General features: G+C 43.3%; 1 long non-coding RNA gene and 1 pseudogene across 1 annotated transcript; both read left to right on the top strand.

The window, feature by feature from the left end:
* The first annotated feature begins 40,116 nt into the window (after nt 1-40,116).
* On the top strand, nt 40,117-41,675 carry LOC139435149 (uncharacterized). The gene is made up of 3 exons (XR_011644411.1): nt 40,117-40,292; nt 40,646-40,730; nt 41,172-41,675. It is a non-coding gene; the product is annotated as an uncharacterized lncRNA (long non-coding RNA).
* Nucleotides 41,676-56,887: 15,212 nt separating this feature from the next.
* LOC117458613 (5-beta-cholestane-3-alpha,7-alpha-diol 12-alpha-hydroxylase-like) lies at nt 56,888-58,258 on the top strand (annotated as a pseudogene).
* The last annotated feature ends 8,884 nt before the right edge of the window (nt 58,259-67,142 follow it).

Genomic DNA, 67,142 nt, shown 5'->3' on the forward strand with positions numbered 1-67,142 from the left:
TTTACAATGACAATGCTTGTATGCTTGCGTCTTCACCATTTTAGATAAGCATGATAGCATGACAACCTTTGCATTGTAGCACTTAACACAAACATACTGTATAGTGGCATTTCATTTGGAGCTCTATGACGTTTAGGGTTGCTTTTATAAAAAAAATGATTTGAAATGTGGCCAGGCAACAGGATTTTGATAATGGCACCAACAATGTTTATATACAGTGTTGTGTGCAATGCATTTGCCATGTTAATACAGGACATTTTCATTTACTAATGACCCAAATAACTTCTCCAGCCACAAGTAAATGCCGCTCTTGAAATACATGTTTGATACTAATGTTGTCATACAGAAATGATTCTTTAACCATTTCAGAAAACTCAACAGTGTCAAAATATATATAGACTGTTCCAATAATTATCTCATTTGGCATTCTAAGTCATCTTAGAAAAATGAAGTTCATGAATAAATGTAACAAGATTAGGTACTCCTTTTTAGAATGAATACCACCTTGATAAGAACACAGTAGGTATTATAATAACTCAAGGCCTTACATAGTCTTTAATCTTCGTATGTACGTGACAGCGTGTTCCTTCAATAATACCAGAGAATGGAATTTCTTGGGCAGAATAAATGGAGATGGAATTATACCTTATTATATTTTTCCCTGAGATTACCTGAACTAGCAGAACAAATACGATATTTAATAGTATCCGATTCATTCTCCTTTGGGCGTTGGCATCGCACTAATGAGAGACTTCATTATGTGATAGATTTAGGCCACAGCGCTGTAATTGGCCCTTCTTGTAATGAAAATGCCAAAGGAAGCAAGGAAATGTCTAACATTTTTTTGTATTTCTTTTAATGTTTTATTGCCATTGCAGCAGTGGGTGGTAAGATTCCTCCCGCTCTAACTCTAATTGCCTTTTGGAGATGTGAGTCACCCAAATGCTGTTTATTTGACCTCTTGACTGAAGATGTGTTTTTCTCGCAGCTCTTTTTGGCAATTTACGCGACCACTGGAGTGCTGCTTATGACCTTTTCACTTTTTATTATATCATGTTTTGATACCTTCCCTTGCCCAGATGCCCCTATATTTCTCATCTACTGTATTTTGTCTGTTGTTTGTGTTTATTTTCATACTGACTACTTATTCACACAGTGGAAAAGTATCTCTCTCGTTTTTGCCTGTCTTGTTTTTGTAAGCAGTGACGTACAGTAGTCTAGAGTGGTTCTATACAGATGTAGCACCTGAGTGTTGATTTATGTCAGTAGCGAGATAAGGTACTCACACACTCAATTACCTCTCCGGAAGATGGCAAATACTGTATGTATATTAGCCCAAACTGTGTAAACTTACAGAAATTCAAACTGGGAAATCTCTGACATTTAAATACAGGCAGCCCAAGAAAAATATTCTAGACATCAATAATTCAGTTCCTTCAAAAATGTATGTGCAAAAGACTAAGTGTTTGAAGATAACCAGTGAGGTTTTAAAAACACATCTGTTCCATCTAGAAATTAAATAAAAGAGAGTACGCCGTTTGCACACATTCAGACTCAGGCAGATTCTTCTCTTCTGCTTTCATGACAGTTGCTTCTTATGGCACTGAGGAAGTTAATTGGCAACAGCCACATGAATCATAAAATGCTAAAGCTTTTAGAGCTAAATTGACTTGGTTTTCATTGTGTTCCTATCATGCTGAGCTACTGTAATCTCACATCAATAACATTTGTAGGCTTTAGTGCTTTTATAGCATGTTTACAGAAGTCACAATCTTGCTAACATTACCAACATGGTAAGGGATTAAATAAGTTCCTTTTGGATTTCAGAGTCTACATGAAATTCCTTAAGACAGAGGTATAAATTCAGCTTTAGAGAAGTTCTGTCCTGTCTTGAAAGTAAAAGTATTATACTATTATAAAACTGGGCCTACAATAAGATGAAGGGATGCATACCACATTATAAACATACCTTTGTCTGCTATATTCATGGATATTCAAATAATAACCATTAACATATGTACATGTACCATGTTTAAATGTTAAACATACATGTGCAAGAGCAATTGGGCAATTGTATCATTGCTTATAATAGTGTATGGATTCCTATAAATGACCACTTCCCACTGAAAAAAAACAACTTCCAAAATATGAATTGGAAAATAATTTGGCAAACCTTTGCAGTATCTGACGACTGCCACTTGAAGAACTACAGAATACAATTAAGAAATGTCATCTCAGATCTTGCTACCCCTGAGGATCCATGAACTTTGCAAGCCAGTTATATAATCTAAATGGGGGAAATCGAAAATTGCGGATTCATTTAACCTGCCTTCTTTTCATTTGTACACAGGGTACACACGCTTATTAGGGAACAGTCCCAGCAGTTGTTGCCTCCAGGGTTACTTTATATATTCATTACAGACATAGAATACAAGATGAATCTGAAGTTACCTACTGTAACTCCAGCTTCTATGAGTATTGGCGTAGCCCTCTAAGGCAGTGTTTCTCAAACTTTTTCATACCAAGGACCACTTAACCAATAAAAAAACACTCGCGGACCACCTAACTCCACAAATATCCAAAAACACATCGTTTTTTATAAATCGCCTGAAAATGGTACAAACAAGTGGCAACATGTGTGATGAACAGTGGCGTTTCTATATGTACCAAAGTGGTGGGGCACAAAAAACTCGGATGTCTATATATAAGCTTCTGCAGAGAGGTTCATGGCTGGTGAGGCACTGGCACTGACTCTTCAGATTTACAAATATATTAAATCAAAATATAATATTATTTTCAAAAGCTTTTTTTGTCTGATGCTTTAATTACTTTTAAACAGACAGTTCAACAGAAGGATACCCAAAAAAAAAATTATTTTATCATTTAAATATTGAATTTCTTCTCTCTTAGTAAGATCCCATTTTCAATAAAATTGCAGTCTTACCTTGACTTGAAGATGAAGTCCATTTGCCTATCCTTCTGGACAAAAATCTCTTACTTTTTTGTAAAAGTCCTCCTTATCTTCTTGTGGTTTAAAAAGTCTATCATAAATCTAATCTAATCAATAGATTTTTGATTCGAAAATGATAAAAGTAGGGTAGACATGTGGATATTATCCGGCTGAACAAAATGTACATTTATCTAACAGCTACGTTTCCCACAGATCTTATTTTGAGCTATTTTCTAAAATCCTATGGAGAAATCTCATTGCTTTTTTGTGGAGGGAAGCCATGCGCAGCTTACTTCCTGGTTTTAGGACGCCTCACTGCAGCTCTCTCTCCTCCTCTTCACACACCACACTTTTCGCGGCACACGTACTTACAGCCAATCAGCTCTGAATTATGTGAGATGACGTATGGTGGGGATGGCAGCACTTTGCCCCTATGGTCATTATTTTTTGCCACACACATTAAATAGGAAAATACTCTGAGCATGCGCAGTGTAGTTTTTGCAGTCACCGTTCACTTAGACAGTCAGAGGGAGGGGCAGGATCAGGTTTTGTCCCACATGGCTCTAAACAGCTCAATAGGCACACACTGTAGACACTAACTAGAAGAACACATACTAAAACAGCAATTTACAGACGAATCAGATGATTAAACATGATCTTAAAATATATTTTATATATTTTTTAATTTATTTTTTGCATTTTGTTGTAATCATTATTTTAATACTTTCTGCTGACACTAGGTGGGGCTGTGCCCCACCTGCCCCTAATGACCAGTCGCCACTGGTGATGAAGGTGTTTATCTGGGCAATATCATGCAATCGAAAGTGAAACTTAAGCTCCCTCCATTGCGGAGATATTCCCGCGAGAGTGCGGAAAACTTAAATACATTTAAAATGTGAAATGTTACCAATATACTCACGGACCACTAGGGGGCGCTGACGGACCACCAGTGGTCCGCGGACCACACTTTGAGAAGCACTGCTCTAAGGCTATCGCTATTGGGTAATCCCCCTGCGCACCCGCGCAGCACTGAGGAAAATTCCTCTGGTGGAGTGCGCACTGATGTTCTCCGGGGGATCCACCCCAGAGGAGACATATGCCTGTGACACAGCTTCACACAGCCAGTGTGACAGCCGTTGTGTGCAGATAGAGGCTGCCCTAACAAGCGCTTTCTATCATGCACAAACAGGCACTGAGAACAGCGCAAAGCAGCCGTGCGCGCCACATAACACAACACACTCTCACTCCCTAAGCGTCCAATAGCGACTTTGGTCAGTGTCCGTGGCGTCCAATTGTGACGCTCCTAGGCTCCTTCAACGTCATAAAGGGACGCAAATATCTTTCAACTGATTGCAATGTATTCCCATCTGCGTCGGGATTTGACGCTCATGGAAGCACGGCATTCGTTTATGTCGGCTGCCCTTAAAGGTAATGTGAGCGTCCATTCCCAGGAGTAAAGGATGGCAGAAGACACTACACTACCCAGAATCCCCAGCTATCGTTTGGACTACACCATGTGCTCTTGACAAACCACGTGATAGTCCTCAAGCTCTGTGATTGGAGAGTGTGCTCCGAGGGTTAAGCCGATTCTCGAACAGCACTTGAAATGGGATGGAACCACGGCAGACTGTCCAAAACTGGATTTGAACGGGTCCACCGCGTTTATTTGAAAATCATTTAGTATAATCACATAAATTCTGTGTTTTATATTCAACAATTCTGTGTTCTTTATTTATTGATTGTTCAATACCTGACAAGGCCGGAGATGAAATATCTACATACATCTTATAAGAGCAATACATTATGTATAATATCAGTTAAAATAAGTGCTTCAACATAGTTAACATTGCTGGAGGTATGCACAAATATTGATAGATGTCTTGTAATGCACTATTGAGGAACCTGCAACCCAAGTTTTTCATTCAGTGCAGAACTACACCACAGTTGTGTAGGCCTATATGATATGTCAATAAACCTTAGAAAATCTTGAAATCTTGAACGGGATGTGCAAAATAGTCATTACATACAGTCTTTAATTAACAATTAGTAGAGAATAACGAGTAATGAATATACTTTATAGGGATCGTATTAATATCTAATAATAAAAATATTGAAATTCAATAACATGCTTTAACCACCAGGTGTCCCTTGATATCAGCTGTGCACCTTTATGGTGTAAATACAGCCTATCTACCAATTGGATCAAATATAAAAGTGAGCCGAATTAGTGTTGATACTGCAAGGAGACGTATTGTGTGAAAAGAAATGTAAGATGCTGATATATTTATGATCCACGTCACGTTTTCAGTTCCTCATGTTTGTCTTCTCATCAGGGCTCTATAAATACAGAACTACGGCAGATATGTAATATGTAATGCAGCCGAACCGTGTATTACAATGCCGTTATGTGATGACTTTCAAAGAGAAAAGCAAGCACACTCGGAATAAGGTATTATTATTATTTCGGGCTGTTTCCGGTATTTGTTAATGACGATGTGCTTTGAGATGTGAGACTGGAATTGCACAGGGGGGAAATAACGTAGGCTATCTTTAGATGCGGATTTTGTTAAACTAATATGTTTAGGCTGTGGACCAACACTATACATTGACGGGGAAGGGGGTAGCAATAAAGATAACACCATTAAACAGTTACACAACATAACAGAAATAATATCGATAGCAGCGTCCCTAGCAACCACCTTGGTAACAATGAAAACGTCGCGATTTCCTGAAGTAATCTTCGTAATAACTAGCAAACTAAAGATCATGTACATCCACTGCACACATAATCTGAAATAACAACTCATATTTCTCGCATCAAATGACATCAAAACGCATTTTAATGGCCAAACTAACTTTAAAATAGGCATTTTACACCAAGAATAAAACGAATTTCGGCCATGTTTTCTTTTTCTGCAGGGAGAAATTTGAAGATCAGGTGACATAGACGCCAGCCATCCGAATGAATGGTGAATAAAACGGGGTTTGTCAAACAGAGCACATGGTGTAGGCCAAACGATAGCTGGGGATTCTGGGTAGTGTAGTGTCTTCTGCCATCCTTTACTCAGAAAACATATTTGTTTCTCCGAATCGAAGGGGAAAAATACAAAAGCATTGCACACAATTTAAACCAATCAATGTTGTGTAATTAACAAGGATAATCTGGTGTTTTTTAGTCGATGAGTAGTGCAGATATCACTGTAAAATCAATCGACAGTAAGAGGAGTACTTACTTCCGGGTGTAAAATTCTCCGTTATCCAATGGGAATGGATGCTCACATTGCCTTTAAGGGCAGCCGGCATAAACGAATGCCGTGCTTCCATGAGCGTCAAATCCCGACGCAGATGGGAATACATTGCAATCAGTTGAAAGCTATTTGCGTCCCTTTATGACGCTGAAGGAGACTAGGAGCCTCAAAATTGGACGCCACGGACACTGACCAAACGTCGCTATTGGACGCTTAGGGAGTGAGAGTGTGTTGCATAACACGACAGCGCGCGCACAGGACAGAGGAGATGCGATGTGGCTTCTTCCTCCGACCTGTAAGGAGGGGGGAATAAGCCAGCCAGGGTGATCACTCTTGACCTAAAAGAGTTTGTGATGACCTTAGGCATGAAGCCGGGTTAGGGCGTAAAACAGCTGAACTGCCATCTCCTTGGATCCGGAGAGCTGACGGAGCCACAGAGAGAGCAGACAAATCACTCACCCTTTTCGCAGCTATTAGAGCCAAAAGTAATAGCCTACTTTGGCTGATAACAGTTTAAGGGGAACCTGATCCAAAGGTTCAAATGGGGCTTTGCTTTAGTGCGTGTAACACCAAAGCCAAATCCCACTGAGGCGCCAGTGCGCATGACCCGCCAGTGTGCGCCAGTGTACAGGTCTGAGTCTCCGTACTCCTCGCTTAAAGCGGCTGCTGCGTTCCCCTCTGTTCAATTCACCGGGAATATACAGTGCTCTGATGGAGAGCAACGTGTGTGCGCGCCCAGAACAGCAGCCGCCTGCGTTCACAAGCTGCGCAGATCGTACTCCTCCTTGGCGATTGAGGTAGGCTGCCGTGGCCTGTTGTCTGTGCAAATCAACACATGTTTGATTGTACAGCAACGGGGCGAAGTGCTGGAATACTTCCAAAACCGGAGAACAGCTCCAGCACATTTACCTCTGACGCACGGGGTCGATGCGCGGGCGAATTAACCACCTCTGGAGACTCCTCCTGTGGGGGAGTCCCAGGGGGATCCCCACGTGACCAGCTGACGTCATGCTGAGCAGCTGTATCACGGAGAGGGCCTGCGGGATGTGACATGCCGGAGAGGGAGCTGTCAGTTTCTCCACTAGCTTCCGCGAGAGCCGCGCTCTGCTGGCTGAGTTTAATTCCACTCCCAGATAAATGGATATAATAATAATAATAATAATAATATATTTAATTTATATAGCGCTTCTCATCTGCCAAGACAAATCTCGAAGTGCTTCACAACAAGGGATACTGATACGCTTTGAGATAATAAAAGACAAATAATTGTAATAATAATAAGAAATCAAAAAATAAAATATAAAATAGAGTACAAAAATAAAAGTCGGAGATAGCGATAAAAATGGCAGTACTCCAGGTGTACCGTGCTCAAAGTTTATTCGAAGGCCTGCCGAAAGAAGAGGGTCTTAAGGCCGGTTTTGAAGACCTCGGTGGAAGGGGCAGATCTCAGCTGATCTGGGAGGGAGTTCCAGAGGCGCGGGGCGAATGAGCAGAAGGCTCGGTCTCGATATCTGAGAGGGAAGAGGACAGCTCTTCTTCAAATTCATTATTAAAACCCGGTCTTTGACAGATGCGATACGAGATGTAACGTCTGTAAAGCGACTTCCTCTCTGGAGCGAGCCAGCAAATAGCAGGTCGTCCAGATAAAACCATATTCTCATCCCTCCTCTGTGTAGTGGCTCCAGCCTTCTACACCCTTTGAAAAAATGCGAGGGGCCAGGAAATATCCGAATGGCAGACGATTGTCTGGTCTGATATTCCCTGTTTCAGGATGATGGGTACATGGAAGTATGTGCGTGCTTCAGGTTTATGAAAGTGAACCAGTCATCCTGGTGAACACATTCCAGCATCTGTTTGATCGTCAGCACTGACAGATCAAGGATGGGTCTCACTCCCCCGTTTTTTTCCCGGGATTTATAAAATAACGGGAGTAAAAATCCCTGATTTTCCTCCCTTTTTCAACAGGAGTTCCTGCAGTGTTGAATGGAGCGCAAGACACTGTTCCTGGGATGACAGGAGTCGTGTATCCCATGGAACTGCGGGGGGAGAGGCTTCCCTGTGATATGCTGTAATGGTCGTCATGGTGACGAGCCACGCCATCGCCCTCGCTGCTCGCGCTTCTTGGGGCGAAAGGGCTGCGAGGGAGTCTCCACACGCTGCATTTCACTCTGGCTCTCATCATGAGGCGCGTACACGCCCAGGGGATGAGTAGTGGTGTGTGCAGTGCTGTCCACACGAGGCATTATAACGGTGCTCGTGGATTTATTATGACCGTAGGAGGCATATCTGGGACAGAGGAATGCCGCGAGCTCTGCAGTTTATAAACCAATAGGTTAAAACAGCAGGTTTCTGCAGCGAATGACCCACCTCTGGAGACTCCACCTGTGAGGGAGACCCAGGGGGATCCCCACGTGACCAGCTGACGCGAACGCTGAGCAGCTGCATCACGGAGAGGGCTGTGCGGGTTTGTGACACGCCAGAGGAGAGCTGTCAGTTTCTCCACTCGCTGCCGCGAGAGCCGCGCTCTGCTGGCTGAGTTTAATTCCACTATCAGATAAATGAATATCTGAGAGGGAAGAGGACAGCTTTTCTTCCAATTCATTATAAACCCAGGCTTTGACGGATGCGATATGAAATGTAACGTCTGTAAAGCGACTTCCTCCCTGGAGCGAGCCGGCAAATAGCAGGTCGTCCATGAAAAACACACTCTCATCCCTCCTCTGTGTAGTGGTTCCAGCCTTCTCTACACAAAATTGCGAGGAGCCAGGAAATATCCGAACGGCAGACGATTGTCTGGTCTGATATTCCCTGAAATGAGAAACGCAGGCATTTCCTGTGTTTCGAGATGATGGGTACGTGGAAGTATGCATCCTTCAGGTGGAAGTGAACCAGTCGTCCTGGTGAACACATTCCAGCACCTGATTTTCTTCCCCTTGAGGAACCCTGGAAATAGCCTCTTTCAACAGGAGTTCCTGCAGCTCTGACTGGAGCGTAAAATACTGTTCCTGTGATGACAGGAGTCCTGTATCCTATTGAACTGTGGGGGTGGAGAGGTGAACTGCAAGGTGTAGGCTACCTTCTGCTGATCAGCTTGCCCATCCATCTGTCCATCAGACACACACGCTACCACTCTGAGAAACACTCTGAGAGCGGTGTTGGAGCACCACCCAATGGCGGTGGTGGAAGGTTCACCTCTGCTCCGCGCCGTCCGTTGATGAGTAGGCTCCTACAAGGAAAGGACTCGAACACCGAGGAATGAGATAAGAAATAAGCTGAGTTTAATGGTAAAAAGCAACAATACACAATACAGAGTACCCTGCAACACTACAAAATACAGAGCACTCCGGGCTGAATTCTACTACCGTGTGAGATACGTCTCAGGACAGTCAGTCAGAAGACAGTGCCGAGTATGAACATTGGGACAGCTTAAATACAAATTCTGTGGAAGGAGTTGTGTCGATTGCTCCTCCCTAGCTACAGTTGCAAGAAAAAGTATGTGAACCCTTTGGATTCTCCACACATAGCATTGTGTGTTCTTTCCAAACAACTCAACTTTAGTTTCATCTGTCCCCAGAATATTTTGCCAGTAGTGCTGTGGAACATCCAGGTGCTCTTTTGCAAACTTCAAACGTGCAGCAATGTTTTTTCTGGACAGCAGTGGCTTCCTCCGTGGTGTCCTCCCATGAACTCCATTATTGTTCAGTGTTTTACGTATCGTAGATTCGTCAACAGAGATGTTAGCATGTGCCAGAGATTTCTTTAAGTCTCTAGCTGACACTCTAGGATTCTTCTTCACCTCATTGAGCATTCTGCGCTGTGCTCTTGCAGTCATCTTTATAGGACGGCCACTCCTAGGGAGAGTAGCAACAGTGCTGAACTTTCTCCATTTATAGACAATTTGTCTTACCATGGACTGATGAACATCAAGGCTTTTAGAGATACTTTTGTAACCCTTTCCAGCTTTATGCAAGTCAACAATTCTTAATCGTAGGTCTTCTGAGAGCTCTTTTGTGCGAGGCATGGTTCACATCTGGCAATGCTTCTTAAGAATAGCAAATTCAAAACTGGTGTGTATTTTTTATAGGGCAGGGCAGCTTTAACCAACACCTCCAATCTCGTCTCATTGATTGGACTCCAGGTTGGCTGACTCCTGACTCCAATTAGCTCTTGAAGAAGTCTTTAGCCTAGGGGTTCACATACTTCTTCCACCCTGCACTGTGAATGTTTACATGGTGTGTTCAATAAAAACATGAAAACATATCATTGTTTGTGTGGTATTAGTTTAAGCAGACTGTGTTTGTCTATTGTTGTGACTTAGATGAAGATCAGAACACATTTTATGACCAACTTATGCAGAAATCCAGGTAATTCCAAAGGGTTCAGATACTTTTTCTTGCAACTGTATTTGTTATTGGCGATTTCACTTCTGGGCGAGCCCTAGACCGTGAGCTGGTAGTTCGCCATTGGCCGGTTTCACTTCTGGGCGAATCCTAGGCAATGAGTCAGCAGCCGTTGACTCCGCCCCATCTTCTTACAAGGAGATGTTAACAGATCACCAATGTATAGCTGGGATCACACACACACACACACACATTTTATCATGCAGCCTACCACACAAATGTCACATGTTTTTCTCTCTGAAAGCTATACTTGTATATGTTTAAACGTCATCGTCTCATGACATCCTTAGGATTAGTTAACTAACAAAGGTTAACTGTTCTTATACCCTAAGGCCTTCTCTAAACTTCCTCCAACCTCGAAGTCCGCTCACTTAGAATGATTACATCTATTGATAACTCAGAAGGACCATTGTCTCTCTAACTTGTGTGTGACCCAATCGTCTCATGGCCTCTTCTAACATCTGGAAACTGTAATTAAAGTATAGTTATATTGAGAAGGTCCAAGAATTGACATAATATTTCCTCCTTTTATTAATTTAAGTTTCCAGATCATACAAAAAACTCTTACAGATAACCTACTGAGTTCTGCCCTTGAAAGCCCAAAATGACTTTCTGAGAAATACTTATCAACGGGTAATAATTGTACTCAAGGCAGAAATCATAGGTTGTACTGTACCTTACCTACTCACAAATAGCCAAAAACCACCTTTTGATTATAACACAAAAGTGGAAGAAAAGACCATTTGCTCTAATCTACTTCTACTTAAAATGGGACATCATTTTAGGAATATATATATAAGTTTAACACACATCCTATATATCAGGTGACATAAAAATGAATAAACCAGAAATACGGCAGGCTTCTGCAGCGAGCCCTGCTGTCTACTTAATCAACAGATTAGTGGCAGCTGGCTTCTAGGCGTATCTCGGACAGAGGAATGCCGCGAGCTCTGCAGTTTATTAACAGACAGGTTAAAACCAGCAGGCTTCTGTAGCGAGCCCTGACGCCGTGGCGCTGCGGGCGCTGCCGCTGGGGGCGCTCAGCCTGGTATACTGACAGATCAAGGATGGGTCTCATTCCCCCGTTCTGGCTTCTCTATGATGTGCTGTAATGGTCGTCATGGTGACGAGCCATGCCATTGCCCTCGCCACCGCTGCCCGTGAGGCGAAAGGGCTGCGAGGGAGCCTCCACACGCTGCGTTTCACTCCGGCTCACATCATGCTCAGGGGATGAGTGGAGGTGTGTGCAGTGCTGTCCACATGAGGCGTTATAACGGCGCTCATGGGTTTATTATGACCGTGTGTATGAGGCGTATCTCGGACAGAGGAATGCCGCGAGCTCTGCAGGTTATTAACCGAGGTTAAAACCGGCAGGCTTCTGCAGCGAGCCCTGCTGGCTAACACAGGGGGGATATGTGAGAAACACTTGTTACTGATGACTCAGTACAAAAAGTTGGAAAATGAACACACGTTATTTTACTCACAACCGCCAGAACGCAGGGTGCGAACTGGAGGGGAGCAGGGGGAGCTATAGCTCCCCTAGTGGTGACATGAGCTCCCCTGGGAACATGGTTTGTGAAATTTGGGGGGAGCTCTCTAAAATACTGATATGATGACCAAATAAATTCCATTTTGGGCATGTTTTTTTTTTCAAAGGTGTAAAATAAGTGAAATAAAATTATATTTAGAGTTTATGATTCATGAAAAAAGTTTTGCCTGCTTGCACGCTGCCCGCAGCTCCACCCACTACCCACTCACTCACAAGCTCGTTTAGTTGGCACTGCATGTTTACCAGGCATTGTTGCTGCTGCTGAAAAAAACAACTTACTTTGGGCAATTTCTTTAAAAAGACGGCCAAACAACCTGATCAAGAAGACCAACCGAATGTAGCTGGTGGTAGCACATCGTACGTTGTGACTGCTGCTACAACAGAACCGAGAGAGGAGGGAGTTAAGGTCAGTGCTAGTGCTAACTTGACAGCTAACGTTAACTTGGGGGCTGAAGAGCTATGTGCATCGTTGTGTTGGCGTCGCGTCTCTCCAGGCAGTGAGAGGGTTGTGTTGTGCTATAGCTGTATTATTAATATTAATATTGTTCATGGTTGGTGCCGCTGGCTGCTCTTATCGCATGTGTTCGGCTCTGTGTAGGCTACAGCCACAATAGGCTATAGCCTATGTGAAACAATGTAGCCTGTTGAGTCATTTTAAGTTGATTTCATTAAACAGTCAAACGTTACATTGGTGGTCCGTGGATTATTTATAATCAAGTTGATCGAAGTTTGCGTAGCCCATACATGCTCGGGAAATCTGTTGACATGAACATGATCCATCGGGACGTTTCATGTAAATGTAGACCTGTGGCACCACCCCGTGTGCAACAGATTTTCTCTGTATAATAGGCCTATGTCTGTGCTGTTACTATTAATGCACGGATCAGCATTTACCCCCCCCCCCACACACAAACAAATCCCGGCTCCCCCGGAGACCGTGGTATAGTTCGCACACTGCCAGAACGTCAGAACCGGCTCTGCTTCCTCGGAGACCAGGAGCGGGGAGCCTCACTCCCCTTTGACTCGCCTGCGGGAGACGCTGTCTCCGGGGTGGCGGGGGAGCGGAGACGTGGGACGGAGCCCCTGCAGCCGCCGAAGGGTGAGCCTGACGCCGAGGCGGTTGCTGTGGGCGTCTCTCCGCTTGTGGCCTCTGCTGCCGCTGTGGCCGGTGTGGACGCCGCGGCTCCGCTGTGTTGGTGCGCTGTGTTGGTGCCGCTGTGGGCGCTCAGCAGGCTGGAGCCAGCTGACGTGCTGGCGACTTGAACGGGTGCACCAGTGTGCCTCCAGTCGGCCTGGCGGGCGGCCTGACGTGCTGGCGACTTGAACGGGTGCACCAGTGTGCCTCCGGTCAGCCTGGCGGGCGACATACTGGTCTCTGGGGGCGCTCAACGTAGGGCACCGTCCGGCGATTATGTTGGCCTGTCTTACCCCTAAAAACGCCGTCAGGCTCGGCTCCAGAGAAGGGGCGGCTGGAAAACCAGCATCTGTGAACCCCTCCACCTTGGTGAGGGGAACAAATGTGGTCACCGGAGCCTTCAGGGTCCTCGGGTTCGCCGCCGCCCCCTCCTGGAACCTCCTGACGGCCGGGAAGCGTGGCCAGATCGGGTCACTCCTGACCGTCTGCACCCGCGTAAAGTCATTATAAACCCAGAGCCACATGAGGGACAATCTCTCACACAATTGTTACTCATGTTTACTCTGCAATTGAAGTGTCTCTTGTGCTTCAGTAACAGGGTGCTGAAGAAAAGAGGTTAAAGTTAAAGTTAAAGCCTTTTATTGTCGCTATTGTAGTGCCGAGATATATGGAGTCAGAGGCGGTGCATCGGAGGTGCAAAAGGGAACTTTAATGAGGAGCAGAAAAGGACATGTTGTCGGGTCGCAGCCTGGGTCGACAAGAGAGAGAGCTAAGAGGGCACACACTATTTATAGGTAACCCATAACATGTCCGTGTGGGAACAATAACCGCAACTGTAGTTCCAAGTTTGAATTATGTCCCAGTGGTTAAATAGGTGGTCACCACACAAGCCCCCCCAGAATTCAAACATGGCAAAAAAAATATATCCCCACGTCCGTGGAGGAAACATCACAAGGGCCGAGGAGGGTGGGGCCGCAGGTGAGGACCGGGCCACGAAAGGGGGCCGCAGGAGAGGGCAGGGGCCCTAACGAGGGCGAGGGCACCCACACCGGGGGCGGGCCGTCGTAAGGGGGCCGCACTAGGTGTTGCGGAGAACCCAGCAGGAAAGAGGGCAACTCGGCCGCAGGCAGACGCACAACGGCGGCGGGCATGAAGTCCTCGGCAGGCGTTGAGGTATCCCCGGAAGAGAGGGCAACCCGGCCGCAGGCAGACGCACAACGGCGGCGGGCATGAAGTCCTCGGCAGGCGTCGAGGTATCCCCGGAAGAGAGGGCAACCCGGCCGCAGGCAGACACACAACGGCGGCGGGCATGAAGTCCTCGGCAGGCGTCGAGGTATCCCCGGAAGAGAGGGCAACCCGGCCGCAGGCAGACGCACAACGGCGGCGGGCATGAAGTCCTCGGCAGGCGTCGAGGTATCCCCGGAAGAGAGGAGCAGTCCCCCCGGGAGGAAGGAGCACAACCCGGCCGCAGGCAGACGTGCCGCGGCGCCGGGCATGAAGTCCTCAGCAGGTGCTGAGGCATCACCGGGAAGCAGGAGAGGCCAGACAGGGTCCCGGAGCGCGCCACCCATGGGCCGATGGAGCATGGGCGACGTCCGGAACTGTCGAGGTGAGAGGGGGTCCAGGAGTGCACCACCCAGGCGTCGATGATACCGTGAGTGGCGTCTGGAACCGCCATCGAGGTGGTGAAAAAAAATGAGAGTGTCCACATGAGGTCAACCGGCTGGTCGAACCTCCTCTCCGGCACCGGAAAGAATTATCAACAGTCAGATGTTAACAGAAATATGTCGACAGCCGTTAACAGCTAGCCGTTAGCTGGCTGCCATGGGTAGCTGCTAGCCGTCGTTAGCCCCTCGTGGTTAGCCGCTAGTAGTCGTCAGCTAGCGCAGCCAGGACGTGCAGCCGCACGCCCCGAAGAAACAAGCCCACGAGGTAGCAATCGGGTTGCTGGTCGACCCAGCAGGTCGTGCATCGACCCCCTGTTGAATGGAAGGCCGATGCGGGAATGGCGAGCAACGTCCCAGCTCTTCTGCGGGGCGTGCACCGAGCCTCAGTCCGCGTGCCGGTGGCAGCCACAGACGATTCCAAAACATCCCCGGCATTTCGAGAAAGAAACTTGAGTTCCTTTTGCCGTGTTCGGGTCCGTCCCGGAAACTTCTCGAGACTTGTCGGGGTCACCAGTGTAGTGCCGAGAGATATGGAGTCAGAGGCGGTGCATCGAAGGTGCAAAAGGGAACTTTAATGAGGAGCAGAAAAGGACATGTTGTCGGTTTGCAGCCCGGGTCGACAAGAGAGAGAGCTAAGAGGGCACACACTATTTATAGGTAACCCATAACATGTCCGTGTGGGAACAATAACTGAATTATGTCCCAGTGGTTAAATAGGTGGTCACCACACAATACACAAAGTATAACGAGATGCAGAGTGCAACTCTGTCCCGGTGTGCAAAAAATATACAAACAAATACATAACACCAAAAAACACAGCAATAGGACATACAATGATACGGGGGAATAAATAGTTAAAAGTATTGACATAAAAAAATAGTATATAGAGTGCATTAAAAGTGTGTGTATGTGTGAGAATGGTTACAGTTATTATTATGTGTGGTGGTTGAGCAGCCTGACGGCCCAGGGGTAGAAACTGTTTTTGAGTCTGTTTGTCCGTGACTTGAAGCTCCTGTATCTCCTCCCAGAAGGCAGGAGAGAGAACAGTCTGTGACCTGGGTGAGAGCTGTCCTTTATGATTTTATTAGCTCTGCTGAGGCAGCGGGAGGTGGAGATGTGTTCCAGAGAGGGCAGGGGGCAGCTGATGGTTTTCTCTGCCATCCTGATCACTCTCTGCAGGGCTTTCTTGTCCGCAGCTGAGCATCCTGCATACCACCCCGAGATGGAGTATGACAGCACGCTCTCGATGGTCGCCCGGTAGAAGGACACCAGCAGCTTCTTGTTAAGTCGGTTTCTCCGAAGCACCCTCAGGAAGTGTAGTCGCTGCTGGGCCTTCTTAACTGCTGCAGTGGTGTGTGCTGTCCAGCTGAGGCTCTCCGAGATGTGGGAGCAGATCGTCGGGCCTCCTTCCTATTTATACCGGAAGGGAGCCCGAGGGTGGGGCCCACCTTGCGGGCGGGCATGGACTACAAGTGTTTTCAGTGCTACGCGGGTGCGCATGGGGATTACCCAATAGCGATAGCCTTAGAGGGCGAAGCCATTCGAAATAGAACTGTGTTTTCATAGTGTCATGAAGCTGAGTCGGAACAAAGGTGAACAGAGTCTGAGAGTCTTTGTGTTGTGTGTTTTCAAAAAGAAATCGAACTGCAGTGCGCTACAATGTTTCACACAGTCATTTAATTAGGAAAGCGGCTGGGTAGAAACTGAAAATATCTAAAGATAAAAAGTTAAGCATTCTTCCCCAAATACTTTTTGGTTCACCTTATATAGTATCCACACATTTCTGAAAAGTGTAACTCACAGTTTCCTTCTCCCTATACCCCCCAAATCTACTGCTTTCTCTCTCTTTCAACGTCCCCTTACCCACCTCCCCCCTTTTACTAAAACACATCAATCACTTCATAATATTTGAGCAAGGACCTCAGCCCATGTATTTGACAGCCTGCATACATAGTGAATTACCATCAGCTGGCAAAGCGGTCATTTCCCTAACTTATTACCAAGCTATATTCCCCGGAAGCAATCGAATGGAGATTGATGTCTTGGTAATGGTCATTCAGGTATCACTCTGCATTAAGGATTGCTGAGGGGGAGATATCCACCATGCAGGCCCAATCTGATAAGGGTCACAATGGTGAAGGGTTTAAAATGTATCCCGTTCGAGAGGAGCATCTGCTGACTTGAGGACAATCAGATTGCTGGATATCTTATGGTAATGTAAAAGTTTAGTCTGATTTTCACATGCAATAACTTTTTGGTCTACTTTCCTCCATTTTTGTTTTGAAAGAGGACATTTTGATCTTGCAGGTTATAAAACCATGTAAAGGTCCCCTATTACTGTTTTTCATCAATATATTATAGGTCTCAGATATATGCAAAACTTGTCTCTGAAGTGTTTGCCTTGAAATACCAAACAGATCATTGTAGCATCCCATAATCCCCTCTGTTTCAGCCCTGTTTCAAAAGTGCTGATTCTCCGTCTTTTACTTTAGATTAAAATAAGGAGCCACTCTGAGAGATATTTGGTTAAAAAGAACACAATGGTGCTCTGGAGGAGATTCAGGTGATAAGGTGGGAGGGTGTTACCTTGGTTAGTTATTGGCTAATGGTTACACACAACAAAAAATCGTTATGACATCATAAAGTGGCCAAAATCTGATCAGCTCATTTTCAGTTTTTATATAAATGGATCAGGACAAAAAAGTGAGCGAATCTTTTTTCCTGAAACTTGCAGAATCTCTTTACACAGAGGGGACACATGTTTATGTATAAAATATATGAAAAAGTGGATTTTGTATGATAGGTCCCCTTTAACTAATAAAAGACAATACTTACTGCTAACACATTGTCAAGATGGTATGGAAAAATACTGACAATACATTTCAGGGATGAAAAACGTTAAAACACCAGTTATGTATTCTAAAATATAACTGTATTTAAGTATTTAACTGAAACACTTACCTCAGTTGTCAAAGTGGGCCTATATCAAAGCCTCCGTTGGTAAAACAGCTGTTCTGCACTGTAGCCAGCAGATTGGCTGTGCTTTTGATGACAGCAGCCCAAGAAAAAACCTGTGACAAAAGGTTTCAGGTTGAATAAAAGGAGTTTGGGAAGTCTTGATGTAGCAGACAGGTCCCAGCAGACCAGATGGATTGCACCCTTTGTGGTTGCAGAAGCAACACCATTTGATTGGCAGGATGTTGGAAGGACCATGGAGAGAGATTTTCAGTTGTCAACACCTTTTGTGGGGGAAACTTCTGAAGCAATTGGAGTCAGGACTCAAAGAGAGACACAGATGGAGAGCTGAAGCTTTGATGTCAAACACTGATGGTTTATTTGGAGCTTTGGCCGGAGAATTCACAAGACATGTCACGGGCCACGAGTTGACCACACTGTTGAGATGCCACAATCAATTCTGAAGAACTGTCACGATCTGTCTGTGTTGTGTTTTGTCTCGTCTTTTTCTGTCTTTGGTTTCATGTTTTATTTTGAAAAGTGTTCACCCCCTGTCTTGCCTGTTGCTTTCTGTCTGTTTTCCCTCCTACCTAATTACCCGATTGTGTTCACCTGGTGTCCCTGTGTTTTCTCCTCCCTCCTCACCTGTGTCTTGTTTGTGTGATTAGTCTTGTGTGTATTTAAGTTCTGGTTTTTCTGTCTGTCATTGTTGGTTCATTTTTTGTCTTTGACTGTGTCACGGGGTAGGGTTCTGTTTCTTACGCTTTGGCCTTGGCCTTGAAAGAAAGGTGTTTTTTCGTTCCTTGGAATAAAGTTTTTTCGTTGAAATCTGCATTTGGGTCCTGCCTTCTTCACTCAACCCTGACAGAATGAACCAACCACAAATGGACCCAGCAGATGATCCATTTTAGGTAGAATTACAACATTTTTGCCTTTTATTTGGCTTGCTGCTTTGATTGGTGGAAGGGAGCGTCCAGTGTTCGGCAGGAGAGGGCCACTCTGGTAGAGGCGCACCGGTTGGCAGCAGAGAAACCATGTTTTGTTTTGAGTTCTTACCTGACAGGATTTTGGACTTCCTTTCGACATATGATTCCAAGCCTGCTAGCCCCAGGCATGCTAGCCCCTTGCCTCCCAATTCCCAACCTGACGCCATACGTCTCGGTGTGTTCCGTCTGGAGTCAACCCCTGCTTCTTCCCCATTTCCTGCTCCTGTCCAGGAGCCGTTCTCGGGTACTCGTCTGGCTTTTGGAGGTCCACGGAGCCTCCAAAAGGCTCCTAAGAGAAGGAGTCGCAGGTCCAGGCTAGCAGCCCGAGCCCCAGAAGCCATGCCAGTGCAGGCCCCAGCAGCCATGGTCCCGGCTCCAGTACCGGCCCACACAGCCATGGTTCCGTGCTCCAGTCCCGGCCCATACAGCCATGGTACCGTGCTCCAGTACCATCCCACACAGCCATGGTTCCGTGTTCCGGTTCCGTGCCCAGCAGCCATGGTGCCTGCTCCCATATCGGCCCATACAGCCATGGTTCCGGCTCAAGAACCGGCCCACACAGCCAAGGTTCCAGCCCCAGGTCTGGTCCCAGCAGCCATGGTTCCAGCCCCAGTTCTGGCCCCAGCAGCCATGCGTCCGGCCCAAGTTCTGGCCCCAGCAGCCATGGTTCCGGCTCCAAAACCGGCACACAAAGCCATGGATCCGTGCACCAGTACCAGCCCACACACCCATGCTTCCGTGCTCCATTACCTGGCTTACACAGCCAAGGTCCAGGCTTCTGTTCCGTGCCCAACAGCCATGGTTCCGGCTCCAGAACCGGCCCCAGCAGCCATGGTTTTGGCTCCAGTACTGGCTCTCCGGCCGACGCCAGCTCTCCGTGTCCTGTCGGCATACAGGCCGACTCCAGCCCCTCGTCTCCTGTTGGCTCTCCGACTGACTCCAGCCCCCCGTGTTCTGTCGGCGAACCGACCGTCTCAAGTCTCCTCTCAAGTTCCTTCTCAAGTCCCCTCTCGATTCCCCTCTCCAGTCACCTCTCCAGTCACCTCTCCAGTCAGCTCTCAAGTCTCCTCTCGAGTTCCCTCTCAGGTCCCCTCTCGAGTCTCTTCTCGAGTCCCCTCTCAAGTGCCGTTGGAGGTTCCGCTGGGGGTCCTGCCAACTACTCTTCTGCCGGGGGTCCTGCCAACTCTGTGTCCTGTGCCGTTGGAGGCCCCGCCGACTACTCCTCTGCCAGGGGTCCTGCCAACTCCATGTCCTGTTCCGCTGGGGGTCCTGCCGACACCTGCTCCGCCGGGTTTCCTGCCAACGCCGTGTCCCCTTCGGGTCCCATCGACACCAGCCCTTGCTTCATCGTGGATTCCACTGACACCAGCCCAGGTTCCGTCCAGGGTCTCGTCTACGTCTGACCAGGGGTTCCACCAGCTCCTGCCCGGTCCCCTGACTCTTCCAGCCGCGGTCTTCGCCCTTGAGTCCGGCCCCCTGACTTTCCCGGCCACGGTCCTCGCCCTCGGGCCCAGCCCCCTGACTCTTCCAACCGCTGCCTTCGCCCTCATGCCCGGCCCCCTGAGTTTGCCCGCTGTGGCCTTCGCCCCTTTGTGAACTCTGCCTTGCCCCCTCGTCATCCGCCTCAGACCCCCACTGCGAACTCTGCCTTGCCCCCGGGCCGTCTGCCCGAGATCCCTTCTGGGTCCTCCGCTTTGCTCCTGGGCTGTCAGTCCAAACCCGTCCTCCAGACCCCCTCCACCCACCCAGGTGGCCCTGTGTTTTCTCCTCCCTCCTCACCTGTGTCTTGTTTGTTTGATTAGTCTTGTGTGTATTTAAGTTCTGGTTTTTCTGTCTGTCATTGTTGGTTCATTGTTTCTCTTTGACTGTGTCACAGGGTAGGGTTTGTTTCTTACGCTTTGGCCTTGAAAGAAAGGTGTTTTTTCATTCCTTGGAATAAAGGTTTTTCGTTGAAATCTGCATTTGGGTCCTGCCTGCTTCACTCAACCCTGACAAGAGCTCTACCCCAGACCCATGTATTTAGCTAGTTCAGATAGAATAATCAACATTGTGCATAACAAATTAGAATCATAACACCTCTATCAGCTGACCCCAACAGGCAGGAACAGGGAGACAAAACACTGAGAGCACAGCAGTCAGGTTACTGCTGTGCTGTGCTGCTGTAGCGGAGGCCTGCTCCACCTTGCTCCGGGAACAGCGTGGATACTGTTGTGCTGGACTGGGAGAATGGCGGGTGTCGTGTTTCTGCTGTGCCTTTTCTTGGCTGTGCTGGACAAGGAGAAGATCGCTAGTCGTCCTGAACAATTTACTGGATTCGGGTATGTTCTGCCGCCCGCTGTGGACATCCCCTGTACAGTTTCGGAGGTGTTGCACAAACAATTGCTGGTTGCACTGTCACGGACATTCATTTCGGAAAATGTTTGTCTTTCTCACATGCCTGCCACGATGGTCCTTCAGAATTGTTTTTTAAACTCTAATCTCACTTTCGCGAAATTTGCTGGTGACTCTAGAACAGCTGACGATGTATGTGTGTTGATTAAGAGGAAAAGGTGCTTGGTATTTTTATTGTTGTTACTATCAGGAAATGTACAGCCAAATCCTGGTCCACCTAGCAGTATTAGTCAAATAGCTACTCCTGCTGATTTTATATCTAGATCTGGGCTAGGTTTAATTCATTTAAATGTGTGTAGTCTGTTACCTAAATTAGATTTTGTCCGTATTTGGGCGAGTTCTACTGATGCTGATGTCATTGTCTTATCAGAAACGTGGCTAGATAAATCCATTTTGGCCTCTGACATTTACATAAATGGTTACAGTGTATATCGTACTAACCGGCCTAAAAAAGGTGGTGGCGTTGCCATTTATGTGAAAAATAAGTTTTGTGTAACTAATATGGTTTCCAAATCTGTTAGTAAACAGCTAGAATTTTTAGCCGTGAATATTGAGGTAACAAAGGGTCAACAGCTCATGGTGGTGGGCTGCTACAGGGCCCCTTCGGCTGTCAAGGACTCTTTATCGTCTTTGGCAAAACTGTTATCGCAACTTTCCTACAAGGAAATAGTGCTGCTTGGTGATTTTAATTGGGACTGGTTAACTTCTGTGTCAGAGGATTTTAAAAACCTGTGTACCTCTTTGAATTTTACCCAGATTATAGACAGTCCTACTCGCCGAAATATTAAGTCCCCAAATAAATCCTCCTTAATTGATCTAATTTTAACAAATGTTCCACATAAATACTCATCTGTGGGAGTATTTGCTAATGATGTGAGTGACCACTGTGTTGTAGCCACAATTAGGGACACTAAGGTCCAAAAGGTTAAACCTCGTATCATCACAAAGAGAGACAAAAAACATTTTGTGGAGCAGGGTTTTTTACATGATATGTTTGATTTTGATTGGGGTAGAATCAATTTGTGTGCTGATGTAGAAACTGCATGGTCTTATTTTTATCTTGGTTTTATGAAAATTATAGATAGACATGCACCTCTGCATAAATTTAGAGTGAAGGGACGAAACAATCCCTGGTTTTCTGCTGAGCTGTCCAGTCTCCTTCATGAGAGAAATAATGCTTGGGCTAAGGCTAGGAAATCAGGCTCAGAGGTAGAATGGCTACGTTTTAGGCAGCTAAGAAATAGCTTCACATCCCAAATAAAAAGTGCTAAATCAAAGTACTATTTGTCGGTTACCACAGAAAACCTGAATAATCCTAGGAAATTTTGGAAAGCCATAAAATCGATTTCCACTGGTGATATCCCAAATGAGCTACCTCCGTGCCTTACCACAGCATCTGGCACTATATCAGACAGGGCTACTATGCTAAATTGTTTTAATAAGCATTTTGTGTCTTGTGGCTCTCTGTTTGGCTGTGTGGCTCCTGTGAACGCTCCAATCCTTGACTCTGAACAATGTGGTCTGGAAAACCCTTTCAGTTTTACTCCTTTAACTATTGGTATTGTTCATGAAGCATTATCCAAGTTAGATCCTAGGAAACCGGCTGGCCCGGACAACGTAGAACCTTTCTTTTTAAAGATAGCTGCAGATTTTATTGCTCCACCTCTTACTTCTCTTTTTAACCTCTCCCTCAGCACGAACACAATTCCAAAAGTATGGAAGTCTGCTTATGTCTTGCCTTTACTGAAAGGAGGGGAGGCAACTATTTTAAATAACTATAGGCCAATCTCTAAATTGTCAGTTCTGGCTAAGGTGCTCGAACGCTTAGTGAGTGAACAAGTAAAGGAGTTTTTATGTATAAATGATATCCTGTCTAAACATCAGTCAGGATTCAGAAAGAAACACAGTACCATCACTGCGACAATGAAAGTGGTAAATGACATTACTACTATTTTAGATAATAAGCAGAGTTGTGCAGCTCTGTTTATTGACCTTTCCAAAGCGTTTGACACCGTTGATCATCGCATCTTAAAGCAGAGGCTACTCAGTATAGGCATATCCAGCCATGCAGTGGGGTGGTTTGTGAACTACCTCTCTGAAAGGTCCCAATGTGTTCACTTTGATGGGCTGTCTTCTGAGTGGTTAAACATTTCTAATGGTGTACCACAAGGTTCTGTTTTAGGACCACTTTTATTCTCCATATATATTAACAGTGTAGGTGATAATGTGGATGAAGCTACTTTACATTTTTATGCGGATGATACTGTAATGTATTGTGCAGGTCCCTCCATTAAAGAGGCTGTTGTTAAATTACAAGCTGTTTTTAACACTATTCAGACTCAGCTCTCTGAACTAAAGCTTCTTTTAAATGTTGAGAAAACCAAGGTAATGCTCTTTTCAAAAGCTAAAAAGACTCCAGAGCCTGTTTTAGATATTGTAACTACGCAAGGAACAAAACTTGAAGTTGTTGCCTGTTACAAATACCTTGGTATCTGGCTTGATGATTGTCTCTCTTTTAAACTTCATGTCAATAACCTGCTAAAAAAACTGAGGGTTAGGCTAGGTTTCTTTTTCAGAAACAAGTCCTGTTTCTCGCTTGAGGCCAGGAAAAGGCTAGTCACTGTGACCTTTTTACCTGTGCTGGACTATGGGGATTTGTTGTATATGAATGCACCTGCCAATTACCTGAGCAAATTGGATGCTGCGTATCACAGTGCTCTGAGATTTGTCACAAATTGTAAAGCGCTTACTCATCACTGTACACTGTATACCAAGGCAGGTTTACCATCTCTCTCTGTACGGAGGCTCAGTCACTGGTACACTTTTATCTATAAAGCTTTGTTGGGTAAACTCCCGTATTATATCTGCTCGCTGATAACACAGAGAGTTGCAAGCAGCTATTGTCTGAGGTCACATGATGTGGTCTTGTTAGATGTGCCAAGAGCAAGGACTGTCTCAGGTAAGACAGCTTTTATGTGCGCAGCTCCACTTGCTTGGAACAATCTTCAGCAAGAATTGAAACTGAGCAATCTCATTCCTCTGCATGTTTTTAAAGCTAGGGTAAATGAAATGCTTGCCGATACAATGGGCACTTGTAAATGTCTATAACTATGTATCCTGTAAATATAATGTATAATGTCCTTTATTGTTTCATGTGGAACCTATATGCTGCAGGTCTCCCTTGAAAAAGAGATCTATGATCTCAATGGGACCAATCTGGTTAAATAAAGGTTTGAAATGAAATGAAAAAATCAAATCCTCTTCTACAGTCATAAACTTTGTCACTGCAAGATTACAATTAAAGATACAAGCAGCTTGTTTGCAGTTTCTGGGCAGGGCAGGGAGCTGCTACTCCTTTGCATTGAAAGAAGCCACTTGGGATGTTTCAGGCATCTGATCAGGAGGCCTTCTGAACTCCTCCCTGCAGAGGCATTATGGGCACATAGAGCTGGGAGGGGACCTTGCAAAGCCCCGCTGGAGGAGTACAGTGAAATCAATCAAGACTGCCTAATGCAGAATGCATTTAAAGGAAGTGTATATCTACTCTGCTCAGTTTTCTGCCATCAGTCTGCACTCGAACAAGATAGAAGTAATGAATGTCTGGATTAAAGGATGGTTGGAAGAATAGCGAAACCAATATATAAAGCATTTACAAACACATAAAATGTACATCATGTAATATGTTGTAAAATTCCTTAACACTTGCTAAACATTTGTCTTTAGTAGCCTGATGAAAAGGCATGTACGGTAAGTTTTTTTGTATCATTTAAGTTGTGGATTTAATTTAGGGAGAGGGCTATAAACCCTCCATTTTATCTCTTATTATATCTTGATTACCAAAATGAACAACTCAGTTCATAACTGTTGCAGTGTTTTGCCTGCCAATGTCTTAGCCAATCTCTAAATTGTCAGTTCTGGCTAAGGTGCTCGAACGCTTAGTGAGTGAACAAGTAAAGGAGTTTTTATGTATAAATATAAATTTATTGACTTTTCCCCACTTAAGAAAGGAATTTTGGTCGATAAAAAATCTACATATGCACAAAGGGGAAACTAGAGACGACAGAAAACACATTGACATATGAGCATACATCCTCAAGACTAATTTAAAAGAGATTAATGTTTGCAATTTGACCATGGCAAGTGGCTCTCTGAATTCTTAAAGCAACCAAGTGGTTCATCAACAAGTGAAAGAGGCAAAGCAGTTTTGCTGTGGTCGCAAAACACTTTGGTTATTGAAGAGAGCTTAAAGCTAAAAAGGACTGATAATCTGCAAGAGAACACTTGACTGCATTTGCCAAGTTATTCTCATGGGTGAAAATGTATGAGCTTTGCCAAGATATGCACAAAAGCTGTTCTCCATTCTGAGAAGCCACCTGGCTTACATCAAAACCATGCCTCATTTTAATATACTCTTTTCTAATTAACCGTAACAATTAATACAACAAAAAATGTTCAAGAATGTGAACATGTATTGCAAACGTATTTGAGATAAAGTTTAATTCAAAAACACAAAGAATTTGATAATGATAAACTAAGTAATTCAACCGGCCGTGCCACCATGGCAACAGGACGCACGCACGCACGCACGCACGCACGTAGGGCTGGAGTGTGAGATTGTGGGGGTGAGTGAGTGAGATTGTGGGGGAGCTTTGGCAGAGAAAGAGGACTATGTAAGGACAGTAAAAAAAAAACATTGAAAAGAACATGATGGTGCAAGGCATAAATGATAGTAAAGGAATGTCATGAAATAAAATAATCCACAATATAATGTCAATGTCTCTTTCATTTACTCCAGCAACTACTTGAATGTGAAAATGATTTCACTAATAATGTTGTTGAATGGAGACTACAGCAGCCACACCTTATTAACCTCTGTTCTGAGAGCTGATGGGGGGACCTTGTTGTTCTTGGATGTTGGATGTGTATCAGCGTGGAAAGACTCTCTGTAGACTCTGTTTCACACACATACAGTGCATTGCTTCGCATAGGGAGCTATTGATTTCTGTTGGATGTATTCCCAAAAGAGGAGCCCCGAGTGCAGATGCTTTATTTATATTGTGTGCATGACTTTATAGGCAAAGCGAGAAACAGTTTGATCCTTCCGTTTCTTGTTAAAGGCTGACATGTTTATGTCTATTGGGATTTTACTATTGGGTACATTTAGCCTTGTCATTTATTTTAATGTACACATTTGTCAGTTGTGCTGAAATCAATAATTGAATTGTACTTTAAAATCTCTAGTGTATCAGGAAATAAGTGTCTGAACAGACTGAAAATATGATTATGACCTGTGTTGGTTACACTGTGTAATAGCTTGTAACAGTATCACTATTATCTGACACAAAAACATTGCAAGTTATAACTGTACACAGCTCTTTCTCATTACCGATCGAAGATTACCGAGCAGGGACACTCTCTCCTTCTTCAGGAAGTGTTGACTTGGCACTCTTGAAATCCAGTTACCTCCCTTAAAGCCCAACCAAATGTTACACTAGCTGATTTCTCTAATTGCCATCATTTATCTGTTTGGTAAATGCTTAATTGAAATGGTTAACAGCCCTTTTTTTACTACGAGTGCAGCGTAATCAAACATTAAAATACTGTTCTTTGAAGTAAATAGGCCTTTTGTAACTAGAGAATCATGGTCATGCGTGTGTTGTTTGGCTTGATAAAAACATATACAGTATGCCTGTAAATGTGGGCTTACAATCAAACATTTGCATTCCCCTAATCCTTACTGGCCTTATCTAGCTTTCTTACAGAGGAGGTGTAAGGTTGTTAAATGTGCTGTTTCTTGATGCGCAGCAGGTGTTAGTAAGGGAGCCTTTTACCATCTGTATAACACATTAGAAATCATGGCGTTGAGCATTAGCTGGACAGCAGCATTAATTAGATATCCCATTGGCCCTAACTGTGTTCATGCTCTCTGGTAATTGCTTAAGCATTAACCCTCTGGAGTCGGTGGACGCGCCGGCGCGTCCAGATGCGCATAATTTTACGTAATTAATCATATATTTTCGATTATAAGGAGTAGAAACATGATTCAGATATCCGCGGAATCGCTGGAAGGGTAGCTTTCCAGCTGTATCTCCTGTGAGACTGTAACCAGGGCACAGTAGCCAATATGGCCGCTCAAAGCAGCTTGACTTTACACTGTGTGGGATTGGTGGATTCGTGTGTCCGTCAAGGAAATCTCGGCCGGCAGCCATCATGGTCTGAAATGACCAATGGACATCGAGAAATCACTAAGGACCTACCCACCAAGTAAAAAAAACATAAACCACGTGTCTCCCATCAGTTTACGTCTGTGTGGAGAGAGAGAGAGACAGGGAAAATGGCTAAAAAAAACTTTACAGTTGCCGACTTCGCTAGAGATCTTTTTCGCTAGCAGCAGTGAAGATAGAGCCTCAGAACCTGAAGTCTTCGACTATTCTGAAGAAGAAGAACTCAAAGACAACAACAAGTATCTATTTGGACATGGGTAAGTGTAAATATTACAGTAATAGGGTACTGGCAATGTGTGGGGAATACCGCGAAAATGAACAATAGGTTTATTGATATATATTTTGTATCCATAGCCATGAACTTTTTCTTGGGACAAAATAGACTCCATTAGCAAACGTTTACTCTGTGTTAATGTTATTTTGGTGTGTAAAAGTGAGATTACATGTGTAGCAGGGTTTCCGCTAGGATTTTTTTCTCGCCGGTCAAATGTCCGGGCAGAATTTATTTTACCGGACAAATTTGAAACTTACCGGTCATATTTCAATAATAATAATAAGAGTTGTGTAGCAGAGTTTCCGTTAGCAGGTAATTACCGGACTATGAGTGGATATGCTTCAGTTTAAAACTCAGTTCACGGGGCTCATTTTTATATTGCTTCAGTAATCGTAACAGATCGAAAAATTCAGATTCCTTTTTCAATAAATGATTCCACAAACAACAAACAACATAATTATTACATTCAAACAAACTACTTGTAGTAGATAACGTACATTATTCAAAAGTTTACATTAACTTTGAATAATAACACGGGAGAAACAGATCCTCTCTCTCCCTCTCTCTCCTGACAGCCCGTCAGTTTCTCATGCAGCTCCTGCAGCTCGCTAAACAGAGGGCGGGGCTTCAGGTGATCCTGCAGAGCTGCGTGTCTCGGTCAGACTCAGCAGCTGATCTGATCTCTCTCTCGCGTCTGGTTATACTTCACTGCGTTTATGTCCATATCGATCAGATCCAGCTCTCCTGATCGGCCTTTATAGAGAGCACCGATCAAACTATTAAGAGTGAATATCGGCCGATAATGACCGGCGGCCGATCAATCGGAGCCTCCCTAATTATTACCAGACATTTTGACCGGCAGGCAGGGGCGGACTGGGACTACACATCAGCCCGGGACTCTCGACCGGCCCACTTCGGTAGCGCCGGCCCACCGCAGACTTGTATTATCACTGGTCCCATTGTAACCACTGGCCCGGAGCATTCGTCCAAAAAAAAAAATCGACTAATAATGAAGAAAATGAACACATTTGTTGCAATAGTAATTTATGCACTAACTACATTACTAGCCTACTTGTACTACAACATTTGAATCATCAGTTCTCATTTTCCTCAATTGTTCATATTTGGTTTATTAAAATAATGATATTGTGGTCACTGTTAAAAAAAATTCTGCGATTATGAGTATTATTATTTGTATAATGCGCTTTCTGCCTTCCTGTCATTTGGAGTTGGACATGTAATGGCCATGTAATTGATTTGATTAGAGCCTTCATTATTCTAAATTGCTGGGACATTTCGCCAATACCTTTATATTGTCTACTCTTCACTTACTTGTCAGCATAGGTCGGCATTGATGTACAGAGCCGACAGAAGACCTTGTTTATTATTGGCATCATATTGAGAGGTGCAGTGACGCGTCCTAAAACCAGGAAGTAAGCTGCTGGTTCCCTCCACAAAAAGCAACGGGATTTCTCCACAGGGTTTTGGAAAAATAGCTGGAAATAAGGTCTGTGGAAAACAAACCTGTTTGATAAATGCACGTTTTGTTCAGCCGGATAATCTCCACATGTCTACCCTACTTTTATAATTTTCTAATCATAAATCGAATCGATAGATTATAAAAGGGTTTTAGGACGTGTCACTGCACCACTAGCCAACTCCATCGATCAAGCTGGCTGAAACTTTCTCTCCATCTTCTTCTCATGCTCCCTGTCACTCTCCTTTAACTACTCCGGTGACTTTATTTTATTTGAAGATTGTTTTTTGCACGGCGCTTGACCGGTTACCGCTGATATTAAAAACATTTGGCGAATGGAGGTGGCGCGATAATCTGTAGTGAAGGAGCGCGCTCCCGCTCACGGGAGCCTGCTCGTGCTGCGCTCCGCAGCAAACAGCTGTTTGCTTTTCACCCAACAACGACAACCGACTCACGGAACGCTATGTTGTAGCGTTAATAAACGAAACAATTTAACTAAATTGCTAGTCAAGATACCAATACCACAGAAAACATTTTTTTAAAGCAATATTTTTAGTGGCCCAAGCGGGCAAGTGGAAAGTACGTTACGCTTCCGGGCCAGCGGGCCATTTAATGTCGAGCCCTGCCGGTTACCGGCCGGCCCACATCGTCCGACCGGCCCACTTCAGTACCGGCCCACCGGGATTCGTCCCGAACGTCCCGATGGCCAGTCCACCCCTGCCGGCAGGTTTTGAATTTACCGGTTTTTAATAAAGGTTACCAGCTAAAAACCGGTAATTACCGGCTAACGGAAACCCTGATGTGTAGATGATTACATTAATCATTTATTCGTCCCACAACGGAGACATTTACAGTGACATGTTTTTGCCATCGATTATTTTATCATACTGTTCTGTACAGATGAGACTTTGTCATAGATTTATTTATGTGTGCCTGTTATTATTTTACCGTCCTGTACAGACTTTGTAATCAGATGTAGCCTAGGTATATGTGTGTCTGTGATTTTATACTGAAGTAAAGTAACTGGAAGTGTGTGTGTGTGTGTGTGTGTGTGTGTGTGTGTGTGTGTGTGTGTGTGTGTGTGTGTGTGTGTGTGTGTGTGTGTGTGTGTGTGTGTGTGTGTGTGTGTGTGTGTGTGTGTGTGTGTGTGTGTGTGTGTGTGTGTGTGTGTGTGTGTGTGTGTGTGTGTGTGTGTGTGTGTGTGTGTGTGTGTGTGTGTGTGAACCCAGAAGATTGAGAGCTTTATTGCTCACTTTCCCTGTGGTAATTGGAAAAGGTGTTGCTGCATATCTATCCTGAATCCAAATGTGTGGATGCCAATGTTTATAGAGGGAAAAGAGCAGTATGGTATGTATACTTATTTACATTGGGGCAAGAAAGGCAAGGCTCAGTAATTAAATTAAATAATGTCAAACTGATATACTACACTCTTTCAGTGATCATTGTTTCTAAATACCTTAAAATAACTGCTTTTCACAAGTTTATTCATTTTATTTGTTTGCAGCATTGTGAGCTGTATGTGCATATTGGTGTGCATGTTTGAACATATGTGCATTTTACTACTGAATATTCAGTACCATGGGGAGCAATGGCTTGTTGCAACGAAGATGAAATAGCAAGCATTCAATTATTTTAATTTTTTTCCGTGTTGATGATTTAAATTACATAGAGAAAGGAAGGAAGATATGACAAAAGCAATAGCACAGTGGAAGAAAATATCTGAAATAAATATGTGCTTGAATATTTACATATGGCCTACTGGATGAGGATGAGCATCCTAAGTACAGTATTTGAAGGATTTTAATGTTAGGGCAGAGGTATTCATTCGTCTATATATGAATCTGGGCTGGCTTGCGTCACTGAGGGGAGAGAGAGAGGAAGAGAAGAGGATACTGCCAGTGTGTTAAAGGAATACAAAACAGCTTAGTGTGAGAGAAAACAGGAAGTGAAGATATTTGAAGTCAATACTTAAAATAATGCTTGTTCAAGAAGCAGTGCTTGAACCATTTTGGCACTCCAAAAAGGAAATACATTAGGATATTTTAAAAATGGTGCTCATTATTTTTAAAGTGACAAAAAGACATTTAAAAGATTGAATAGTTTATTGATAGAATTGCATTAAGTTGTACAAAATATGGGCCGATTGCATGTCCTTTTAGTGCGAGTTTGGCTGAGAAAATAAGGCAGAAAATGTCCCCCCCTCCATTAATTAGGCTTGTGAGAAGCCTTTGTCTATTAATATAATTACAACATCTTCCTACCAACTCAGTACGCCTCCGATAAGTGAGAGATATGTCAAGATACAGTAACAGACAACATTGGTGGTGAGAGTGCATTTTCTGCCGAGTAAATGAGAGTAATTTCCAAGCAAATTATATCAATTAGGGATGGTAACTCTCTCATGATGATGTTTATCAACAGGGAAGTTACATGGAAGGCTGCAAGCTCACTGCTTAACAATAACTCTTGTGCTCTCACGTTGAGAGGCCAGGGAAAAACGTAATGGATTTGCAATTACATAACTTTTAATAATTATTCTCAACAAAAACACTGATTTTAGATGATCAAATTTGATCTCTTCAACCCTGGTGTTTTCATACAAGCTTTCTTTGTTTGTTTTTAGTACCATGGAAGCAGCACTAAAATCTAACAAGAAAGGTGTTAAATAGCTTACAGTATTTTTTAATTAATATGTAGATCAGGGGTGTCCAAACTACGGCCAGAGGGCCAAATGCGGCCCGCGGACCATTTTGAATCGGCCCTCACTCAGCAAATTAAAATAGTATAATGACTTAATTATAATAAACTTCTGCTCATCTTACATTGTAATTTTTAAATATATGTTCAAATATATTACACAGTAGTGTTAATAGGCCCAATTCTCTAATAAATGCAGTCAATTAAAGTTGAAAACATGTTCTAACAAATCTAAGTTGATAAAAAAAGCCCAATAACTTATTTACATTACAACCATGAAATATACCCTCCATATTTCCTCTTAATATAAGCAATCTGAGGCTCCTGTTTTAAGGAATGAGCTGCCAACACAACAAATTGTTTAAATTATGTATTCAAGCTTGCAATGTTTTGAACAAACATCCCCAGTCACCTTGTGTGTCTTTTTGTAGTCCTCGCTGTACGCATCCGCATATCGGCATCGCAACCACAACCTCACACACTGGTATTGAAAGTGCATCAAATTGTTCCTATGGAGCCAAATATACCAACAGATTTATGTAAACGACAGAAGAAGCGATCGAAATGTTTATTTCCTGGTTATTCGACAAACCCTGATACATCTGCCTATACCGTTATAGAATATCACCAGTTGTTCGGCCCACATCTTGTTCGGTAACACCGGTGCTCTGGCTGTCGGTTCCTCCGAACTGCGGGTTCGACTCTGATGACCGGGAGGGTGTGCTGCGTTGGGGTGGGGGACTTCCCCCACTCTGCGTGTCTCTTCCTTCCCGGGCCGGCCGATATGAAGCGTGACCAAGACGCACCGTCCAGGGGTCCCACGGGTCCCGCAGCGGGGTGAGGTTCCCAGCTGGAACCTCCCCACAATATATATCTAGATATATACGGGCACCTTGTATTGTTGTTACTACTATCACGATCCGATTTTATTTTTGTATTTGCGTGCATTTCCTGTTTGGAAAGTGGCACTGTACTGATAGTGGTGATTTTATTTTGGAATTCTTAACGTGCACTTCCTGTCCTGAGAGTGGAGGTTAGTGATGGGCATTTAGATTCCCTTCGGGGACACAAATCTTTTGATTCAGTTCACTTTAAAGATTCTTTCACTGATTCGTTCACCGGTTCGCGAACGACTTCTGGTGATTTGCACGTTCGCAAACGATTCGTCTTTGTACTTAATTCGTTTAGTGAGTCTTCACTACTGCCGAAGTCCGGACAAGAAGTTTGCTGGCGTAAAATGTATGATATTAAAACACATTTTACACCTCACCTTGTTCCCCCATAAATTATGCTCTGGGAATAGGCTACATATTATTTAAGAAATATAATTGGCCATTGTTAAATCTCATAAATGTGTGCCTGACAGCAGGCTGTTGTGTCCCGTCAATTATGTTAAGTTTTGTCATGTTAGTTTAGTTTATGTTCCACTTCCTGTTTTATGTTGTACTCACCTTGTCTCATTCCAGGTCCCTTTACTTCCTGCTCTGGTTCCTTTTCCCGCCATCATCAGTGTCTGCCCCGCCCCTGATTGTTTCCACCTGTGCCCACTTACCTCATGTATATATTGTCCTGTCTCCCCTTGTTAGTTGTCGGTTCGTCTTGTTCATTGCTCCAAGAAGTAAGATCTAAGCCATTGTTTAAATGAAAGTCAGTGTTTTGCCTTTTACCCTCCACGAGAGCGCTTTACGTTTGTCAGTTTGTTCATTCCTCTAAAAGAGTGATTTTGTTTATTTGCAAGTAAAGACTATTTTTTCTTCAAAAAACCTTTTTGTCTCTGGGTCGTGCATTTGAGTCCTCCAAGCTATTGAGTCAAGGTTCCTAACAGAACGAACCGACCAAAATGGACTCAGCCGATCCCAAGACGCTCCAGACGGCCCTGTCTGCACAGGGAAACATCATCTATCAGCACCAGGAGCAGCTAAAAACCATTAGCCATGGAGTGAAGGACCTTTCAGATCGCCAGGAGGATTTCCAAACCTCTGTCACGTCGCAGGTGAACCAGCTGGCAGAACAGCTCCACAGAGTCCTCACTCATCTAGAGGCAACTGCTACAGCTCCAGTTTCTGCTACGCCACCTGATGCTAATCCTGCTGCTAATCAGGCCGAGGTCAGTTTCTCTCCTGTCCCACTGCGGTTGGCATCGCCAGAGAAATATTCAGGTGAATCTGGCAACTGCAGAACCTTCCTAGTCCAGTGTGACCTGCACTACAAACTTAACCCAGCCGCGTTTGTGTCAGATGAGGCTAAAGTAGCATTTATGGTCTCCCATTTAACTGGCAGAGCTGCCGCATGGGCCACTGCGGAGTGGTCAAGAGACTCCAGTATATGTGGATCTTTCACAGAATTCAAAGACACTATGAGCAGGATTTTTGATCTTACTTCACCTGCCGCTGAGGCCACCCGTGTACTCATGCAGCTCAAACAGCACCCACGGCCAGTGTTAGATTATGCCATAGAGTTCCGTACCATAGCCATAGACAGTGGCTGGAACACCCCAGCATTAATAGACGCCTTCCGGAATGGACTATCTGAAACCATCAAAGACCACCTGGCTCCACTAGAACTACCACAAGACCTGGAATCGCTGATTTCCATGTCTATCCGAGTTGATAACCGCCTCAGAGAAAGAGAGAGAGAACGGCGCCGAACTGCAACAAGACATCCAAGCCACCAGGGGCGCTCTCTGGATAAGCAGCCTTCATGGGATCCCTTGTTTCACTCTTCATCAGGCCCAGCAGGAACAGCGCCATCACAGGCACCGGAGGAGCCAATGCAGCTCGGGAGAACAAGGATTTCTCCAGAGGAAAGACAGCGCCGCCTGCAGGAGGGATGTTGCTTTTACTGTGGCCAATCGGGTCACCAGCAGGCAACATGCCCGGGAAAAGGGCTTGCTCACCAACCATGAGGAGGGCGTTGGTGAGCAAGATTTCCTCTAACTATCCTCCTCGCACACTCACCCAGGTTGAAGTCACAGCTAACAGTCAGACACATACTCTGGGGGCGCTAATTGACTCTGGGGCTGATGAAAGCCTCATAGACTGGGATTTAGCTAAACGCCTTAATATTAAGACTGTCCCTCTCAAGCATCCTGTCAATGCCAGCGCCCTAGATGGCAGACTAATGTGTAAAGTAACTGATTGTACGGAACCCATTCAAGTAACCATTGATAATAATCATGTAGAGATAATGCAGTTTCATCTATTCAATTCAGCACAACATCCACTGATTTTGGGGTTTCCTTGGCTAAAGACACATAACCCACAGATTGATTGGGGTTCAGGACAAATTAAGGGATGGGGAGGGAATTGTGAACAGTCCTGTAGAATCCCACAAACCGTTGCAGTTTCGGTTAGAAGCTCAGATTTTCCTGACCTTTCCAAGGTCCCCTCATGCTACCATGACCTTAAAGACCCCGTGAAGTGTGTGCCTGTGCATGATCTGTTATGCTAATACATATAGTAATGACCAAAATTGTCCATTGAAACCCATATCAAAAGATGTTGGAATAGCAACTAATTTGATGAGTTTTGAATTTGCTGCCGTGAAATCCGCAGTTGACCTCCGCCTTCGTGGGCGTGGCTTGCGATCTACTGCGTGACGTCACGAGATGGTCGCCTCCGAAGTGTTTACATTCATCACAGTGTATTGTTTCTCTGTTTCAAAGTCGAATTTATCAACGTTTTTGAGCGAGTATTTTACTGGAAAGTGTGTCGGAGTCGACTGGAAGTGATTGCCAATCGAGAAAACCTGACAATGGAGGCGACAGTGAAGAAAAAGGGAGGAAAAACACACGGGAAGCGATGCATTGCCGCTGGCTGTAGTAATGTCAAGTCTGCCGAAGTGGCGATGTTTCTGTTCCCAAAAGATGAAGGTGAGTCTGGCTGGTGTCATTGTTTCGTAGATTCGTTGATTGTTCATGACAAATAAAGGCCACTGGTTGATGAGAGAAAGAGAGACTGAGAGAGTTACAGGGTTGTTGTTAGCATCTAGTGCTAGCTCGGAGCTAACGGAGATCAGCTGTTTCAAGAGGGAGAGTCCTCTCCTGTTGGACTGAGAGAGATAATGTCAGCTCAGGGAGGTAAAGGACTCTGAGTGATTAGATTGTAAACTGTAGCCTAAGTTATCTCAGTTGGTTTGGTCATCTATGTAAACAAATATTTCCATCTATGTTAGTTGTATAAACTAGGTTAAGAAATCCTTCCAATGTTTTTTGATTATTGAAATATATGTTTGATATGAGTGTTGAGAGCTGTATCCATAAATCTCTTAATGTTGCCCTCAAAGTGCACCAGATTGATGCCTTTAACTTCAATTTAAAGAAAAACATCTTCCCGGGTGAGGGTGTGAGGTCATCACAAATAAAACAGGTTCACATGGATAGGATACTAGATAAGTGTGCACACTCATTATGTACATTACACATTTTTCTTGGATTTGTTAACACTATAGTCCCTAATATATTTGTAGAAAGGCAGGAAATGGAATTAAATCGAGAAACTGTCAAAATCAATCATTTCTCTCACACTTGTATCACTTTCCAAAGTCTCCGCCATGTTTACAATCACAACTGGGCCCATCTTGTGACGTCACCGCCGCTATCGTCTGCAACTTCCGGTAGGCTCAGACGGCCGTTATTATTAAAAAATATTTTTTAATTTTTCATAATGAATTAATCAATAATTAAAATTATTTTAGCCATGAACAGGCACAATGATATGTAAGGAATGAAACTGCCATTTCATTTTGGCGCAAAAAAATGCACTTCACTGGCACTTTAAGGAGGTTTTTAGTAAAACCAAAGCTCTGTCACTGCCCCCTCATCGTCCTTTTGACTGTGCCATCGACCTGCTGCCTGGCGCACCCATCCCTAGGGGGCGCTTATACTCCATCTCGGGACCGGAGCGTGCGGCCATGGACGATTACATCTCCTCCTCGTTGAAAACGGGGATAATCCGGCCCTCTTCGTCACCTGCTGGTGCAGGATTCTTCTTTGTGAGTAAGAAGGATGGGTCGCTCAGGCCATGCATTGACTACAGCCCATTGAACAAAAATAACTGTTAAGAACCGCCACCCACTCCCGCTGATGTCTTCAGCATTTGAACTGCTTCAAACAGCTAAAGTTTTTACCAAACTCGATCTTAGGAATGCTTACCACCTCGTCAGGATTAGAGAGGGAGACGAGTGGAAAACGGGGTTCAACACCCCAAGCGGACATTATGAATATCGGGTCATGCCTTTTGGACTATGTAATGCTCCTGCTGTATTTCAGGCCATGGTAAATGACATTTTGAGAGAGTATTTGAATGTTTCTGTTTTCGTGTATCTGGATGATATTTTGATTTTCTCCCCAGATAGTCAGTCTCATGTCATGCATGTCCGCCAAGTTCTCCAGAAGCTTCTTGAGAATCAGTTGTATGTGAAAGCTGAAAAGTGCGACTTCCATGCAACCACTGTCTCCTTTCTGGGCTATATTGTCACCGCTAATCAGGTGCAGATGGATCCATCCAAGGTCAGTGCGGTGGCCAACTGGCCCACTCTTGATAGCAGCAAAAAGGTTCAGCAATTCCTGGGGTTTGCCAACTTTTATCGGAAGTTTATACGCAACTTCAGTTCTGTAGCCGCACCTTTGCATGCTCTCACCTCCTCTAAAGTCTCCTTTCAGTGGACCTCCCAGGCCGAGTCCGCCTTCCAATGCCTCAAGAAGAGATTCACCACGGCACCTGTACTCACTGTTCCGGATCCCCAGAGACAGTTTGTGGTTGAGGTTGACGCATCCAACGAGGGCATCGGGGCTGTGTTGTCCCAGAGATCCTTCGAGGATAACAGGATGCACCCCTGTGCCTATCTATCGCGTAAGTTGACCTCAGCTGAAAAAAATTATGATGTGGGGAACAAGGAGTTACTAGCTGTCAAAGCAGCTTTGGAGGAGTGGAGACACTGGCTAGAAGGGGCGGAGCAACCATTTCTTGTTTGGACTGACCACAAGAATTTAGAATATGTTAGGAAAGCCAAGCGACTAAATTCACGTCAGGCCCGGTGGACTCTGTTCTTCAGCAGATTTAACTTCATATTGTCTTTTCGGCCCGGTACACAAAACCGTAAGCCAGACACACTGTCTCGTCTCTTTGAGCCTGAACATAATGCCAAGGAACCAGTATCAATCCTTCCACTGAACTGTGTGGTTGGGTCGCTAACATGGCAGATAGAAACAGATGTGAAGCAGGCGAATGTTGTGAGCCCGGCACCCAGCGAGTGTCCAGGCAACCGCTTGTTTGTCCCTGTGTCTTTACGCTCTCAGGTAATCCACTGGGCTCACACGTCCAAGTTCACATGCCATCCCGGCGTCCGACGAACAATGTTTGCCATAAAGCAGCGGTTCTGGTGGCCGGCCATGAAAAAAGAGGTCTCCGAGTACGTGGCGGCCTGTCCAGTGTGTGTGCCCGGAATAAGACCTCATCCCGGGCCCAGATGGGTCTTCTCCAGCCCCTCCCAGTGCCTCAGCGACCATGGTCGCACATCTCCATGGACTTTGTGACTGGACTACCGCCCTCCAAAGGTAACACTACCGTCCTGACGGTGGTAGACCGTTTCTCAAAGATGGCACATTTCATTCCTCTGCTCAAACTTCCCTCTGCCAAGAAGACGGCAGAGGTCATGTTAACTCACGTGTTCAGAATCCATGGTTTCCCCAGTGACATAGTTTCCGACAGAGGACCACAGTTCATTTCCAACTTCTGGAAGGAGTTTTGCCAGCTCCTCGGCGCCACCGTCAGCTTATCTTCCGGTTACCACCCGCAGTCCAACGGTCAGACAGAGCGCCTGAACCAAGACCTCGAAACATGCCTCAGGTGCCTCGTGTCCCAGAAGCAGACCACTTGGAGCGATCACCTTACCTGGATAGAGTATGCCCACAACACTCTCCCCTCGGCTGCCACGGGTCTTTCCCCTTTCCAGTGTGCTAATGGGTACCAGCCTCCTCTCTTCCCTGCTAATGAGGAAGAAGTCAAGGTTCCATCCGCGCATGCTATGGTCCGACGCTGTCGGCGGGTTTGGGCCGGTGCTCGGCAGGTGCTACTCCGGACCTCGACCCGGATGAAGTCAGCGGCGGATCGCCACCGGCGTGCGGCTCCCCTCTACAGGGCGGGCCAGAAAGTCTGGCTCTCCACCAAGGATCTACCCCTACACGTTCACTCCAAGAAGTTGGCACCGAGGTTTGTGGGTCCTTTCCCAATTTCAAGAGTCATTAACCCTGTCTCTGTGCGCCTCAAACTCCCCAGATCTTTGAGGGTCCATCCCACGTTTCACGTGAGCAAACTCAAGCCAGTTCGAGAGAGCACTCCAGAATAATTGAGAAATGGATTTAACTTCTATTAGACAGCTATCATACTGAATACATATTTACTGTGAATGTATGCAAAATTCATTCCTCACTTATTCTGACAATGTACTTAACCCCAAATAAAAGAACCCAATACAAAGAGTTGTTAAATAATAGTGAAGTCACGATGTAATAACAATAACTCATCTCTCTCGAGTTTTCTTTTTGAGCTTTGCTAAAAGCCACTGTGTCAAGTGTCTATCTTGGGTTGCCGTCCGGACTTCCGGACCATCTCGCACATGCGCAGAACCGATCGGGCAGGGTGACGGATCGGGTAGTGACATACCCAACCATAGACATATAAAGAGTAGACGCCGCATTGGCTGCTGGGGCGCAAGAAATACGGCCGCCATCTTGGACCGGTTATCCTACCCATATTGTACAGACATTCTACCCATAGACAGCAGAGGTTTCAAGATGCCAGAGCACTGTGCAGCATATTGCTGTGAAAATCGGCGGACGATTGCGAACAGGGGTCGGGGGATTACTTTTCACAAGTAAGATTCAACATTATAATTGGTTGTATTTTGTAAATAGAATATTATTGTACTGTATTGATGTCCGCCAGCGAAATCGTAGCCAGCAAACATTATGTTCATGGCCAACTGAGACTTTATAAATCGCTGCTGTAACAAGTGAATGTCCCCGTTGTGGGATGAATAAAGTAAAATCTAATCTAATCTATCTAGGAAGAAGAAGGAAGAAAATAAACTTGACCTCCTTCTTAAAATGTTTTTGTGTTGACTCTCAAATCTCCCGTTTTTATTTTGAAGGTTTCCCAAAGACAAAGATATGAGAAAGAAGTGGGAAGTTGCTTTGAGGAGGGAAGGGTTCACTGCAAGCGAGTCATCCGTGATTTGCAGTGAGCATTTTAAGCAGGACGAGTTTGACAGGACAGATTGTCCGACTCGGAGATGGTGTTATTCCCTCCATCTTCAGCTTCCCGGTTCACCTCCAAAGAGTAGGTGTATCATCATAAGGTTATTAGCATTCATAAATGTAAATATTCTATTATCAATAACAGGGCTGTGTGTGTGTGTGTGTGTGTGTGTGTGTGTGTGTGTGTGTGTGTGTGTGTGTGTGTGTGTGTGTGTGTGTGTGTGTGTGTGTGTGTGTGTGTGTGTGTGTGTGTGTGTGTGTGTGTGTGTGTGTGTGTGTGTGTGTGTGTGTGTGTGTGTGTGTGTGTGTGTGTGTGTGTGTGTGTGTGTGTGTGTGTGTGTGTGTGTGTGTGTGTGTGTGTGTGTGTGTGTGTGTGTGTGTGTGTGTGTGTGTGTGTGTGTGTGTGTGTGTGTGTGTGTGTGTGTGTCATTTTAGCCGGAAAAGGGCAGGACTACGTCTACTTCCAGAAAAGCTGAAGAGAGAAGCTTCAACCTCACACTCACAACCTCAGCTTAATGATGTGAGTATTTCTATTTTCAACATCATTCATAATGGTCCTAGACAAAGTAAAATCTCTCTTGTTTGCTGCCACTCATTAAACACACTCACAAATAAACCCATACACACACAATTGAAGACATGTTGAACATGCATTCCTGGCACACTCACACACGTGCACACACAAACACACACACACGATGCTGGCAGTGGCTTTGACAGGTGATGACTATATGAAAGAATGTGGGCCATACTCTAGTTGTGTCAAAGTGATGTGTGTGAAGTGAAACAGTACTCAAAGGACCACAGAGAATGTGCCCTCACACTCCATCTACATGGTCCAAAGGCATACAAATACCTCAGAGAGACTAAAAAAAAAAGGTAGTCTTAATGTTGTTCAATTTCATTTTTGGAAATTACGGTTGCAAGTACGTTAAATAGCTACTTCTCAATTTTTTTACAGGTGGCTGTGTTCGGTGGATGGCAAGCCTGGCCTGAACAAGATGATGCTGGATATGCTGGAGAGAAGATGCCAGGAAGACCAGGCTAAATATGGATGTGTTTCACTCATGTTGGATGCCATGGCCATCAGAAAACATGTGCAATATAATCCACATAACCAGTCAATGTCTGGTTTTGTCGACATGGGTGATGGAAACAATGAAACCGATGTTGCTACTGAGGCTCTTGTGTTCATGGTGGTTGGCCTACAAGGACATTGGAAGGCTCCCATTGCATATTACCTGACGAAGTCTTTGTCACCTGAAACACAAAGGGTCCTAATCTAAATCTAAAATCTAATCTAATCTATCTAGGAAGAAGAAGGAAGAAAATAAGCTTGACCTCCTTCTTAAAATGTTTTTGTGTTGACTCTCAAATCTCCCGTTTTTATTTTGATGGTTTCCCAAAGACAAAGATATGAGAAAGGTTCTCAGTCATGCTTTGGAGGAGCCGCATGCACGGGGCATTCGGGTGTCATGAGCAACTTTGTGTAAATATGGTTTGGGCGGGGTGGTGTCATGTTCTTGTGTTTAACTTGAACATTTACATTTTTTATATAGATGTAGAAGTACATTTTCATTTTTTATGACATAGATATTCATTTTTACTGATATATAACTTCTGTCTATGTAGGCTATAATGTATTATTGTTTCTTCATTTTTCAATTTATTAAAATAGCTGAGTATAGGCCTACACAATCTGCTTCTCTATCATATATAGACCATTAGTGTTTTTTTATGTGTGTGTGTATATTATACTATATATCGTGTGTCTTTTGCAAAATACCTATCATACATAACATAGGCTATCAAATACCAGAATATTCTATTGCTGTTAAACCTACTATGAATATTAAAATACGCCGAATCATGTGTCCGGTATCATGCCTACATATATGACGTTTGCAGAGCCCAGCTATCCGCCCTCTGAAGCTTGTAGGGCCGACAGGGGGAGAATGTCCCGCTAACGCTGTGTCTGTGTGTTTCACATTAGCGGGACGCGATGGAGCTCAGGTATCCGCCCTCTGAAGCTTTTAGGGCCGACAGGGGGAGGAGAATACAACGCTGTGTGTATTTATTGCTAAGCTAGCGGCTAAGCTAGCTGGACGCTACGGAGCCCAGTGTTACAGGCTTGGCCTGTCACTTTAAGAGTAGCAGCCGCAAGGGGTTGTGGGGTTTTTGGAGTCTGTGTGTGTGAAATGTGATGGCCAAGGCGAAGTGCGGAGTTATGGAGAGAGAGACGAAAGTATAGAGAAAGTGGTCAGAAAATGAATAGTATCTAGCCTGTATGTATGGAATACAGTGTCGGTGCCGAGATACCGTTAATAGTAAAAAGGTAACACCAGCTATCCGCCCACTGAAGCTTTTATGGTGGACAGGTTGAGGAGGATGTCCCGCTCCTGTGTGTGTGTAACGGAGCTCAGATGAGAGGGCTCTCAGTTTTAATCCTCTGTCAAACTGCATGTTTTCTGCTATATTTGATGAGAGATAAAATGATTTTCTGCCACAGGAGTTTGACAGAGAATAACTGAAAGTACACATTAAAATAACTTCATAGTAGCCTACTTGTGGTAGAAGTCCAACTAGTACTGAGTCCAACAGTAAAGTACTTCATTGTATTTGTGGTAGTTGTCTAACTGAGTCCAACTCTGTGTAGATGGAACATCCAGTATTTCGGAGGGGCCCTAGCGGGACCCTCCTCTTAGGGCTGGGCGATTTGGCCTAAACATAAAATCTCGATTTTGTCTAACTAATGGACAATTTTCGATTTAAACCTCGATTTTTTTCTGTTTTTTTCTAAACAAACCAGGCCAAGGCAAAATTTAAATACATATTTTCTTTATTAACACAATACAAATAAATGAGATAGTAGTCTAGGCCTATGTGAACAAATCAGTTGTTCAAGAATAAAAAAAATAAAATAAAAACAGCACCACGGCACTGTCATTAATGTGCAAAGATTTTTTTTAAATCAAACTGAAAAAAAAATCTCTTGTAGGCCATCCCTGAAAAAACTTGGAAAATGAAATACAACAAATAATAAATAATGATAATGAAATGAATAATAAAAAAATACTCTCAAACAAAATAACATCCCTTTAACTTTCTAGGAAGTTGTCTTTCTACAGACCTTACACAGAACAGTTGTTTGTTCTATGTATGACAGCTTGTACCCGAACCACTTCCATACAACTGAAGTAGCACCTTTTTTAGGAATGAGTTCTTCATCTGTGTTCGTGGACATTTTTATGGTACGTCTGTCGGTGAAGCGGTGAATGTGATTGTAGTTAGGCTATGTGACTACCCGATCTGCAGCTCTGCACATGCGCACAGTGTTATAAATAAAAATCAATGTTTTTGATGGCATAAAGTACCTTAAACATAACGTCAGTTTAAATGCTGTTTTATACTGAAAAACCAGAAGTTCTTTTGCGCAGTTGTTAAGCTTTTATTCTGAAAATCCTTCATCTCCGGTTAGCATTTAGCATGTGGCTAATATACCATTTACTATAGAGGTGAATTTAGTAGCGATATGACACGGAGTGTTGCACACCGAAACCTACTGATTTCAACACTACAACTACTGTATAGACGTCGAGATATTATTATTGCTGAATATTAAATGAAGGTACAGTTTATTTGAATACGTTTGTTTACAGACGTGGGTAGCATGAGACAACAACCGGAACTACCAGAAATGAAACCAGCCGTGAAGTTTTTCCTGTCTTGAGTATTGATTACAGCGTTCAAAACCATATTAAATGAAAAGTCATGAAAGAGATAAGGAGGAGAAAAGGCATGTTTAGGTATATATGTAATGTGTGAGTCCTCTGTTATGCTCAACAACGAACAACGAACACAGCATAACAACAGCAGATCGGGCAGAGCTGCAGATCGGGTAGTCACAGGCAATGTAGCTGAGTTTTGTGCGCGTTCTGGAAAGTGAGAGAGTAAGCTACTACGGAGTCCCTTAAAGCAAAACAAATCTGCGGAGTCTAGAAATGTTTTAAAATCGCGATTTTTCGGTTCAGCCATTTCACAAACCGTAGGAAAGTAAAAATGCAAATTAATCGTGAAAACCGAAAAAAATCGCCCAGCCCTACCTCCTCTTGAAAGAAAGGGATAAGATAGAAGAACTGTTTCCGCCAGTTCTGAACTGTTTCCGCCAGTTCTTTAAGTTAAGTTGCAGGCAGACCCCTCTCCAATGTAGTGGTCGGTCTCTTTATGTCAGTGAGGGTTTCAGATGTCGGTGGGTAGAGGGACTACAGGGAGACTTTGACAACGATCAGGATAGTTTTCTTCTGCCTGCCTGCCTGGGGGCATAGCTGTTGTTCTCTGCTATTGCAGCTGACAACTGTATTTGAGAGAGCCAGTGAATTACTGCAGTTGATATCATGCGTTGTCAAAGTGTTGACTACTTTTTTTTAACCACAGTCCATCACGGAGGATATTCCACATGGAGAGGCAGAAACAGTGCCTCAGTGCCAACAGGTGGAGGACAGGTGACAACCGAGAGATGGTTCTCAAATATGATGCTGTTTATAGCAACCATTGAAATAAGTTATAATGTTTATGAATGCTAACATGGAACTGCATGTATGTTAATTTTCTCCCCGTATCAAACAAAACAAGCAATTGTTCCATGTAATATGACGCTGGTTGTGTTGAGTTCAGTAGGCAGCTAAAATAAAAACCTATAGCAGCTTTATAAACTGTACTCGCTAACTTAAGTCCATCTGAGAGTACGACACAATGCATGCTGGTATAATGTTGTGGGACAAGCTCAAAAAGCTGCCAACATAGTTTGTTTTAATGGAATAAATGTCAAAATGTTGCTTTAAAATGATTCAACAATGATATAGGAGTGTGTTATCAAACATGTTAGAGAAGATCCATTCATCTATTATTTTCTTTGACATAAGTCTAACCAAGAAGCCAAACATTTAGTCTATAATGATGCAGCTGAAGATGCCAAAGTAGACATATGGATCTTTGTGAACTTAAATTCCCTCCGCCTTCTATGTGTTCGTTGAACTATTTACATTTGGTCTGTAGGCTGATCAAAGGCGTCCATTTCAAGTTGGGTTTAATGAGAGCTTCAGGCATCCAATTATTCAGAATGACCCAATTGCAAGGGATACTTTTCACACACACCTCCTCTATGCTCTTTTTCTTTTCTCTTTGCGTGTCAATCAATTTCTATCTGTTTCTCTTCCTCTGTCATTCTTTTCAACACTGCAAACTGTATGGCCAGGCAAACATATTAATGCATAAGTTTCACAAGTGCTCTGTAGACGTCAAGGTATCACTTTTTAAAGCTTTCTGTACACCATTGTACACGGCTCACCTGTGGAGTAACTACAAGGCTAGAAGCATACACAAACTAAAAGTTGCATACAACGATGCTTTACGGTTGCCGCTGAGGGTACCGAGATGGCACATTGCCAGCCAGCTGTTTGTTAACTTGGGGGTACCTACTTGTCAAGCCCTTTTAAGAAAGTTAATGTACAAATTCATGTGTCGCCTGGAAGACTCGGACAATCATGTTATCTCGATTTTAATTAACCCTCTGAAGAGTTCTACCCGGTTCTCTTCCATGATTTGGAGACATTGGCGCAACAGCCTCTACAGACGGTGAGCATGTGTGGCTCGCTGTGATTGGACTGATTTTATGTTTTTATCTGTTTGTTTTTATCTGTTTTGTGTTTAGATTTTTATCTTATTTATTGATGTGTGTTTTGTCTTTTTGTGATATGGACCTTGAGTCTGAAATAAATATTGGATTCTGACATTAAAGGGGACCTATCATTCAAAATGCACTGTTTGATTTCTTGTATACATAAATATGTGTCCCTGGTGTGTCGGGGAACTCACGCAGCATCAGAAAATAAAAGCCTTTCTCTTTTCCTACCCAAATCTTTTAAAAACGGGGGTACAACCATGGGTACAACCATACAACGAGCGGATACAGATTTGCTGCTGATATGACGTCAAATCGGCGGCGGACCCACAGAAAGTTGCTATCAGAAACAATGCCTGACATGTTTTAGACGTAATCTCGAATTTGTTTACATTAGCAAGTCTCGCTAACACTCAGAGCTAACCTGTACTGTAGAGCACATGTTTAAAAAGCAGGAAATAAAAAAAAGGAACTCACCTTGTGATAAACCTGCAAGAGAAAAAGCATTTGAGCTCCATACTATTTCAGAAATAATCCTTGACGTGGTTTAAACAGGATGGCATTTTATCACAGCAGAATTTTACTTTATCTCCGGTATAATTCTGATCAGGCATTAGCTCCGCCTCCTCTTTTTTTATTTTTTCAAGCTAAGGACCCAAAATCCTCGTTTCTCTAACAGGGCTGCAAAAGAGGGGTATGAGCAGAATGAGGCATGGCTACAATGGGTGATCTGTTTGGTATTTTAAGCAAAGACATGTTTTGTATATATGTACCCAGTCCTTTTGGTACAAATTGTTTTTCCACAGACATTTTCATTTCAGACACCACTTCCTCCTGACCTTAGATAACCCCTGTTCATCACCTGATAGCCCCACCCATCTGCTCACCTGTTCCCACTTTCTTATTTGTTCCCCATTAAGTGTACTTAGTTTGCTTCTTTTTTTTTGGCTGCCTGGTTGCCACTTTCCTTAATGTGTTTTGTGATCCAGTACAGTTCCAGTAGAGACACAACTTTAATGTTATCTGCTTGGATTTACGGGTCTTGCTGTGGTCCAATCTGCACTATAAGGAGGGACAATTAAACATATTAAACTACTCGTTTAAAAACACATTAGAAGATACCCTGTCTGTGTCATGGAGAATACAGTCGCTGGTTTATTTATGTCTGTATAGGCCGTTGTTGTGAGTGTGGACGGTCGGATATAACCTTAGCTTAGCCAAGCTCCATTCAGAAAACAAGCATTCTAAAAGGTTTTTCGCCTGCCGTCTGTCTGCAAACTTGTCAAAGCATTAATTCATGGTTTTTACTAACCGGTATCAGTATGTTGTTACGTCGGCATCATTTAGAAACGTGTATTACAAGTTAATCACGGTAAAATATGTTCATTTTGTTGTAGTTGTAGCTCCCGAGCCAGCGCGTCTTGTTTGAATGATGCGAGTAAACACAGCTGGTAGCCGCGGTTAAACTCGAGCGACTAGAGCGATGCGATAGGAGCGTTTAGAGCGAAGCGAATATTCGCATCGCGTCCGGTCTGAACGCAGCATTAAAGCGAACTCCGTGCTGCACTGGAAATGCGCCATTACAAAACCAGAAGTCCTAATTTAAGGGGTCATTTCTCCCAAAAAAAACTGTTTTACTCACTATATCAACAGCCCCACCAAACATATTTTCCACCAGCCGCCACTGAGTCTGTGGTTTGTACTTGTTTAACTTTTGTCTAGTTTCTGAACAGATCGTATCTGTCCCCGGCTGTTTGAAGAGCAAGCATGGGAAACAAAAGATAGCATTTACCTGTTTGCATCGTTTGCATCCAGCTAGCCATGTGAGAAGCCTTGTTGATACGTTGTCTTTTTCACGAGCTTGCTGTGATATATACAAATCGGGTTGGTCCGGTACAAGGTCTTTAAGTATCAATTTATCTCCCAAACTTCTCCTTTCGAAAGTATTGGAGAGTAGCTCTTGCACGAAATTGGGTGTGGACCGAGGTCCGCCGACTCCACCTGCACACCATTCTCATCCAACTACTGCGTCACCTTGGTCACTCACGAGTCTAAACAACAACTCACGTAAGCAACGTGGGCTCCAACGTGAGCGCCCTCGTGACCAAAATATTTGATGGCGCTGATTGGCTGAAATTATGTTGGCGGCACAGTTTACTATTGAGACTTTTGCAACGTGCTGGTTGCTGCTGTTTGGCTCGGGGGCTCCGCCCGGTAATGATAAACTAATGCCATGGGCAAGGCTAGGCAGGAAACATGTGACTTATCAGTAACTTTAGACATCGTAACACAATTTTAAACGAGATTTTATTGTAGATTATACATTTTAGTGATACCAATTGTATGATATTTACCTTGTTCATTAAAAATAAAAATATAAAATATATATATTTTTTTTAATTACATTTTTTTTTTAATATTTTTTTTTGTATGTGGGAAGAGGTGGGGCGGCGCCCCTAGCGCCCCTATGGGCCGGCCGCCACTGCTACTTCTTTAGTCCAAATCAAAAGTTGTAGCCTCAAATGATGTGTGCGTTAGAGACGTTTTTTTTTCGCTGAATGCTGTTACACTTGACATCTGATTGCTTTGAGACTTGAGAAACTGTGAACCTTTGGAGCAGAAGTCACACTCTGGCGGGGGCTCTGAGGCTCCCCCCTCTGCCTCCGCGCGTCCTTTTGTGAATGGGTCAGATTAACAGAGGAAGAATTCAAAGCAACCAGGGTAAAGTTATAACAAATATGCTGATTTAATGGCAAAAGATACAATAACACAACATCACGAAGTAATCCGGATTACTCCGGCCCTGGTTCCTCCCGCCGGGAGATCTACTTACTTGTCTTGTCAGCAGGAGGAAGAGAGAATGAACCAAAGACAGAACAGGCTTACATACAAAAACAAAACAGGAGGAGCTGGGTCAGATGCTCCTCCTTTCAGGTCATCTCATTGGGAGATGCAAAACGATGGCGTGTCGTTGCGCATCAGCGCGAGCCAGCCGAGGAAGAGTCTTTTACCATTTAAGGTAAAACAGACGCATTGGGTGTCCCGCACGAACCTTCCCTCTCTGTGGCCCCCTCTCCCCTTAGTTCAATGTACACACAGTTTCACATACTTTTGGTATAGTTGTTATAGTTGACTAATACAAGCAATATATGTACGTTACTTTAATATCAATAATAACGAGGAAAACATTACCTCTGCTCTCAAGCAGTGAAATAGTAGAATATCAACATCTATAGAGAACGCACACTCATTTTTCCTTAGGATGTGTCACGCACACTCATTTCTCCTTGCTATATTCCAGAGATCTGATCTGTCTCCAAATAAGGACATTCCCTCTGTCACATCTCCACTTCTAACGCACACTCATTTTCACTTATCATATTTCCAGCTTCTCTTTAACAGACTGCTATTATTGATACAAAGTAATTAAACATACACATATATTTTTAGACATTTATCGTTCCAGCTACTTGACAAGCTGTGTTTAGATAAGAATGTCTCTTTTCCCCACATCTTTAGTCTCCTGTCATGCAAACCTGCTCCTTATTTCACACAATTAAGCACATTTAAGCCAACTACTTCACTCGGGGTGCAACAACTAATCGATTAAAATCGATTACCAAATTAGTTGCCAACTAATTCAGTCGTCGATTCGTTGGTGACGTCATCACGTGCGTTTTACGCGCCGTTAAGCTACAACGTTATTGGTACTGGAGACATTTAAAAAATATATGTCATGTATTATTGATACAAAAACATTATATCGCAGTCTTAGTGTGGCCAGCTCGTTTATAATATGTAAAAAGACAAACAAATGCGTCTATGATGTATTTTCGATCAGACGAGATCTCTCTCCCTGGTCTGTGTGGGAGGGGGCGGGGCCGTTTACACACACGCGGCTGCTACATGTAGCAACACACTGCGGAGGTGGCGGAGAGAACGCCGCTCCGAGGTGTGGTTAAACTTTACCCATCTTGTTGCTCGTTGCCAAAAGTGCAATAAGAGTTTAGCATGTAAGGGCGGTAACACGAGCAATTTGTCTAAACATTTAGCAAAAGTGCTCCACATTCAGACGGAGGAATGCACCGGGTTCCACTGTCTTTCTAGTAGCTCTGTAGCCCCATCCACGAGTAACGTTTCCACGTCAGGTGTTATGTATGCTAGCAGCAACACACGGAGTTAACTACATTATATAAACATGGGGTAATGATTTGAGGTAACTGAATTAGTTAGTTTGTTAAAGTTTCAGCTATTCTGTTTACAATTCTGTTTTCACATTATTTATTATTTGCTAAAACACTGTTGTTTCTTTTGATGTGAAATATTATTTATTTAATTTAAATGAAAAGCAATGTTCATTTTATAAACAATTTGTTTAATTAATTTAATAATATGTATTTTTTAATCAAGTATTCATCTTTATTGTCTTCATTGTTAGTTTCCACATGCCTAAAACAACCTCAAGCTAAATCTAAAAGTTGATGGCTAAATAAGAGCGTTTGAGAAATTGTGCAAGGCATAATAGTCCGAATAATCGATTAATCGTTTCATTAATCGATAGATTAATCGACTATCAAATTAGTCGTTTGTTGCAGCCCTATACTTCACAATGTTGTGGCAATTTAGTACATTACATTACATTGCATTTAGCTGACGCTTTTATCCAAAGCGACTTACAATAAGTACATTCGACCAGGAAGACACAACCTTGAAGAAAACAGAATCATATAAGTACATCAGGTTTCATAGAGCCAAGTATTTCAAGTGCTACTCAACTGGCTATAGATAAGCCAGTCCTTTATTAGTATATAAGTGCTCTGTTAGCAGTTCTTTGTTAGTAATTCTATTGCTCGAGGTGGAGTCGAAAGAGATGAGTTTTCAGTCTGCGCCGGAAGGTGTGTAAGCTTTCTGCCGTCCTGATGTCAATGGGGAGCTCATTCCACCATTTTGGAGCCAGGATAGCAAACCCACGTGTTTTTGCTGATGGGAACTTGGGTCCCCCTCGCAGCGAGGGTGCAGCGAGTCGTTTGGCTAATGCAGAGCGTAGAGCACGCGCTGGGGTGTACAGTTTAACCATGTCCTGGATGTAGGAAGGGCCAGATCCATTCGCAGCATGGTACGCAAGTACCAGTGTCTTGAAGTGAATTCTAGCAGTTACCGGAAGCCAATGAAGGGAGCGGAGGAGCGGCGTGGTGTGGGAAAATTTAGGAAGGTTGAAGACCAGACGAGCCGCTGCATTCTGAATGAGCTGCAGAGGTCGGATGGCACATGCAGGTAGACCAGCCAGGAGGGAGTTGCAGTAGTCTAGGCGTGAGGTGACGAGAGCCTGGACCAGAACCTGCGTCGCTTTCTGGGTCAGCTGGGGACATATCTTCCTGATGTTGTAAAGCGTGTATCTGCAGCAGCGGGTTGTAGCAGCGATGTTTGCAGTGAAGGACAGGTTGTTATCTAGGATCACACCCAGATTCCTTGCAGTCTGGGTCGGGGAAACAACAGAGGTGCCGATGTTGATAGTCAGGTCAAGAGTGGGACAATCTTTTCCCGGAAGGAAAAGCAGTTCAGTTTTGTCAAGGTTGAGCTTGAGATGATGAGCGGACATCCACTGAGAGATGTCAGCTAAACAAGCAGAGATGCGTGCGACGACCTGGGTCTCTGAGCGGGGAAAGGACAGAATTAATTGGGTGTCGTCAGTGTAGCAGTGGTATGAAAAACCATGCGGGCTAATGACAGATCCGAGCGAGTTTGTGTACAGGGAGAAGAGGAGGGGATCAAGAACAGAGCCCTGAGGGACCCCTGTAGTTAATTGACAAGGGTCGGACTCGGACCCTCTCCAAGTTACCCTGTAGGTACGGTGAGGTACGCACAACATGAAAGAATGAAACAGAAAGAAAGAAATAAAAACACAAGCACCAGTATAACTGAGCAGTTATTATACAGCCTATGGCTCCTGCAATGCATACACACACATTCTACTCTCTGCTGTCTATAGCATATGTCTATATAAGGATATTTCCTCTCTGTCCCCTCCACTTCTCCTGACAGGGAAGTTTTCACTTCTCATCTCTCCAGCTTTTTGTTCATATAAACTGCTACTATTAAATACATAGTATTTAAGGACACACATGAATATATAAAAACACACTTCCTATATATCAGGGGACATTAAAATGAATATACCAAAAATACGCTGTATTAAACTTTTCGCGGTATCAAGTTACTTCAATTTTCTCACAGAACCTATCCTTTAAATCTGTTGTTGTGGATGTATTTGCTCCATTCATAATTTGAGCACCTCTTTCACGGTGTGTTGTATTGATGTATGTGCATACATTTCACTTTTATTGTTCCCAGCTAACCCCCCCCCCCCCCCCCCCCCCCAGTTGACTCAAGATGTGCATATAAACGCACACATTTATATGTCTGGCCTTGCAAGACCACATTACCTGCTGCAATGTGCATGACAAATGTAGCCGAATGGAGGAAATGTGGCACCAATGGGTATGCAGCCTATTTTTCACTGGAGACAACCATGCCAGAAATATAGATTTTACCCTGGTACTGCAAGGCATTTTACACTTATACTGAAGTGCCCTATGCTATAATTTATTACAAAGATACCACCTACAGTATCCGTTCACTGTGCCATAATAATGGCAGGCTGAGAGAGATATCAACATACGCTGTGTGAGGAATAAGAAATAAAGGTGAAGAAAGGTCAAGGGATTAGTCAGGAGGAAGGGGTGATAAAAGAAAGGCAGTATGGAACTACTTTTTGAAAACATATATTTTCTTGCCTTTTTTTAACATGTCATTGTTACATTAACCCGTGTGCTGTCTAAAGTGCTACTGATTGAAAATAGACTAAACAATGACTTTCTTGTCCTCTCTCCTCAACCCACACATGAGCCATGACACAAACATTTTGGGGAATGCAGCCACAGGAGGCTTAATTTCTTATAAAGGTGTTTATACGTGTATTGGTGTATGCCCTGCTTGGATGTTAATATTAACGGCAGAGCAAGGTCATTCAAATGAGCACTGACTCGTGCGAAGGAGGGAAAAATCAATACCTTCAAATGGCTCATTCTGAAACAACTGTCCTTGAGGATTCCTTATCTGCTCTCATTCTGGCTGAACATGATCACATTGGTGCTGAAGTTTAACCCTGACTAACCCTTTGAAAGGGAATCTGAGATAGTTTTAGCAGCCTTTACTCAAAGTAGGCTGCTTTTGCAAAAGGACAAGCAAGACTGCAATGTCTTGGTTGACATTTCTGGAGTGTGTTATGACTTTATCACAAATGCTCTTTTTCTTTTTTTAGAATTACAGTCGCTTGTGCCTTTATTTTCAGTTATTTCCTTAAACAATACACCAATCTGGGGTCATTTACCCAGATATAATATCAATATAATTTGAGTATACTGTTTTTTTCTCCACACCAATTCTGTTTTCATCAGTGCAACATGCTGACTTTACTGCATTGAATTGAAATCCAACCTTGGACTACATGGATTATATTTCCTGTGAGGTGTTTCTTGTTTGTAACAGAACAGTAGGGAAATAAAGTAGATGATATGAGGGGAAAAGTGTTGACAAGTTAAGGGTACTATTCATTTTAGCAGCCAAGGCCAGGAATTTGACAGATTTTTGGTGCGGAAACCTTTTCATTGATAATGCCACAATCCAACACCTTTGGTCTCTCTCTCTTTCTCTCTCTCTCTCTCTCTCTCTCTCTCTCTCTCTCTCTCTCTCTCTCTCTCTCTCTCTTTCTCTCTCTCTCTCTCTCTCTCTCTCTCTCTCTCTCTCTCTCTCTCTCTCTCTCTGATATACAGGGCCATATCTTGTTTGGATGAATTAAACATTCGGAAGCTGAAGCAACATAGTATATCTCTTTTGTAATGTTTTTCTGGTTCTTAAAATAACCACGACCAATTTAAAAAAACACTTTAGTGGATGGTTCCTCAAGTACATAACAAAGACACTCGAAACAATAAAGGTTTGTCATAATACTATATGATCAACTGTTGACTATCAAGTGAATCATCTGCTGATCCGGAGTCAGTGCATGGAGGAAGCAGGTCGAGCAGTTTACAGTTTAAATATTTTCTAAATCTGATGGTTATGTGTTTCATTCACTCAGTGAGGAAAGGAGGAGCAAAAGTATTTATATCATGCAGGACACGGACTAAAACCCCATATCACTCTGCGGTAGTAAGAGAAATCCATCATGACTTTGTTGCTACCAATTCTTCTTGGCCTCCTTGCCTTTCTGATTGGAGGCCTGTACCTTCTGGGGGGGGTTACGACCAGAGTTGGGTGTAACGCGTTACAAAGTAACTGCGTTACTGTAATAATATTACTTTTGTCGGTAGGAGTAGTGTAACGCGCTACTTTTATAATTCAGTAATCACATCTCACAGTTACTAACATTGCCCCGACACGCGTTACTTTGTTACTTACTAAAATCAGTCATAATCAAACACCTGCAGAGAACACATGCTAATGTGAAGCTAACGCACAGCTATTTGTTGTTTGTTTATATCACGTAGTGACTAGTCTGTTCTTCTTCTCTGTTTTCCGGTTGTTGCCTGTTTTGAATGACGAATACACACTACCGCCGCCTGCTGGTAAGGAGAGTTATGCACAGTTCGTACGTGCTCGGCTGAAGTCTTTGCGGTGTCTGGTTCCAGTGCAACACATGGTCAACACGCAGGAGAACACGCCGACGCAACAGCGTGAGCAGAGATAGACTGCGCAAAATATACAGATAGCAGGAGACAGAGGACAGCCACGGTCAGATAGGAAAACATTCAGGAATTGGATCAGTCTTATGCGACAATGGAAACTGAACTAAAGAGAACATTTGAAACTTTAGCAGTCTGTGTGATCTGCCTGCAGGGAGGGGCGGGCCGGTCCTGCGAGTAAAGTAACGAGTTACTTTATGTAGAGAGTAACGAAGTAGTGTAATATATTATTTTTTTTTTTTAAAGTAATATGTAATATATTACTTTTTTTTAGTAACGACCCCATCTCTGGTTACGACAGCGGCAACCAGGAGAACCGCCTTTAAGGGGATCATCCCCTGGCTGGGTCATGGTTTAGAGCAGACATCCTCAAAGTCCGGACTCTGGTCCGGATCCGGACCGAACCACAACTGTCTCTGGACTCGGAGCAAATCATACTTTTCATATGTATCTGTGTTTGAAGAGTTTATCACCGGCCACTAGAGGGCAGCGTCACTGCTGTCGCTGTCCGGATATGCCGTGCTCTGACCCGGTAATGCCGAGCGGCCATTTTAGTTCAAACATTGGTCATTCACTCCGCCTCGAGTTGAGACGTTCATCCACTCATTCATGTAAGATTGTTTCCACTATTGTTTGGTGTGTCTATACTCTGTGTCGTTGAATATATGTGTATTGGTCATGACATGCATGGATGTAGTACTTTGTCAGCTTATCTTGCTGCATTGCTCTGTTTCAGGGTGTCGTCATCTTTGTCATTAAATTACCGAAACTGACATTGAGGAGTGTGTTTCTTCAGTGTTATCTGAGATACATCGCCACAACGCAACGAGTCAAAATGCTCCGCTATGTCCACTGTAAACAGCGCTCTGCATGTCCGACTGTTCCACTGTCTGTGTGTGTCTGTCAACGCATTGGTCCAATCACAGTCAGCGTTTTTTTCCTCCACCAACAGTCTGCGAATCAGAGCCACAGTAGGGCGGGCCTTCGGTGGGAAAATGCGTGTCTCGTCTCTTTCAACCTGTCTGAGTCAGAGCAAGAGTTTTAAAAAAAGAAAGTCAGAGCGAGAGTTAACAGCTCATCTAGTTGCATCTGTACTGTAGCTAGTAGCCTAGTTTCACCTACCAGTTGCCACCCCACTTGGCAGCTTTGTTTTGAAAGAAAAGTTGTGGCTCATCGGACATTTATGAGAGAAAGTTGTGCTGCAAGTGAATGCAGCACAAGACGCACGTCTTGTAACCCCGGCCCTGGCGCGAGCGTGGAAATATGATTGGCGCGATTTCATTTGAACGGGACGTGGCAAAACGAGAAGCATTCGGACCCAAGTACTGAAGGAATGAGGTATTTGCGGCTGTACTCAGCATTGAATCAAAGTGAGGCGTTTTGCTGAACAAGATGGTAATCGCCACATTCAGCTGTAATAGACATGTCAACTTGATGCTCGGATGAGCATACAAAACTGTTACGATGATGACCTTACCTTACGTGTGTAAATATATTTTGTTCTTTGAGGGGGTCTGCCCCCAAAAAACTGTTTAAGTCCTGAGAAAGTCAAATAAGACGGTTTGTAAAACTACACTGCCCAGCCAAAAAAAGTAACCACTTTGATTTAACTAGGCCAGTAGTTAAGGAGATTCCACTGGATAATAACTGAAGTATAAAATAATGCATGACTGAAGTGATGGAGACCATGTTTGAAGGCAAACAAAAAGAGGAAATAACAGGTCAAATCAAGCAAATCCCCCTCTCAGATTCCACAGCAACCAGAAGAACATACATACTGGCTGGTGATTTGATTAATCAGCTTTGTGATGGAATAGAAAATGCACAGTGCATTTCCTTAGCTGTGGATGAGTCTACTGACACCGCTGACAATGCTCAGTTGCTGGTGTTTGTGAGTTTTTATGATGAGGCAAAGGGGGAGTTTGTTGAAGATGTATAGGGCCTGACGAACCTCAGTGGACACACAAGGGGGCAAGACATTTATAAAGCAATAATGTGAATGCCGAATGAAAGAAGGTGCAGCTGCCTTTATTCATAACTGTGCAGCTCTTACACTGCGACTCTGAGGGATCAAGCACAAACACAATAACAATGAAAACTGCTGCATACAGAGACTTTTTGTTTTTGCAACCTCGTGTTAAGAATCTTGTTGCAATTGTTTGAATGACCGTAGTAAACAGACCTTTGTCTTATTGAACATTTTCTTTGGACCTTTAAGATTTGTATTTGAGTACCCCTGGTTTAGAGTATCGCAAGGACAAAATGAAGTTCCTAGAAAGAATGAGGCAAAAACATGGCAATGTATTCGCAGTACAGTTGGGAGGCTACTTCATCACATTCCTTATGAACCCTTTCATTTTTGGTGCATTCGTTAAGGAGAGCCGAGAAAAACTTGACTTCACCAAGTATGCCATTCAGCTGGTGCACCAACTCTTTGGTTACAAATCTTCTGGGAATGAGCGCCAAATGATCACAAAGTCCAGCCACAATCACCTAATGGGGCCTGGGCTGGAGATGTTGACACTCTCGATGATGACTACTCTGCAGAGCTTGTTGTTGAAGAACGTTGTTTCATCTTCAGTTCAAAAGACCTGGATAGAAGACAATCTGTATAATTACAGCTACAATATTATTTTTAGGGCTGGCTACTTATCCCTTTTTGGCAATGTGTCACACCGGTCTGAAGGAAGTCTAGAGAAAGACAAAGAAAAAGACATTAGTGAATCAGAAGCCTTATATTACAAGTTCTGTACATTTGATCGCTTTATCCCCAATTTTGCTTTTGGAGGCCTTAAGAAAAGGGAGGCAGAGACGGTCAGGGCATTTTTTTGGAATGAGTCAATACAAAAGTTGAAGACAAGAGACAACGTCAGCAAGTGGGTGTGTGACATACATCAGGCCATAATGGAGATGGGTATAAATGAGTCAATGGTAGACAGGTTGATGCTTGTGCTTCTTTGGGTTTCCCAAGCCAACACAGGGCCTACTGCATTCTGGCTACTCCTCTTCATCATGAAGCACCCTGAAGCCATGGCGGCTGTGAAGGGGGAGGTAGGTAAGGTTCTAAAGGAATCTGGCCAGAAAGTACTTCATGGTGGCCCTTTGATTGACTTGACCTGTGAAATGCTGAAGAAAATGCCAATCTTGAAGTGTTGTGGATGAGACCCTTCGTCTCACCGCTACACCCACCCTCATTAGAGCAGTGAACCAGGATATGATGCTTAACATGGCTGATGGTTGTAAATGTTTAGTCCGCAAGGGCGACAGATTGGCCCTCTTTCCTTACATGGTCCTCCAAACTGACCCTGAGATCCACCCTGACCCACATTCATTCAAATATGACGTTTTTTTAATCCAGATGGGAGCAAGAAAACTGACTTTTACAAAGCGGGGAAGAAGGTGAAGTATTACAACATGCCCTGGGGTGCGGGAGTATCCATGTGTCCTGAGAGGTTCTTTGCCAACAATGAGCTGAAACAGCTTATTTTCCTGATGTTGGTCTACTATGAGATTGAGCTGAAGAATCCTCATGACGAAGTACCTGATACTGACCTGAATCGAAAGGGCTTCGGAATAAATCATCCCCTAGAAGACATGCCGTTTCGGTACAGACCCAGATTCTGAACTGAAGTCATCAACCATGTCTTTCTTTTAAAAGATAACATATTCTGATTCCTGCTGTTTTACTAACTTTAATTTGACAGTTTTTTTCTGGACTTTGTATCAAGTTTGGATTATCTCTTTGGTTTGTTGGAGGAGGAAAACATATTATACTACATAATGGGAAAAAGTTGATTACATTTGGGCTATAAAATTCAAGTCTGAACGTTTTTTTTAAGAGCTGTGCACTCAAGAAGAAAGATTACATCCAACATGAAGTGGCATTGAAGAATGTGATACATTTTTTTGTTATTTTTGCCGCTGCTTTTAATTGAAACTGAGCGGTTGTGTTTCGTTTTTGGTTAATGAACATTTGGGGCTAGTAACCCCAGGGAATCAATGTGTGGGGATTTTGTCCTGGCTGATTTTCTCTGTGTATGCTGCTCGGGGCACGTATGTGCCATACAAGCGTACACAGCTCATGTTCGGAGAAACCTTAAAGAAAGGCATCAGTAAAGTGGAACTTCTGTTTGAATTATTCATATCTTAAACTGCACTGTAACTTTTTATTCATGTATTTTTTCTTTTAATGTTTATTTTATTATCATTCAGCCTTTGTCTGCATGTCTTTCATTTTTGTAAAGCACCTTGAATTGTCTTGTGTTGAAAGGTGCTATATAAATAAACTTGCCTTGTTCATTTTCATTTTCATTTAATTGTTTATTTGGCAGGGAAAATGCACAGTGATGAACACTTAAAACATTAAAATGTGTCAAGCGTAACAGTGCCAGATTTACAGTAGCTTTGAGCTCATTTCCATCCGCAGTCCCTCACATAAAACATTTAAGAAAATTACATTTTACAAACATAGCAAAAACAAAATACATGATATGCAAAACGTGCAAAAGAGCAAGAGCAGCATACACAACGATTTACGACATGGTAATACTATAGAGAGGCGAAGTCCCTCCCTTTCCGGGAGCCTCCATGGGACCCCGGAAGCGTAAAATTATACATTGAAGTCAATGGAGAGAGAAAGGTTATCTTTTGATCCCGTTTGAATTGTGCCACGAATGACACATATGATGTTTGTCAATTTAAAAGAATATTTTGCAAGTCAAAAAAAAAAAAATGTGTCGTAAAACTGTGAAGTTACACATTTTTTTGTGTGAAACCGCTCAGTGAACTACAGGTCTCTCGTCTCGCACAATACGCGTCACCATCACAAAGACGGCCGTCACGTTAGCAAATTTCACCTGTTTCTTTCAGAATGAGAATAAAAGTATAAAACGAGGTGAACATCACTACAAGTCTGGACACGTTGAGAGCTGTACATACACGAAAGGGGAGTTAGTCGGTTCTGTAAGAGCCAGCATGCGGGACCGGCTTTACAAGATGTTGGTGAGTAATATGAGTGCAATGTGTAACGTTAATGTCAGCTAGCTAACATTAGCTAACGTGTTTTGTTTTAGTAACTAGTTTTCTCCTTAAGAACTTCGTGGTCTCTGTGTATGCTGTGGATTACATTAGTGTTCACAAGAACAAGGTACACTAACGTGTTTTGTTTTAGTAACTAGTTTTCTCCTTAAGAACTTCGTGGTCTCTGTGTGTGCTGTGGATTACATTAGTGTTCACAAGAACAAGGTACACTCCCGTGTTTTGTTTTAGTTGCTCTTCAGATTGAAGCGGACAGTTTTATATAGTCTATACTGTATGTGTGATCTCCTTTTACATCTCGTTGTGTCATTTGAGTTTATTTGCTGTGTGTAGATTCAAGGATTTTGGTGACATGAACATGACCATCGCGGAGGCAGTCCAGTTACCATCCTTCTGTCTCCGTGAGGAGGGTGGGTCATATATCACCCATACTGGCACCAGGTCCAAGGGCAGCTGCACATCACAGACCGGAGTCTCTGCTACTTTGTTGTGTGGACCACGAAGGAGGCGATCATCATCCCCATCCCCAAAGACCCTGCATGGCATGGAAATCTCCTCCTCCTGGAAAGATTCTACACCCAGCATATGCTCCCTGTGTTGGCCAGTAGAGAGGAGGACATTTAAATATACATACTCTTAACACCCTCAGACTCTGCGTTGTGTTTCGTATGTGTGATGGGGTGTTATGCAGAGGGGAGGAAAACAGGACACAGCAGATTGGGATTGTGGTGGAGATGCTGAGCAGTTATTTAATTGTTGCATGTAAGATTAAGGTAAAATGAACTTTTATTAATCCCTCATGGGGAAATTATTTCTCTGCATTTGACCCATCCTAGTGTTAGGAGCAGTGTGCTGCCATTTTGAACGGCGCCCGGGGAGCAGTGTGGGGAACGGTGCCTTGCTCAGGGACACCTCGGTAGCACTTGGTCTTTCGGGGACTTGAACTGGTGACCTTCCAGTTCCCAAGCCAAGTCCCTATCGACTTCGCCACCACCGCCACCGTATAATTATTATTATACTGCGTGCTTCTTAGTTATTCCATCTTTTACTGTAACATGGATCTGTATGTAACTCTATATTCACTTGTTATCTACCACACCAGGATATATATATTTGTATACATTACATATCTGTAAATTGTATAATTTTATTTAAACGTCTTTTTGATCTCTCTGTCTATAAACACAAACTGAGTAAGATTGACAATAAAGTTGACTTTGAAAAATATATATATTCTTTATGAAAATAGTTGACTGTTGGCCAAATTAAACGTTGGACTGAACTACAACTACGCCTTTAAATCTCGGCGGACTGTTTTTCAGTGGGATGGCAAGTTCCTATCTTTAAACATTTATTAGTTTTTTCTCAACAGATTTGATTTTCTGAAGTTAATTTAACTTTGCCGACCATGTAAGGTCATTATTAAAAAGGTACAATCAATTTGTTTAGGGTTGAATAAAATAATGATAAACATTTCATTTGGATCATTTACTGACAGAATAAGAAACTCAATAATGCTCTACTCACCTGTTCCTTTTTATAAAGTGAAACAGTTGAAACGATAGATTTTAGTAAACTTAAAAACAACCTTCTCCAAAAGCTATCAAGGAATATACCGAATACTTGTTTTAGAACTTTATTACATATTATTTGTATATAGTTTGAATGATCCATAATTGACAGAAGCTTGTGTTTACACTGACCTGTTACTCATATATTAATGTCTTTGTAACTTCTGTAAACCACGACCTCACTAATTTCTTTCATTCATCACGGTTCAGTAAACTAAATGATACATGAACCAGTTTAATCATTATAATAACGTAGGATTGCAACTCTTTGAAACTGTAGGTGGCTCTTAAAAGAGCCGTTGTGTTTGGGTGTGCTGGTCTCAGGTCAGTCTAAGCCCTCTCTCCGTGGATGCGGCGGGATGTCCTTAGGCATGATGGCGACCCTCTTTGCTTGGTTCATCTTACTGGGGGCAGCTACATGGATGTCGGTGCAGTCCACAGTCATTGTGCAGTTGAAGGCAGAATGAATTTATTATTGACTCCGAATGAAACACAACTTCATGTCATACAATACATTGACTTTATTTGTAATTGTGTAAAAAAATAAAGCATTGATTAGCAAGCAGGACCTGCAGGAACAGAGCACGGTGATGTATGGAGCTGGGAAGAGAGAAGAATAAAGAAAACAGATCAACTTTATTATCGGATATTAAAAATTCAATTTCAAAACAAGTTGCCGCTCCGACAGTATGTAAAGATGATTTCACTTGACCTATGCAAAATATCACACTCAATACATGTGTGTCTCTGGGGGGTGCATTGTGACTTTGAAGTATATAAATAATATACCATAACCAAATACTATTACGTACAGTGGAAATCAGGTTGCCAGAGCAGGTCAGTGTGCATGTTCCTCAGGGTCTCAGCAGTTACAGGTGAGGGAAAGGAAATAAAAGAGAAAAAGGTCAGTAACAACACTTTAAAGTAACAAGACTTTGAATAATTATCTCTTTTAATAATGTTCTATCAGTAATCACTCAACTACTGTCTTTCCAACAAACAGATTGACTCACTATCATCACAATGAAACACGTCCAGAAGAATGGACCACAGATGGAAATGAGCTATTAGCTATAATCTGGCATATTGCATCTCTTCTCTTTGCTGAGATTAATGTTTTTGTATGCATGGTCCTTCTATAAATAAATAAATAAATGTCATGCAAAGCTGCCTGCCTTCCTTCGACTCTCCCTGAGCTGCCTGATCTTTTAATGTTCAATGTTAACCATTTGAGCAGATCGCATTAAGTAGAAAAGATCGCAGATGCTAATGTGCCGTTAGCCTACCTCCCGCCCCCTTAGCACCTGGTGGAGGGGGCGATAGGCTCCTCTTCAAATGTTTCACAAAATACTTACCATCATGACTACTCTTACTGTTTAACATTTGGGTTTACTTCATGTTAAGGCTAATACAAATGACAAGGCTAAGTAATGTGATGCTAACTAACGTGCTCACTACTAGCTATGTAGCTAGCTTGACTATGTTCCATGCACAACATGTGTATTACCTGATATGTCTGATCCAACGACTCCTGGTCCTTTCATCAGACGGGAAGCGATAGAACGAGCAAAGTGGTATGATCACTTGTGTGATTACAACCTGGTACAAAGCACACAGGCATCTTGTAAAAGTGAATTTATTTTTAGCAATCTCTTATTTATTGGAGGGAATAAATCAGTGATGAGATCTTCTTCTTCGCTTTAATTACGAGTCGCAACCACTTGGAGCATTATCGCCTGTGACATCACTTACGCGAGCCAGAATGGGATTTGTAGTCTTTGTAGTCGCGTATTTTTCATAGTCTTATATTTCAACGGTTTTACGACAAAATGTGACTTTTTTGACATGGAACTTATTGTTTAAGATTGACAAACATCATATGTGTAGTTCGTGGCACAATTCAAACGGGATCAAAAGATACGTTTTCTCTCTCCATTGAATTCAATGTAAATGTTTCGCTTCCGGGGTCCCATGGGCCGGAAGTAGATGGGCGTGACTTCGCCTCTCTATATAGCAGCAACGACATATAAGTGCAAGATAAGATAAAAGAGATACATAAAGTGCAAGAGGAGATACCCCTGTATTAAAGTGCATTTAGCGGTGATTGCACGTCTGTTTGTTTCTCAACCATTCTTTGAGTTGACCTTTAAAACTGTCCAAAGTGGGACAATCCCGTATCTCAGTTGGGAGGCTATTCCACAAAGAGCTGCCTTTAATGGAGAGGACATTTTGTCCAAAAGTGGTCCGTCTACGGTGGACATCACATTCTCCTCTGGTGTCTGACCTAGTGCAGCGTCCAGTGTGTTTTTTGTGGATGAATTCCCCTAAGGGAGGGGGGGCCAGTCCATGTAAACATTTAAAAGATTTAAAATAGTAAAAACTTAAGAAATTCTGTTTTTCAAGGATGGTACAGTGGTGGTATAAATGTGGCTTTCTGTCAAAAACCTTGATAGCTCTCTTGTACAGCTGTTCTATTGGTTTCAGGTTTGTGGCACAAGCAAACGACCAGTTTGTAAAACGGTATTCAATGTGGGATAGAATCATACAGTGGAGGTATGACTTTGCAGCATTGACCGTTAAGAAACTTTTATGTGGTTGTTCGTCAGGAAAACGTAATTTGGACCCATACTTTTTGAAGCGTAATCGTTTGAAATACAAATCCATAACATTTCACCCTAAATATTGCTTTAACAATCATTTACATTTGTTAAGGTTAAGAGCAAGGTACACAAGATCTTGCTCGATCGTGGCTGCTTCAGATGACCCTCTGTTGTCAGAGCTTCAAAATGTGTTTATGATTAGACCATACAGTCTATGGATTAGACATGCCATAACTCTGACATAAGTAAGTAAGTAAGTACAACTTTATTTATATAGCACCCTTCTCAACACTGATGTCCAAAGTGCTTTACAGTACAGTACACAGGACACAATTCAAAGTACAACTATAAAATGTAGAATAATAGGCATAAAACAGCAGCAGGTAATACATAATATTAAAAAAACCTACGATAAAACATCAATAAAAGACAGCTACTAACTCACCTCCCCCGACGACCCAAAGGCCTGTCGGAAAAGGTGGGTCTTTAACTGCCCCTTAAAAATCTCTATTGAGGCAGAGGTTTTTATTATCTGGGGGAGTTTGTTCCAAATTCTTGGGGCCACCGCCTCAAAGGCACGGTCATCCTTAGTCTTTAGCCTGGTTCGGGGCACCCTTGGGAGGCCTTGCTCAGAGGACCTCAGGGCCCGGTTTGTGATGTGAGGGTGGATCAGGTCATTGATGTTGGCTGGGGCTTGGACATGGACAGCTCTATATGTGAAGACCAATACTTTGAATTGGGTTCTGAGATGGACAGGGAGCCAGTGCAGGGCAGAAAGAATCGGAGTGATGTGGCATGTTTTTTTGGACCGAGTGAGTAATCTGGCTGCAGCATTTTGGACCTGTTGTAACCGGTTTATCGATGTTTTGTTGAGGCAGGAGAACAGAGCATTACAATAATCAAGCCGGGATGAAATAAAGGCATGGATAGCCATCTCCATTTCTACGTTGGATAGAACTCCCCTGAGCTTAGCAATGTTCCTGAGATGGAAAAAACAGGTACGGGTCAGAAGTGTTGTGTGTTTGTCTAGTAGCATAGACTGATCGAAAATCACACCAAGGTTTGTTATGTTTGCCCTTATGTTACCACTGAATGAACCCAGGTGGCTTGCTACCTTAGAGGCGATGTTATCAGCCGCTAATATCAAGACTTCCGTTTTCGATGCATTGAGCTGTAGGAAGTTGCTTGACATCCACTCCTCAATTGCAGACAGACATGTGATGAGGGTGTTTACTTTTTCCATTTTGACAGGTTTGAAGGAGAAGTATATCTGGATATCATCTGCATAGCAGTGATATGAGACACCCTCAAATTGGCTAATTAAGCGGCCCAATGGGAGTATGTACAGGGCAAAAAGAAGGGGCGCTAAAACAGAACCTTGGGGCACGCCGCAGGATAGGGGAGTGCTATGTGATGAGAACAGGCCCACCTCCACGGAGAAACTTCTCCCACTGAGGTACGAGGAAAACCACAGGAGGGCAGACCCTGAGATGCCTACCCACTCCCTGAGTCTATCTAGCATGATGGCGTGGTCATAACAAGCCTAAGTCCCTGTTTGGATGCTGTTACGATCTCAGGCACTTAAGATGTTGGACCCAATTGCAGACAGGGAGACAGAGGTAAGATACTTTATTTTTCCATGACTGGCAAAAATGAAAAAAAAGGAAACCACCAATACTCTAGACGAGATGACAAAAAACAGAGAACAAAAACTGAAGGCACTCACGCAGTGAGGAATCAAAAACCTTTAATGAGTACCAGGAGCATAGACCTTACCATGACAATAGACCAGACGAACTGACACTGAACACTGGGAGACAGGGGAATTTAAACACAGGGTAACCAGACACAGGTGGGAACAATCAGGGGCGGGGCTGACACTGATGAGCACAGGAGACAGACAAGGAGTGACAGGTGAAAACAATCAGGAAATTAGACACACCAGGGAAACTAACGACAGACATGAAAACACAGGGAAAAGAGACCAGACAATATACAGGGAGGAAACATGACAAGGAGAACGGAAAAACACCCACACCTAGACATAGAAACGTGACATGACATAATAATCCTGACAGATGCCAAAATGAATGTGTTGAAGTTCAACCATATGTGGAACTTTGATTTTAGAAAAGATTGACCCATAGCTCTATCTTTAACTACATAAAAATGTATTTTTAATAATTGCATAAAATAACAAGTAAGCAGTAACACTTTTCCTAACCCGCAGTGCAGACAAACCATATCTACTTTATATCTGATATATGCAAACAGTTGCTCATGAAGGTTTATTAGTGTCATCATCAACACAACTTTATTTGTTGGTCCCAAAGGAAAAATAATTTGACCAATTTCCAAATAAAATATCAATACATTTAGATGATACATTTATAATTTGTATGTCACATTTTAAACAAAGAAATTAATTATAGCCATGTGGTTTTGCAAGACAGATCTGCTAGACTTCACATCAACATTTGTCAAAACATTTGCTTCAGTCCTGATTTTGCTCATTCTTCCCCTCTGTCCCTCCCTTCAGTCCCCTGTCTCCCTGATGCCTTTCTTTGGCATCATTGCAATTCTCCTTCCATCCACCAGGTGCTATCAGACCTTTCCACCTGCTTCAGTCACATGACTCCAACATCCAGCCCCCACAGTCACCTGACCTTCCCCTCCTACACTCACCTGTTTCTACTTTTGTTCACCAGCCCTTTATCTCCCCCCCCCCCCCCGTTGTTTTGCCTTGTTTTTAAGCGACACATACTGGAATCTGTTTTTCCCTCCACTTTTTTCCTGCAATGTTTTCTGTTCAGTCTTGGACTCTAACCTCTGTTTGGACTCTTCTGCACATGCCAGTAAACTAATTTACCTCTATTTTTAACATTAAAGCGCTGGACCTCTTTTCCTACCCTTGTTGCTTTATGCCCATGCGAAGATGAGCGTAATGTAAAAAATGAACAGGTTCTGTTGTGCTAAACATTGGTGGCCTGTAATTGACAGAAACAATATGCTATCATTAAAACATTAATTGAAATAGGATAATCTGGTTGAGGTGATACAGCTGCAATTATCAGAATATTGCCTCAGTGTGATTAGACTGCAGGCCCATTTAATTTCAGAGACCGAAATGTCATTAGTTTAAAAATATAACTGTCAAACCCTGTAGATATTGATAATGGTTTTCATGAAAACAGATGAACTTTTTTCAAGGACCTCAGCACACTGTATCTCTCTCTTGGTCATTCCATCTCCATCGCTTTCTGCAATATTTTCTAACCAACTCTACCTTAATTTCTCCCC

The sequence above is a fragment of the Pseudochaenichthys georgianus genome, chromosome 14 (assembly GCF_902827115.2).
Source record: "Pseudochaenichthys georgianus chromosome 14, fPseGeo1.2, whole genome shotgun sequence".
Lineage (NCBI taxonomy): Eukaryota > Metazoa > Chordata > Actinopteri > Perciformes > Channichthyidae > Pseudochaenichthys > Pseudochaenichthys georgianus.